The sequence below is a fragment of the Malania oleifera genome, chromosome 13 (genome assembly GCF_029873635.1).
Source record: "Malania oleifera isolate guangnan ecotype guangnan chromosome 13, ASM2987363v1, whole genome shotgun sequence".
Lineage (NCBI taxonomy): Eukaryota > Viridiplantae > Streptophyta > Magnoliopsida > Santalales > Ximeniaceae > Malania > Malania oleifera.
The window spans coordinates 72,223,771-72,295,859 of record NC_080429.1 but is presented as its reverse complement, the minus strand read 5'-3'; the positions used below and the strand labels follow the sequence as shown (position 1 = coordinate 72,295,859).

Here is a 72,089-nt window from a genome sequence, read left to right as displayed (position 1 = left end):
CACACACTATTTATAAGAAAGCCTAAACACATAAAATTACTCACACACGCCTAAAACTACATGACTTACAAAAAAACTCATACTTTACATAAATATTACAAACAACCCCAACTACACATAATCCTAGACTAAATAATGGTATCCATGGTTTTCAATACCAGACTGTGGTACCTGCCTTGAGATTAAGAAAGTTATTCTAGAAGAAGCGCAATGATCCTTGTATACTTTACGCCTTGGTACAGTATAGATATTTCATGGTCTTAATTGATGCATCTACTAGATGGTCGCATGTTTCTCTACTTTCTAATCGTAATATTGCATTTGCTAGACTTCTTTCTCATCTGATTAAATTAAAAGATAATTTTTTCGATTATCCAATCAAATCAATTTGTTTGGATAATGTTGGTGAATTTACATCCCAAACTTTTGATAACTATTGCATGTCACTTGGAATAGATGGTAAACATCTCGTTGCTTATACACATACACAAAATGGTTTAGTTGAATCTTTTATTAAGCGACTTCAACTCATTGCTAGACATATGATTATGAGAATCAAATTGCCTTTATATATTTGGGGACATGCTATTCTTCATGTTGCATGTTTAGTTCGTATAAGGCCAACTGCTTACAATAAACTTTCACCCATGCAATTAGTTTGTAGCAGCAACCTAACATTTCTTATTTAAGAACTTTTGGTTGTGCAGTATATGTTCCTATGGCCCCTCCCCAAAGAACTAAAATGGGTCCTCAACGTAAGCTTGGTATCTATGTTAGTTTTGATTCCCCTTCTATTATTAGATATTTTGAACATTTAATAAGTGATTTGTTTAAAACACCATTTCAAGATTATCATTTTGATGAAGCAACATTCCCTACATTAGGGGGAGCAAAATCAGTGCTTAAAGCACAGCATGAAATCACATAGAATGCTATGAGTTTATCTCATTGAGATTCTCACACAAATCAAAGTGAACGTGAAATTCAAAAGATTAAACATTTTTAAGGTATTGCAAATTAGTTACCTGATTCCTTTGTAGATACCAAGGCCATATTAAAAATTCATATACCTGCTGCAAATATTCTAGCATGTATTGATGTCCTTAAAGGACAATAGTCGCCTAATGAACCTAAACCGCAAGTTAAGCATGGAAGGTCTGTTGGTGCTAAAGATAAAACTTCCAAAAGGAGAAAATTGAAATCTGTAAATACTCCAGAAGAGGTTACAGAGGTGGATAATCCATTCGACATTCACAGACCTGTTTCTCCTGAAAATGAAATCCCTATTATGGAACCTCCTGAAGAGGAATCTCCTAAAGAAAAAACTCCTGAAGAGACATCCCTTAAAAAAGGACAGGTAGCTAGAAATAATAATGAGGTCTCAATTCATTACATAGGAGAAATATGGACTAGAAATAAAGTTGTTGTCAACAACATATCAGCATATGCAGTAGCTACTGATATTACCAAAAGTAATGAGGATCCTGAACCTAAATCTGTTAATAAATGTCGATATAAAAGTGATTGGCCAAAATGGGAAGAGGCTATCACATAAGAATTAAACTCTCTATTAAAAAGAGAAATTGTTGGACCTGCAGTCCAAAGACCAGAAGATGTCCAACATGTTTGATACAAGTGGGTATTTGTGCACAAGAAAAATGAAAATAATGAAATTACTCGATATAAAGCAAGGCTTGTGGCACAAGGTGTCTCGTGGAAGCTCGAAATTGATTATAAGGAGACATATTCTCTTATAAATGGATGGAAGCACTTTCAGATTCTTAATTGGGCTAGTAGTCACTGAACGATTGAGCATGCGTCTTATGGACGTAGTAACAACATACATATATATATATATATATATATATATATATATATATATATATATGGATCATTGGATAGTGAAATTTATATGAAAATCCCTGAAAGATTTAAATTTCTTGAAGCAAAATCCATAAATTTATATTCAATTAAACTCCAATTTGTCCATGCATTTTTATTAAAAATCATAATCCAAATTTGTTGCAATAACTATTTATGTTAATGATTTGAATTTAGTTTGGATTCGATAAGAGCTCACTAAAGCTGCTAATTATTTAATGACATAATTTGATATGAAAGATTTGGGAAAGACACAATATTGTCTTGGCCTACAAATTGAATATGTAAATAAGGATCCATTTCGACCTCATGATAAGGGGGAGGAATTAATTGGTCCTCAAGTACCATATTTAAGGGCTATCGGCTCTTTGATGTTTCTGGCCAAATGTACAAGACTCGACATTACACTTGCTGTAAATCTACTAGTAAGATATAGCTCTGCTCCTACTCGGCAACACTAGAATGAATTAAGCATATTCTACGCTATTTGAAAGGTACATCTATTTTGGGTTTATTCTACTCATTTGATCTATGGGGTGATTCTTGACCAGACTGTGCATACCTGCCGACCCTGAGATTAAGAAAATTTATTCTGGAAGAAGCGCCCCAATCCCTATGTACTGTACACCTTGGCAGCACTAAAATGTATAGGGATCTTTGGGAGTCTTTTTGGTGGAGCAACATGAAGAAAGAGATAGCGGAATATGTGAATCAATGTTTGACATGCCAACAGGTGGAAGCTGAGCATCAAAGACCGGCGGGATCACTACAACCACTTTACATTCTCGAATGGAAGTGGGAGCATATATCGATGAATTTTGTCATAAGGTTGCCATCGACACTACATGGATTGGACGCAATTTGGGTAGTCGTGGATCGACTGATGAAGACTACCCATTTCCTTCCTATCAGAGCTAACTACTCCTTGAGCAAACTAGTAGAGTTGTACATTTAGGAGGTAGTTAGACTCTATGGCGTGCCCGTATCTATAGTTTCAGATCGATACCCACGGTTCACATTCCATTTCTAGAGGAGTTTGCAAGGAGCCATGGGTTCTCAATTGTCATTCAACACAACATTCCATCCTTAGACAGATGGGCAAATGGAGAGGATGATATAGATACTGGAGGATCTTAATTCAGGTGTAATCCCAAGAGGGGGTGAATTGGGTATTTTAAAAATCTTTAAGTTTATTTTACCACTTAATCCCTATTTTAATATTTAACAAATTAATTGCAGGGGCTTGAAATTAATTCAAATTATTATCTCAATAAATTCTATTTTACCCAATTAATTATCAACTGTGTATAATATAAACCAACATACAAACATGCAAAAGTTGATAATAAAATGCAAGTGAAAATTAAAAAGATAAAGGAAGAGAGAAGGCAAACATGATTTTATGAGGTTCAGCCAACTCAGCCTACGTCCTCGCCTTGAGCCACCCACTCAAGGATTCCACTAAATCTCTGATCCTTTAACCGGGATGGAGCTTCCCTTACAATACGCTACTTACAAGAGGCACAACTTCCTCCTCACCCAGTTCACAACCCGAACCGTGATTACAAAAACTCAATAATGCTTCTACACAAGCTGCTGAGTACAATAGAGATTCCTAACACATATTCATATGATACAAACTTAAAGTTCAATGAGTGTATGTAATGTGATCAATAAAATCTCTAAATAAGATTTGGTTTAAAAGAATATGACTATTTTGCTTCTAATATTGAATCCAACCAAATGATCTCAATACAAATATGTAATTCAGTATTACTCCAAAAATCTAGATCGATCAGTTTTGTTCCAAATATCCAAAACACAATATGATCTTTGTATATGGATATGTACATATATATAATATGTGTTCCAAAGATAAAAAACCTAATATAATATTTTTCAGAAAATATCCCTCAATAATATATATTTTTATGAGCTCTTAGGATATTTAATCAAGTCGTTTTGTAATATCGAAAATATCGAGTCTTTAAATGAATAAACACTTGAATAAAAAATATTCAACCAATGGAAAAACTTTTCTCAAGTAGTGATCTTTTCATATATATAAGTACATTCAAGATCAATCTCTAAAATAATATTCAATGATAAATTTTTGAGATGAAAAATCTTTGAGAATAAGTAGTAGCTCTCTTAAGTTGTGTTAAACGTTCAAGACACTCAATATCATGCCAAAGGTTAAGCACTAGGGTTTAGAGGTTAATTATATAGGTAATCTCGGCCTTAGGATAAGTCTTGACCATTAGATCAATTTGATCAAGTGTATAACCCGCGTGGTCTCTAACTAAAGATTAGATTTTTAAACTTCCCGCGGGTTCAGACGATTGAAAATTTGGGTTCAGACGTCTGATGTTCCTTATTGCACTGAAAATTATAGTATGGACATAGGGTCAGACAATTGAACTGAGGGTTCAGTCTTCTGAAGTCCCTAGTTCAGACGACTGAACTTGACGGTTTAGACGTTTGAAGGTCTTCTGCCTATTCTGTATTTCAAAATTAATTCTTTAGATGATTAAACTAATTTTTTAGTCTTCTGAGGAAATTCTTCAGACATCTGAAGTAAAAGTTCAATTGTCTGAAGTTGAATCTTCATACTTCTGAGGGTAATCCTCAATCGTCTGGGCAGTCCAACTTCAGTTTTTTATTTTTATTTTTATTTTTATTTTGTTTTCAAAAACCATTTTTGCTTTCTTACTTTTCTTCTTCATAAAAAATTTTCTGGGGTTTTAAATAGAATCTCTAAGTCAATGAATAACCCCTAAAATATTTTCATGAGATGCATAAGTCCTAAGGTCAATTAAGGGTATATTTTGAGCTTCAAATTAAATCATATAAAATATGTAAATACATTCAGTTCTAAATACCCATTCCCATGACGATCTTAAACTTGACGCTTGCATCTTCATTCTTCTACTCTTTTAGTTCCATGGATTGTGTCAAGTTGTATATACTTCAATCTTCATGGCTTCCATGACTTTCTAACCTTCCGTGCATGTTAAATATTGTTCCTGTTCACAATCTCAATGCACAGATCAAATACCAAGTGATTTATCATTATCAAAACAGGATTGGACTCAGAGAGTCAATGATCTCCCCCTTTTTTGATGATGACAAATACACGAGTAAAAGTATAAAATGGGTTACGCCTAACAAGGCTCCCCCTCAAATAATGCGCAATGAAATATTCAACAATATGAAATATGCTCATACACAATTGAAAGTAGGCAATAGTTTTGCATGTATAACTCATGTACTTATGTACTTTTTCCAACTATTTTTGTTATAACCTTATATTCTTCTCCTCCTTTTGACATCAACAAAAAGGTATATAACAAAAATTTTCAAACATAATTAATCTCAATTTTTTAAAAAAATATGCAACCTTCAGATTTCAAAAATTGTACTGTGAAATATGTCTCCCTATGTTCAATTTACTTCTCCCCCTTACTAATGCAAAACGTTGTGTTGTTGAATTAAATTGCAATGTGAACATACACAGTGTGTCAAATTTCATAGACATGGATAAGCAAAAACAGTCACTAAAGTTCAAAGGTTATGTGAGGATTAACATGTGTCAGTTAACATACACTCATCATGATATGAGTTTAATACCAAATGTGAACAAATGTGATACCAAATGGGAACAAATGAGCAAAATTTGAAATTTTTAACCAATTGTGAATATTAAGTGATGTTGGTCCCCATGAATTATGTCATCTAATATAATTCTAGGCAACTTCTCGACTATGCATCAAGCCTAATTGACGTCTAATTTGGATAAACCTATCATCCGCAAGTGGTTTCATGAATATGTCTGCTCATTGTTCATCTGTGCATACAAACTCAAGTGTCACATCTCCTTTTTACACATGATCACAAAGAAAATGATGTCTAATTTATATATATTTCGTTTGTGAATGTAATATAGGATTCTTTAAGATGTTTATTGCACTTGTATTGTCACATCTTATAGGAATTGTGTCATAACTTAATCCAAAATCTGTCAGTTGTTACTTCATGTATAGTGTTTGAGCACAACAACTTTCTGCTACTATGTATTCTGCCTCAGTTGTGGAAGGAGCAACTGAATTTTGCTTCTTGGAAAACCAAGAGACTAAAGATGTCCTAAGAAATGACATGTGTCACTCGTGCTCTTCCTATCCACTTTGTTGCAAGCAAAATCAGCATTTGAATAGCTAATAATCTCAAAGGATGTATACTTAGGATACCATAACCCTAGTTCAATAGTTCCTATCAGGTATCTAAGTATTCGTTTGACTGCTAACAAATGTGACTCTTTTGGTGCAGCCTGAAATCTTGTGCACAAACATACGTTGAACATTATGTCAGGTCTACTAGCAGTCAGATATAGTAAGCTACCGATCATTCCACGATAGAGCTTGACATCTACCAGTATACCTTATTCATCTTTATCTAATTTCAAGGAAGAGCTTATAGGTGTCCCTAGTATTTTTCCATCTTCCATATTAAACTTTTTGACCAGATCTCTAACGTACTTCGTTTGATTTATAAAAATTTCATGTTTCGCTTGTTTGATCTAAAGTCCTAGGAAGAAATTTAGTTCACCCATCATACTCATCTCAAATTCATTTTGCATAGTGCTTGCAAACTCATTGCACAAGTCTTTATTTATTGCTCTAAATATGATATCATCTACGTATACTTGAACTAGGAGCATGTCATCTTTCTTAGACTTTATGAAAAGTGTTGTGTCTATCCTCCCTCTAATAAATTCATTGTCTAGTAGAAAGCCACTTAGTCTTTCATACCAAGCTCTAGGAGCTTGCTTTAAACCATACAAGGGTTTTTTTAGTCTATAAACGTGATTTGGATTCTTATGGTTTTCAAAACCTGAGGGTTGTTCTACATAAACTTCTTCACTTATGTAGCCATTTAAAAGTGCACTTTTGACATCTATTTGATACAACTTGAAATCCTTAAAAGCAGCATAGGCTAAAAGCATTTGAATGGCTTCCATTCTAACTACAGGTGCAAAGGTTTCTTCAAAATCTATTTCTTCTTCCTGGTTATATCCCTAAGCTACTAGTCTTGCCTTATTTCTAACAACTATCCCATGTTCATCTTTCTTGTTCTTATATATCCATTTTGTTCCAATAATTGTCTTAACCTCATGTCTAGGAACTAATGTCCATATTTTATTTCTCTTAAACTGGTTTAACTCTTCTTGCATGGACATCACCCAAGATTCATCCTCTATTGGTTCACTCACATTCCTAGGTTCTTCTTGAGACAAAAAGGAAAATTGACTAATCATATTCCTAAGTGAGGATCGTGTGGCTACTTCACGTAATGGTTCACCTATTATTTGATCAATGGGATGACTCTTTATGTACTTCCATTCTCTAGGTAGTTCATTAACCTCATTTTCAATTTGATTAGTTTCAGAAGATGGTTCCTTAATTTCATTTCTCTTTTCTGAATCATTTTCAATAGACAGTTTTTCAAATTCCTTATTTATCTCAATTTCATCTTCATCAGTCCTTTTAGAGAAGGGATTTGACTCATCGAATACTACATGAATGGATTCTATAACGATTAATGTTCTCTTATTATATACTCTGTAGGCTTTACTATCTAAGGCATACGCTAGAAAGATACCTTCATATGATTTCACATCAAACTTTTCTAAATGTTCATTGTCTCTAAGCACAAAACATTTACAGCCAAAGACATGAAAATATGATATGTTTGGTCTATGGCCATTCCATAATTCGTAAGGAGTCTTATTTAGAGATGGTCTAATCAAAACTCTATTTAAAATATAGCAGACTGTATTTACTACCTTAGCCCAAAAGTACTTAGGTAGTTTAAGCATAGTTCTAGCCATTTCTTGTATAGACCTATTCTTTCTTTCAACTACACCATTCTGCTGTGGTGTTCTAGGAATCGAAAAATTATGAGCTATTCCTAATGAATTGCAGTAGTCTTCCACACCTTGATTTTTAAATTTTCTACCACTATCACTTCGAATTTTAGTAACAGTATAACCCTTTTCATTTTGAATTTTCTTACATAGATTTATGAATTGTTCACATGCTTCACCTTTGTGACCTAAAAATAGTACCCATGTATATCTTGAATAATCATCAATTATGATGAATGCATATGATTTTTCTCCTAAACTCTGAGTTGGGTTTGGAGCAAATAAATCTAAGTGTAGCATTTGAAGTGGCATAGTAGTAGAGATAACTTTCTTCTTCTTAAAGTTAGTTCTTGCTTGTTTTTCTAGTTGGCATGCATCACAGATTTTATCTTTCACAAATTTAGTCTTAGGCAATCCCTTAACTAATTCTCCCTTAACAAGTTTAGATATTAAGTCCATGTTTGTGTGTCCTAGTCTCCTATGCCAAATCTGACTAATCTCATTTATAGCAGAAAAACAAGTAACATGTTGAGAAGCAATATTTTCAAGGCTAGTGGTGTAGACATTTTCATGACGATCAACAGTAAACAATATTTTGTTTTCAGATTTGTTCTCTACAGTGCATTTGTTGTGTTCAAATGAGACTTTATAACCTTTATCACATAGTTGACTTATACTCAATAAGTTTTGTTTCATTCTATCAACTAATAACACGTTATCAATGACAAGTGAAGGTTCCTTACCAACCTTACCAACTCTAATGATTTTACTTTTAGAGTTATCCCCAAATGTAACGAATCCTTCATCTTTGGATATGATAGATGCGAATTTAGCTTTATCTCCTGTCATATGTTGCGAGCATCCGCTATCTATATACCACTTGTCCTTCGAGGAGGACAATCTCAAGCACATCTACAATACATAATTAGATAACTACTTTTGGTACCCAGATTTAATTGGGTCCATGGGGGTTAGTACTAGATTCTCCTTTGACTTTCCAGACTTTCTTAATTTTGACATCTTTATTTTTTAAAGGACAGACAAATTTTTTGTGACCCAACCTTTTACATTTAAAGCATGTAATATTTTTATGATAGTCTTTAGTTGGAACATACGATTTTGAATCTTTTGCAAAATATCCCATGTAGAGATGTCTCTGTTTTAGATTCTCCTTTCCATTAAAACCAAGACCTTCCTTCTTTAGAGAATTTCTTTGAGCTCTTAGGAGTTTTTCAAAATTATTTTGACCTTCTATAAATTTACAAATAATCTTAGATTTATCTGTCAAATTCTTTTCTAACTCCTTAATTTTCAAATCCTTGTCTTTTATGAGAGATGCATGAGATTCATTTTGACTTTCAACTAACTTCGAAAATTCTTTCAATTTTAATTTCAAACCAAAATTTTTCTTCTTCATTTTCTCAAGTATTTTAAGGGTATACAGATATTCCTGATGCAATTCATCATAAGAAAGCATGTTATTTTCATTTTTTGAATCACTTGAATAGTAAGATGAAGCAGAACAGAAAGATTGTACCTTGTGGTCATCATGAGCCATCAAACATAGATTCGCAATCTCGTTATCACTGTATTCAAATTCTGAACTACTAGTACTGTGAGTGTCCTAGCCCACCTTTAGAGCCTTCTTCTTCTTCTTCTTCTTCTTCTTAGACACTTTCTTTAGCTGGGGACAATTTGGTTTGGTATGTCCAAATTCTCTACAGTTATAACACATGGGAGGATCATATTTTTGCTTCCTTCTGCTTGACTCTCCCTTTTCTGTTTTTGAGCCCTTGAATTTTCTAGTGTATTTCTTGTTCTTTCTTATGAACTCTCCAAATTTCTTAGTGAAAAGTGCTATGTTTTCATCTGATTCTGAATCACTTCCCTCACTGGAGCAGTGAGATGATGCCTTAAGTGCTGTAGCTTTCTTTGCTTTAATTTACTCAATCTTCCTCTCATTTATTGCAAGCTCATAGGTGATGAGCAATCCAATTAGTTCATCAACAGACATCTTGTGACGACCTGCTTATTTTCTACATTTTTTTAAAAATATAATAAAAGCAATATCACAATTCCAGCTCAGCAGATCATAATCCACCTGGACTCGTGGGTACCAGGGATACATAAGAACACAAAACGGAAGCCTAAGCAGTAGGAAACACATAATCACAATATTATAAATCCAAAGCATCCATTACATTACTATAAATACCAAAGTCACTATATCCACTGTATTTTCATATATACATCCCAAAAATAAGATCTAGGGATATTTCACACAAAATCTAACTGTCCCTACAAAAACATACCCTTCAAAAAGGCCAGATAAACAACTCTAGATCAGCGGGGCTTTTCCCACTCTCCTATCTGGGGCTCCTAAAAAGTTTATAAAATTTTGGGGTGAGACACCTCTCAGTAAAGGAGATAAACTAATACCAGTGTGTGGCAACATGAGTATTTCGTGTAATATATATATCATACATAACATATTTAGTAATTTTTTTATCAACTCTGGGAAAACATATATCATCAAAACATGGCAAAACATGCTGCATTTTCATAAACATATTTCATATCATACAATAATAATAGCATAAAAACATTCCTGGTAGGTTAGTTCTCTGTTGTCATGTATTACCCCCACATGATTGGGTTGTGTGGCCCGAAGGCAGGACCTGACAATGCTTGGCCAACTACTGCCAAGTCAAACGTACAGTCTGTAAGTTTGATGGGTCTGCCTGACTTGGTCCGCACACTAGGGGCGATCACTCATTTCTTAAAAACCACATCAACCATCCAATCTCACACCACTCCGTACAGCGGCGTTAGCACAGATATCATGATCACGAAGACTATGGACACATAGCAACGATACCGTGCAAGTGCTAGCCTAGACCAAGCCAATCAGATTCTGATATCATATAACATATACTCAAACTGTGATACATGGATATCTCATATCATTAATTATCAGATCAATCATATCATTTTGCATATATACGTATATCATGAAAATCATTGCCCCGTATACCGGTATTTCACATTTTACCATAACTCGGCTCGTACGCTGGAAAATCATAGCACAACCCGTATGCTGGCAATTCACATCCATAGCTTAGCCTGTACACCGGCAAATCATATCATAGCACAGCCCGTACGCTGGCAAATCACATCCATAACTCGGCCCGTACACCGGCAAATCATACACATAGCTCAACCCGTACGCTGACATATCATACACATAGCATGGCCCATACGCCGGCAAATATATAAAAATTTCGGCCTGTACACCAGTTTTCCATTATAAAAATCCGTATCATAATCACATTTCCAAAAAACAGTATTTCATAACATTTGATACTCATACCACATTAACAGATTTTTCACATATTCAACATACGATCATTTTCAACAGTATTTTCCCAAATATAAATCATATATAATTATATTTATATCCTGAACTCAAATGTTATATATACATACATATATATATATATATATATATATATATATATATATATATATATATACACACACATTTTCTCAAAAAGAACTAGCTTAGTTTATCTCCTTACCTGATTCCTGAAAAGCCCCTAAGAAAATCTGCACCGCACCCGCAGGGTTCCCAACTCAACACTCTGGAAACAACATTCCCCAAAATTAAAGTTCAGTATTTCTACACGTATAACACTTTCTACAACTGTCAAAAATCCAAATATTGAGTAGAAAACCTTACCTTGGATTTGGGATGGTTTCCAACTTAGCCCCACCGACGATCCGCTCTGGCAGACTTGCAGAGAACTTTCCCATGAGCTTTGTGGTGGCTTCAAATCGTCAAATTGGTAGAAATCCAGCCCAAAATCGAAGAGATAAGGAGGAGAAACCGTATAGGGAGTGAGAGGGAAGTTCTCCGCAGGAAAAATGACTGAAAATCACATTTAATCCCCATTTATATTGCGGGATTCATCGACGAGCCACGTCATCTCGTCGACGAGTCCTGTAGAAAATTTGTTGAAGAACTTCAACCCTCGTCGATGAATTTTAGGCTTTTGAAAAACCACTCTCGGTATTTTCTTGTTGACGAATCCTGGCCTCGTCAACGAGCCCCTATTATACCCTCTTCGACGAGTCCCCTGTATTTGTCGACGGGGAGCTAAAAATTTCTCGAGATTTATCCTTTCCAAAATGCAATGTCATCGACGAACGCGAAGTGTTCGTCGATGAAGTTGACTGCCTCCTTCTGTTTTTGGTTTCCATTTCCCTTTCTTTTATTATTTAAATACCATTATTCTTCGGGTCATTACACATCTCCTTCAAATTTATCCCTTCTACTATTGTAGTAGCTTTAGCTTCCCAAACTAGAGGGAGTCCCCTAAATATTTCCCTGAACCAAGAGCATTTAAACAATTCGTGATGTGTGTGAATCTAGTGTACATGGATTGAATAGATTCATCAGCAGTCATTTTAAATGCCTCATATTCACTAGTAAGCATGTCTATCCTACTATCTTTTACTTCCTTAGTACCTTCATATGTAACTTCTAATTTTTCCCAAATCTCTTTGACAGTGTTACAAGCCATCACCCTATTAAACTCATTTACATGTAGTGCATAGAATAGCAAGTTCATTGTAGTAGTATTTATTTGCACAAATTTCCAATCTTCTTTAGTATACTCATCTTCGGTTTTGGGTGCATTTATCTTATCAACTACTTTCATAGGGACATGGTTTCCCTTGGAAACAATTTTCCATACTTTTAAATCTACATTTAAAGATATATACTCATTCTTCTTTTCCAGTAGGTGTAATTTACACTGCAGAAAATAGGTGGTCTAGTGGACGAGGGTCCCTCACCAAATAAGGTTACACCAATGTGTGTCATGTGATCTTTTTACAAAAATGACGGTAAAGTCTATGTAAACCCTCTCTAATACCAAATGTCAATTTAGGTGTAATCCCAAGAGGGGGGTGAATTGGGTATTTTAAAAATCTTTAAGTTTATTTTACCACTTAATCCCTATTTCAATATTTAACAAATTAATTGCAAGGACTTGAAATTAATTCAAATTATTATCTCAGTAAATTCTATTTTACCCAATTAATTATCAACTGTGTATAATATAAATCAACATAGAAATATGCGAAAGCTGATAATGAAATGCAAGCAAAAATTAAAAAGATAAGGGAAAAGAGAAGGCAAACACGATTTTACGAGGTTCAGCCAACCTAGCCTATGTCCTCGCCTTGAGTAACCCACTCAAGGATTCTACTAAATCCCTACTCCTTTAACTAGGACGGAGCTTCCCTTACAATCCGCTGCTTACAAGAGGCATAGCTTCCTCCTCACCCGATTCACAACCCGAACTGTGATTACAATATAACTGTTCTACAAAAACTCAATAATGCTTCTACACAAGCTGCTGAGTACAATAGAGATTCCTAAAACATATTCATATGAAAAAAACTTGAAGCTCAATGAGTGTATGTAATGTGGTCAATAAAATCTTTGAATAAGCTTTGGTTTAAAAGAATATGACTATTTCACTTCTAATATTGAATCCAACCAAATGATCTCAATACAAATATCTAATTCAGTTTTGCTCCAAAAATATAGACCGGTCAGTTTTGTTCCAAATATCCAAAACACAATTTGATCTTTTCATATGAATATGTATATATATATATATATATAAAATATGTGTTCCAAAGATCAAAAACCTAATAGAATATTTTTTTAGAAAATATCCCTCAATAATATATATATTTATGAGCTCTTAGGATATTTAATCAAGTCATTTTGTAATATCAAAAATATCGAGTCTTTAAATGAATAAACACTTGAATAAAAAATATTCAACCATTGGCAAAAATTTTCTCAAGTAGTGATCTTTTCAAAACAATCTATATATATATATATATATATATATATATATAAGTAATCTCAAGATCAATTTCTCAAATAATATTCAATGATAAATTTTTAAGATGAAAAAATCTTTCAGAATAAGTAGTAACAAATATATCGATTTACCAAACCTCAATACCAAGTTAAATGCACAACAATCGCTAGAATGCCTTTGAAAATCAATGTAGCCTTAGTTTAGATTTGACGTATATGCTTTGAAATCCCAAGCAAGAGTTCAACAGTGTGTTCAATGCTCTTTCAAGTTGTGTTAAACGTTCAAGACATTGAATCTCATGCCAAAGGTTAGGCACTAGGGTTTAGAGGTTGATTATATAGGTAATCTCGGCCTTAGGATAAGTCCTAACCGTTGGATCAATTTGATCAAGTGTATAACCCGCATGTTCTCTTGCTAAAGATCATATTTTTAAACTTCCTGCAGGTTCAGACGACTGAAGATTCTGGTTCAAACGTCTGATGTTCCTTAAAGCACTGAAAATTCTAGTCTGGACACAGGGTCAGACGACTGAACTAAGGGTTCAGTCTTCTGAAGTCCCTAGTTCAAACGACTGAACTTGATGGTTCAGACGTCTGAAGGTATTCTTCCTGTTCTGTGTTTCAAAATTAATTCTTCAGATGATTGAACTAATTCTTCATTCTTCTGAGGAAATTTTTCATACGACTGAAGTAAACCTTCAGTCGTTTGAAGTTGAATCTTCAGACTATGATGGTAATCCTCACTCGTCTAGGCAGTCCAACTTCAGTTTTTTTATTTTGTTTTCAAAAACCATTTTTTGCTTTCTTGCTTTGCTTCTTTATAAAATATTTTTCAGGATTTTAAATAGAGTCTCTAAGTCAATGAATAACCCCTAAAGATTTTCATAAGATGCATGAGTCTTAAGGTCAGTCTAGGGTATATTTTGAGCTTCGAATTAAATCATATGAAATATGTAAACACATTCAATTCTAAATACCCATTCTCATGACGATCTTGAACTTGATGCTTGCATAATCATTTTTCTACTCTTTTAGTTCCATGGATTGTGCCAAGTTGTATATACTTTAATCCTCATGGCTTCCATGACTTTCTAACCTTCCGTGCATGCTAAATATTGTTCTTATTCACAATCTCAATGCACATATCAAATGCAGAGTGATTTGTCATTATCAAAATAGGATTGGACTCATAGAGTCAATAGAGGATATGCTACGTGCAAGTGTACTGGACTTTGGAGGTAGTTGGATACTGTTTATGCCACTGGTCGAGTTTGCCTATAACAACAGCTATCAGGCCAGCATTGGGATGGCACCATATGAAGCATTATATACAGGAGGTGCCGATCCCCGTTATATTGGGAAGATATTGGGGAAAGATAGCTATTGGGGCCATAGCTAATACAACAAACTCATGATAAAGTCATGCTCATCAGAGATAGGATCAGAATAACACAGAGTCGGCAGAAGAGTTATATTGATACTTGTCGACGAGAGTTCGAGTTTGACGCAAGAGATCACGTATTCTTGAAAGTGGTACCAATGAAAGGGATTATGAGATTTGAGAGGAAGGGTGAGTTGAGCCCTGAGTATATTAGACCATTTGAGATTCTTAAAAGAGTGGGTCCAATGGCCTGTAGGTTGGCATTACCACCAGCGTTGTCCAGAATCCACAATGTATTTCACATGTCCATGTTGAGGAAATACGTCTCAAATCTCTCCCATGTGATTAGTTATGAGGCACTGGAGCTTGGTGATGCTTTTTCTTACAAAAAAAAAAAAAAAAAACCAATGCAAATTTTAGATTGGAAGGAACAAGAGTTACGTACAAAGAGGATTCCACTGGTAAAAGTGTTATGGCGCAATCATGCAATTGAGGAAGTTTCATGGAAATTAGAGGAACAGATGCACCAGAGATATCCATATTTGTTCAGTGGAGTTCAGAGTTGAGCTAGTAAGTAAAAGTAAATAATGATGTATGTATTTTAACTTGTATAGTGTATGGTAGGATAGATAGTATTTTGGTTTTGGTTATGAATGGTTTTGGGGGAGTTTTCTTTTGATGTATATGATTGTAATCTGCTAGAACCTTTCATTGTAATTACGGTATTCCTCCGCCATAAGTGAGGGTAATTAATAAAATTAGAGTATTTTTCTTTAAGGATGAAAAGATGATGAATAGCAAATTTTGAGGAGGAAATTTTATGAGGGAAGAATGTAATGCCTCAAAAATAATTATTACAGGAGGATGTAGTTATTCAAAAAAATAAATTAATTAATTAATTAATCAATTTTTTTATTTTTTTTATTTTTATTAATTAAATAAATTATATATATATATATATATATATATATATTATATCACCTGAAGCTTCAAAAAATGCTTCAGGATTTCTTTTCATTTATAAAGACAGAAGCGCCCCCCCTGAATCTTCTCTCTCTCTCTCTCTCTCTCTCTCTCTCTCTCTCTCTCTCTCTTTCTCTCTCTCTCTCTCTTCATTTCCCCTTCTTTCTCTCTCCTCAATTTCTTAGCGAGTACTCGGCCGATCAGAAAGTGGAAGGTACCCTTGGGTTCCATTCTCAGCCACCGACATTTTCACCGGAGTGGATTTGTCGTAGGAGCAACATAGGCACCACTCCCGGGGTAAGGTAACCTCTCTCTCTCTCTCTCTCTCTCTCTCTCTCTCTCTCTCTCTCTCTCTCTCTCTCTCCTTAATTTTTCCTTAAATCTCTAGTCAAATCGACGATCGGACACCACCACGGGGTCCTAACTCTGATCCTCGTCATGTTGGCCGGAGCAGATTTTTAATTTGGGTTTCCTAGGCACCACTTCAAGGCTAGGGTAGGGTAGTGAGATATATCCGTAAATTATTGTTAAATTTTAATTGACTATTGGGAGTGTGTGGGCCTAGAAAATATTAAAATAATTAGTATTATGGGAGTTGAATTGATTAATGTGGGAAAAATGTGAATTTCAAGGTTTTAAATGTCAAACACCGCAGGCGTAGAATTTGGGTATTTTAGCGAGATCTCAGTAACTCAAGTAAGGAGAATAAATTATAGCAGTCTTTTTTGAAAATTACAGGTTGGGAAGTATGAGAAATTGAAATATGATATTTTACTTGAAATTATTATGATATGAATATCAGATGAAAATTGTGTGGCATATGATTTATACTGAAATGTATTTGAAATTGGGTTAAATGATTTACATTGAGAATAACGAGGTTATGAAATGTATATCGAAATATGAGATTTGAAAAGTGGAAAATGATGAAAAATTGAGCATAGATCTATATGTTGGAAAGCAGAAGAAATATGAAATGTTGATATTGTTTTATTGAGATATGTGGAAAAACGTGAAATGAAATATATATATATATATATATATATATATATATATGTATGTATGTATTAGATGAAGTGTGTATTGAAATGTTGAGAATAAAATAGAAGAGGATGAGAACCTAATGTGAATACTGAACTGTGAATATTGATATATGAATATGGGAATGGAAATATTGCAATGTGAATTATGCAATATAAATATTGAGATGTGGAAATTGAAATGTGAATCCTGAAATGTGTATACTAGATTGTGAGTATTGAAAGTGGGAATATTGCAATGTGAATACTGCAACATGAATACTGGAATATGAATACTAGAAATGTGAATATTGCAATGTAAATGCTACAATGTGAATATTGAAATGTAAATAATGCAACGTGAATACTGATATGTGAAAGCGAAAAGGTGGAAATGAAAACCTTGATGGATGGATTGCGATAATGAGCACGGTACCGTTGCTAGTGGTGATTACGTGCAACCACACGGACTTGTGGAGCATGTGGTGTGACAATCGAATGAGCTAGTGTGAAGGGTAATTTTACCCCCTGGAGTCCGGACCAGGGTGAGGCAGGCCATTCATACTACATACGAATATATGATATGTTTATTTTGATCTAATCGGGTAGGCCAACTGCGGTTAAGATCCAGCCTTTGGGCCACACAACCCTAACCATGGGGGGAAGCATGGAGTGGGGAAATATCCTCAGAGCAGCCATGAGTTACTGATGCGATATGCACTGGTTACCGAGGACACTTATGAGCTGGATGGTGAGATGTAAATGGGAAATGAAAGAATGATGAAAATAGGAAATGAAAGAGCGCGAGTTAATAACATAAATAATTAAAGCGAAGTAAAACACTCCACCTGAGGGCTTATTAAGTATAGTGAGTTCCCTGATAAGTATTAGTTGCAGCCGAACCCGAGTTAATCGAGCAAGGATACAAACGATATCAGAGCAGAGGGGAGCTACATGTATGGGCGTGTAATCTCCCCTATTGTCAGGAACTTCGCTAGTAAACATGGGTTGCATGTGAATAAATATTTATATTTATATGATTATGAGCATATATCAGTTTATTTTCTCAGATGATACGATGATTTAAAAGTGTATGTCATGATATAATGAAACTCATTTTGCCACACCTTGTAAATAATTTATTTCTTCTTAATGAGATGTGTCTCACCCAAATATCTAAACATTTCAGGAAACCGAGACAGACCAGGTGATAGAGCTCCGAGATACAGGGGAACTGCTACCCTGATATACAGGGTGAGTGTATGAACTAGGGATGTATGTTTCCCCTAGAGTTTTATTGTTTTTGGGAATGTGTTAGATATGTATATATGGATGGTTTAGTACTATGGTATGTGTATTCGCTATGGTATGTAAATATATTGACTTCTGCTGATAGGGTTGTTTGTATGACTGCATACCCGATATCCTCTTTGGGTTAGGTTATGTTGTTACGGTATCAGAGTTTATGACGTGGCCGATGGTTGAGTATATGTGATTAATAATTATTATTTAATGGAAAAAATAGTATGAAAATCAAGGCATCACAAGAACGGTTTAAAATGGCATATGAACATAATGTTTATATAGTTATGATACAGTATGATATGACCACTATATACCGAGATGTGATATGACGGTTATATTCGGAGATGTGATATGACGAGTATATGCCAAGATGTGATATGACGGCTATAAGCTGAGATTTTGATATGATGGCTAGATGCTGAGTTTTGATATGCAAGTTTTATACCGAGACAATATATGACAGATTTTTTACAAAATTATGAACAACTTACGTTTTATATAGTTTTATGAAAATGAATTCATGACTACAGTTTTATTGCATAAATTTCCATATATGATTTAAGAACCCTGAGGATATCAAATGTTATGTTATGAGCACGGTACCGTAGCTATGTGTTGGCAGCGAGTGCAATCACATGGGGATGGAAGTGTGATGCGGGATAGTCGATTTGCGGCCTGGGTACAGTATTACTCCTAATGTAGTTCCGGGAGACCCTTCCCGATGTAGTTCCGGGTGACCCTCCCGATGTAGTTACGGGTATAGGGTAGAGACAATCGTACTTAAGACCTTTTTCTGACTTAGCTATGTTCGGTTGGCCATATGCTAAGCCCAGCCTCATGGGGGGAAGCATGTCGATAGGAAAGCATGACGATGTTACTTCAGCAGTACATGGTGATTTCTTTTACGCATATATAGGAAAATTTACTATTAATGGGCTATACTGAGCCGATAGTACTTTATTCAGAAATTATGTATTTTCAGTATTACAAATCATTATAGTTTTAAAATGACATTTCAGATACAGTTAAATAATGGAAATTTTATATTCACAGGAAAACCCATGTTAGCCGCACACTAATGATAGTCTAATATGCCTTATTGAGAAGTTTCTCACCCCATTATCCATCTCATTTTTTAGGTCCTACAGGGAACCGTGCCTAGCTTACCTCGGGGCTGGGACTAGACGGTTAATAGTAGTAGTCAAAGCTAGTGAGACACCAACTATTATGTTTTGATATTTTGGGGTTGTAATATATTGATAGGAAGTTTATATGTATATTTGGGGACAGTTAGAACCTTGGTAATATGATTGAAGTGTTTTCTTCCGCTGTATGGTTTTACTTTCAGTTATGATAGGACCACCTGGTTTTCCCTTGTTAGGGCGGGTGGAGGTATTATGGTATCAAAATTTATTTTATTCAAAAATAACACCCAGAGCCCACTTTCGGGTTTGGGGGCGTTACACTACTGACTAAAAAGTTCGACAAGTTTCTAAAAAAGAACAAGAAGTATGGCAGAAAATTTCAATACTCAAGAACGGAAAAAGGAGGGTCAAGCAAAAAGAAACAAAAGGATGATCCTATGACGTGCTAGAATTGCATAGAAGTTAGGAGAATCAAGCCAGATTGTCCTCAACTTAAGATAGTGTCCAAAAAGAAGAAGAAATGACTAAAAGTCGGTTAGGACACACATAGTATTAGTAGCTCAGACATTGAATCCAAAGATGATCAGGTTGCTAATTCGTGCCTAATGGAACACGACAATCATGAGGTACAATCATTTTGCTCCACCTCATCATATTATTCTAGTGATTTTGATCATGATAATAGTTTGCTTTCATATGATGAATTACAACAAGAATATCTATATACTCTTAAAAATTTTTGAGAAAATGTCTAAGAAAAATTCCGATTTGAAAACTAAATTAAAAGAATTTTCAAAGCTTTTGGAAAAAAAAAAAATAAGTCTCATGCTTCTTTAATAAAAGAAAAGGATTTGAAAATTGCGGAGTTAGAAAGAAATTTGGAAGACTCAAAGAAATTCTCTAGATAAGGAACGTCTTGGTTTTAATGGGAAGGAAAACTTAAATCAGAAACATCTTTACATGGACTACTTTGTGAGAGAGTCAAAATCTTATGTCCCATCTAAAGACTCATATAGGTATACTACATGTTTTGAATGTAAGAAGTTAGGTCATATAAAATTTGACTGTCCCTTTAAGAAGAAGGATATTAGAATTAAGAAAGTCTGGAAAGTCAAGGAGGAGGCAGGCACCAACCCCTATGGACCCAAGAAAATTTGGGTACCAAAATTAGCTACTTAAATGTCAATTGCAGGTGTGCATGAGATCATCCTCTTCAAAGGAAAAATGGTACATGGATAGCAGCTGCTTGCGACACATGACAAGAGATAAAGCAAAGTTCGCATCCATCACACCAAAGGATGGGGATTCGTCACCTTCGGTGATAACGCAAAAGACAAGATCATAGGAGTAGTTAAAGCTTGTAAGGATCCTTCTTTCATTGTAGATAATGTTTTACTTGATGGATTAAAACATAATTTGTTGAGTATAAGCCAGTTATATGATAAAGGATATAGGGTGTCTTTTGAACATGACAAATGCTTAGTAAAAAATATATTTGAGAATAAGATTCAATTCACTACTGGACGAAATGAAAATGTTTATACGACTAGTTTTGATAGCTTAGCCTATCAACATGTGACATGTCTTTCTTCTATTAGTGAGGCTAGTTGGCTTTGGCATAGGATATTAGGACATGCTAACATAAATTTATTGACTAAACTAGTGAAGGGAGAGTTAGTTAAGGGTTTACCTAAGACACAATTTGTGAAAGATAAAATATTTGATGCATGTCAACTAGGAAAACAAACTAGATCTAGCTTTAAGAAGAAGAAAGTTATCTCCACTACTAGACCACTTCAAATGCTTCACTTAGATATATTTGGTCCAAATCAAGTTTAGAGTTTAGGAGGTAAATCATATGCCTTTTTCATTGTTGATGATTATTCTATATTCACATGGGTATTATTCTTAGCACACAAAGATGAAGCATGTGAAAAATTTGTCAAACTTTGTAAGAAAATTCAAAATGAAAAAGGTTATACAATCACAAATATCCGGAGTGATAGAGGTTGTGAATTTAAAAATTAGGATATGTAAAACTGCTGTGACACTCATGGCATATCCCATAATTTTTCTACACCTAGGACACCACAACAAAATGGCATAGTTGAGAGAAAGAACATATCTCTACAGGAAATGAGCATAACAGTGTTGAATGAACATAAGTTACCCAAATACTTCTGGGTTGAAGCAATGAGCACTGCTTGCTATGTATTGAACAGAGTTTTGATTAGGCCCACTCTTAATAAATCTCCTTATGAATTGTGGTATGACCATAGACCCAATATTGCATATTTCCATGTCTTTGGCTTTAAATGTTTTGTTCTTAGAGATAATGAACACCTAGGAAAATTTGATGCAAAATCTGATGAGAGTATCTTTTTAGGTTATGCCTTGGATAGTAAAGCTTTTAGAGTGTTTAACAGAAGAACTCTAACTGTGGTAGAATCTATTATTGTAGTATTTGATGAGTCCAATCCCTTCTCTAAAAGAACTGATGAGGATGATAATGAGATAAGAAAGGGATTAAAAAAATTATCCATTGAAAATAATGCAAATAAGAGCACTAAAATTAAAGAAACTCCTACTAAGGATAAACAAGTAAAGAGTGAGGTATATTAACTACCTAGGGAATGGAAATTTGTAAGGAATCACCCCATAGATTAAATTATAGGTGAACCATCACGCGTAGTAACTATTCGATCATCACTTAGAAATATGGTTAGCAACTTTGCATTCCTATCACAAGAGGAGCCTAAAAATGTAAATGAAACAATTGAGGATGAATCTTGGATGCTAACTATATAGGAAGAGTTAAACCAATTTGAGAGGAACAAAGTCTGGACCTTGGCTCCTAAACCTAATGATCAGACTGTTATTGGAACTAAATAGGTTTATATGAACAAGAAAGATGAAAATTGGGATAGTAATAAGAAACAATGCTAGACTAGTAGTTCAAGGGTACAACCAGGAGGAAGGTATAGATTTTAAGGAAACCCATGCACCTGTAGTTAGGATGGAATTCATTCGAATGTTATTAGCATATGTTGCTTTTAAGAACTTCAAATTATATCAAATAGATGTTAAAAGAACATTTCTAAATGGCTATATAAATGAGGAAGCATATGTTGAACAACTTCCAAGATTCAAAAACCACAAATTCCCAAATCATATTTATAAATTGTCTAAGGCCTTGTATGGATTGAAGCAAGCTCCTAGAGTTTGGTATGAAAGGTTAAGTGGTTTTATGCTAAATAATGGGTTTATTAGAGGGAAGATAGACACAACATTCTTCATAAAAGTTATAAATGATAACATGCTACTAGTGTAGATATATGTAGATGACATCATTTTTGGAGCAACAAATAAAGAGTTGTGTAATGAGTTTGCCAAATGTATGCAAAATGAATTCGAAATGTGCATGATGGATGAACTTAATTTCTTCTTAGGAATTCAGGTAAAACAGGCCAAACATGGAATTTTATAAACCAATCAAAATATATTAGAGACTTGCTCAAGAAGTTCAATATGGAAGATAGTAAAATTTTAGGAACACCTATGAGTTCTTCCACAAAATTAGATGAAGATAAGCAAGGTATACTGATAGATATTAAGCTCGACTGTGGCATGATTGGTAGCCTGTTATACCTGACTACTAGCAGACCTGATATTATGTTTAGTGTATGCATGTGTGCAATATTTCAGGTCGCACCTAAAGAGTCACACTTATTAGCAGTCAAAAGAATACTTAGATACCTTATTTGGACTATTGAACTAAGATTATGGTATCCTAAGTACACTTCTTTTGAGATTGTCAGTTACTCTGATACTGAATTTGCCGGTAGTAAAGTAGATAAAAAGAGCACGAGCGACACTTGTCACTTTTTAGGACAATCTCTAGTTTCTTGGTTCTCCAAAAAATAGAACTCGGTTGTACTATCCATAGCCAAGACTGAATATATAGCGACTGGGAATTGTTGTGATCAAACGCTCTACATGAAGCAACAACTCATGGATTATGGATTGCACTATGACATGATTTCCATAAAATGTGATAACACTAGTGCAATAAATATCTCAAAGAACCCCTTATCACACTTATGAACTAAGCACATAGAGATTAAACATCACTTTATTCGTGACTATGTGCAAAAAAGGGATGCGACACTTGAGTTTGTGTGCACAGATGAGCAATGGAGTGATATATTCATGAAACCACTTCAGGAGGATAGGTTTATCCAAATTAGATGTGAATTAGGCTTAATGCATAGTCAAGAAGTTAGTTAGAGATAAAATGAATTGAAGTGCATAACTGAGAGGGAGCAACTTAACTTGAAAATACTTTGGCTCTAAAAATTAAGCATTTTCATATAATGAACTACATATTTAAACTCCTTTATGAAGATTTGATGCATCTTGATAAAAGCATGAATACTGAATTGAATTGTTTGCATGCTTGTCTCAATGTTGATTGAAATATTCTTTTGTACTCAACATGAAATTTTTTTTTCCAAAACAATTATGTTTTTTTCAAAAAGTAAATTTCTCTAAGCAAAAGATTCTTTTAAATGCTTATATCTTTTTACTTTAGCCATTTTTGTTTATGTCAAAAGGGGGAGAAATATCCTAGCAAAATTTAGGCATAAATCATGAGTAAAAAACTTGGGGGAGAGTAAACTATTTAAAATCATTTTATTTTATTTTTTTTGAAAATTTTAATTGTCTTCATTCTACAATATGTTTGGATTACATTGCAATATTTTTTTAATCATGCATATTCTTAGGGGGAGCCTTTTTAGGCAAAACCCAAATTTTTGCTCGTATATTTGTCATAATCAAAAAGGGGGAGAATGTTGACTCTATGAATCCAATCTCATTTTGATAATGACAAATCACATAGAATCTTACCTTTGCATTGAGCTTTTGAATAATATCTTTACTTAGCACGCACGGATGGTAAGGATGCTATGGAAGCCATAAGGAACATGAAGCCTATACGGCTTGGCTCATTCCATGGAAGTAGAAGAGCAAAATGATGAAGATAATTCAGTTTTTCAATTGCATTTGTATCTAGTCTTATTTGTATTTACATGTCTCATAAGATATGATAGGAAGCTCAAAATGATGAATAGACTGACCCTAGGACTCATGCATTTCATGGAAATGTATATACACTTATCCTAGGTTGATTTAACATTTTCGAAGGCTAATAGGGCTAAAAAATAGGGTACTCATCGACTAGTGCCATGGTCTGGTCGACAAACACATAAAGGTCACTCTTCGACTAATGTCTGTCCTCATCAAGGAGAAAATGTCAAGACCTCAATATTCTCAGTCAAAAACTCATCGACTAGTGCCCTAGTTTCGTCGATGATCGAGTGAAGGACACTCCTCGACTAGTGTGTCAACTTGTCGACAAGTCTATTAGGCAAACCTAACGCTCCAGTGCTCAACGGTTAGAATTTTTTAATATAAAATATTTATTATTGATCCAATAGGTAGAAAACGGCTAATGCCTACCATGCCTATAAATATTAACCCTAAAAACCATAAAAGCATTGGGATATACCTTTTGCCTCTATTCTATCACACTCAAACGCTTTTGGGCATTCTCTACACGTATTTTCAACATTCAAGAGCATCCACTCACATCATCTTGCAAAGCATCATTGATCTTGAGGTTTTGAGGCTTGGTAAAGTTTTGTGTATGCATTCAATCTTATTTTCAACGTGTATCTACTCTCCTATTCACTTTGTTTAAAATCTTTATTGGGGAGTAAGAACCCTAGTTTTCCATATATCCATTGCCTAAAAAATATTTTGGGAAAAAGTTTTTTACTAAGGCTTGAATCTTTGAAAGTATTCACTTTCATATTTTTTATTCAAAGATTTCATATTATCTTATTTTTTCAAAAGCTATTTAAGAGCAAACCCTAGGATCTCCAATACACATATTTTTGAGAAATCATTTTTTGGAAGAATATTGAATAAGGTTTAGATCTTGGGAGCAACTTTTCATATACATTGTTTTATACAAAGATCATACATTATTTTATTGCACAAATTTTATTGAGAACATTACATTCACTCCATTAAGCTTCAAGTTATATCTTGAGAGAATGTTTAGGTTTTCACTTGTACACATAAGCTTGTTGAGAAGCATCCAATTGTATGCAAATTTATTTCTTATCTCTATTGTATTTGCAGTTCGGTGTGTGAACCGTGGTGAGGAAGCTATGCCTCACGTAAGCAATGGATTGTAAAGTGGTAGCTACGCCTCGTGGAAGTATCGGATTGTAACGGGAAGCTTCCTCCCAGTTTAAGGAGCGAATTAGAAGCATCCTTTGGTAGTTTGCCCAAGGCGAGGAAGTAGGCTAGGTTTGGCTGAACCTCGTAAATTATGGAGTTTGCATCTTTCTTCCCTTATCTCATTTTCTTTCTGCTTGCGTTTGGTTATTTATTTCAAATCTACCTATTGTGTATGTATTAAATATTTCTTGCACTTGAGATCGATTGGGTGATTCTGAATTGTATGAGATATACATAGCTTGAATCTATTAGGTTGTGTAATACTGAAATCTGTGTATCTCCAAACTTGTGCTTGTGTGGTTGGGTTTTAACAATTAGGGATTAAGAGAATTAAATATTTTTAAATACCCAATTCACCCCCCCCCCCTCCTCTTGGGATTACACCTAAAATCACACTTAGGTCTATGGTATCCTAAAGATACATGCTTCAAGATGATTAGCTATTCGGATGCTGATTATGCAAGATGTAAAATTGATCAAAAAAGTATGAGTGGCACTTGCCACTTTCTAGGACGATCTCTGGTATCTTGGTTCTCCAAGAAACAGAATTTCATGACATTATCCATTGCAAAAGAAAAGTACATGGTAGCAGGTGGCTGTTGTGCACAAACTCTTAATATGAAACAACAGTTAAAAGATTTCAATTTGGAATATTTGACTGTACCAATTAAATGTGATAATAACAGCACCATCAATATTTTCAAAAATCCTATCTCTCATTCTAGGACCAAGCATATCGACATTAGACATCACTTTTTAAGAGATCATATGCAAGAAGAAGATATCATACTTAAGTTTGTAAATACATATGATCAATGGGCTGACATTTTTACAAAACCTCGTTCAAAGGATAGATTCATCTCAATCAGACGAAATTAGGCTTATTGCACAGTAGAGAAGTAATTTGAAAAAGAAAAGTTACCAAGGATGAGTGTTCGAATTAGAAAAGCAAGTAAGTCAAAATACTGAAGGTTAGGCGACTGACAACTTATTCTCAATCGATTAGGAACTCTCTGACCTTCTAGTTTTTCAGGATTCAGGCTCGTCAGGTGACTGACTCTTTAAGGCATAGTTGACTAACTTGCTATTGACTTATAAAATTTTGAAGAAATACATAGGTCAGATGGATGACTCTTCAAGCATAGTCGACTAACCCACGACGGTATATATATATATATATGTACTGTTCATAAAAACCCTAACTTTTCACCCTTCGGTCTCCTGACCCTGTTTCTCCACTCTCCTAAAGGCCTTCTCCTTTGGTCACAAGTGATCCCACACAAAATTTCTTCCGATTAATCTTTGAAATACATCCTTCTACTTCATTTCCACTTTATTTTCAAGGATTTCGCCATTCATTTTCTCCAAAGTCATGCCAAGAACAAAGTAAACGGTGAATCATGGTTCTACCTCTAGGAAAGATGACAGCACCAATATCTAGAAATGGCTAATGACACCCTATGCCAAGCAACTCTATTGGGACCATCTTCGATCTACTGAACCCATCTTCAGTAAGGTCTCAGATACTACATTCTTTAGAGATGACTTTCCCACCATTTTTCCATTGTTCCATGCATTAGGTTGGGAAGGTTTTATAACTTATCAAGCCAAAGGAATGCATCCTAACTTAGTTAAGCTTTTTTATGCAAATTTTATCATAGGGGAAATTGTGACCTCCACCTAGGTCATGGACAATCTTTTGCAATTACTCCCCAAACCTTAGCTGCTAGACTAAGAATCAGTAATGGAGAATTTGAGTGTCCACCTCTTCACTAATCATGGATTATGGCTCAAGATTTTACCCTTGAGGAATTTCTACCTCTGGTTATGACTAAAGCTCCTGTTTATTTTGGTTATCCTCCACTATATAATCAGCTGAACCTACAAGCTCAAATTCTAAAAAAACTCATCACTTACAACATTTTGCCTAGGATAGGATCACATGACCATGTTTCCTATCTAGATTGTTTTGTAATGTGGTGCCTGCTAAAAAGGAAAAAGCTTGACTTGCCAAACTTAATTCTGAATTGGATGATTTTGAGAGAAGAAACTCGTAGAGTAATTTTTCCTTATAGAGGAATTCTAAATATAATTTTTGACCATCTTGGCGTAACCACACTATTCACTTTGTTTATCAAGCGAACCCATGATGATATATTTTCTTCTACTACGATTAAGCAAATAGGGTATGAACGACATGACTAAGGTTGGTTTCAAAAAGGTAGGCGTACATGTTGAGCACCTCATCAAGATCCTGAACCACAGCAAGTTGCTCCTCCAGCAGATGATACTCCTTCCTGGTTTGTAGCCTATCAGTAGCAGATGATTGGTCTTCGTGATGGAGTGCATACTAGTTTTAGCTCGCTTCAGTCGAGTTATACTTCTCTTGACCAACGGCTTGGACTGATTGAACAATATATGGTTGATTCATCTTCTTCACGAGGCAAGGATCCTATGGAGACAAGCTCGGATGACAATCAAGAAGAAGATGAAGATGATGATGATGAGGAATGGATTGATACTGATGGTGCAGATGATGCATAGTTGTTTTCGTTAAATGAACAATCTTGGATTGTAATATTTGCATTTGACACTACTTTTTTATTTTTTTTTTCTTATGCTTTTATGGTTTTCACATGCTATTTTGGTGCTTATTGGCTATCTTATCGTGCATGATGAATGATCTATTTTGACTATTCTGATGGATAAATGCTTTCAAATTTGCATGCTATTCTTGTTCTCCTTCTCTTTTTGATTGATGTCAAAAAGGAGAGAAGTTTCGGGAAAAATGAGCATGAAATTCGAGAAATTGAACAACTAGCAATTACAATGAAAATATGAGCATGATGAAATCTGATCATGATGAGATGACATTAGATAATGATATTAGCTTCACACTATACATGATTTAAACTAAACTTCATGAATGAAATTCAAATTTTATTGAATATGGCGTATAATTCATTTAAGGGGAGTTATATTTGATAAATGTGGATGTCATGATATATGTTCATTGCTAAAAGTTTATATGAATTCTGATATGCAATCTTATTACTCTAAAAATCTTGTTAAGACTATGCTTATTGTAAAGGGGAGTCTTATTAAGGCTTACTCACTTTTGCTCTTTATTTGTCATCATCAAAAAAGGGGAGATTGTTGGCCTAATAAGGCTTAATCTCGTTTTGATGATAACAAATCATGAATACTTAACACATTTGTTTAAGTAAAGTTTCAGGGCTCAAATGTTTTCATAAGATCAAGTTCGAGTGTTTGAAGAGCTTGAATGAAGCTAGTGCTTGAAGTCATGAGTAATGATGACGTTAAAGCATATTGAAGAAAGAGTTAAAGATGGACACAAAATGGAAGGTAAAGCATGAAGACTTAGTGCTTAGAAAGTTTTATTTTATAAAAGTCTCATGTAAGTACTTCACAATTTCAATATGGATGTTTGAAACTCTTAGGAAATATCATTGACTTAGAGACTTGTTTTTAAATCATGAAAAATATTTTCATAAAATCTCAAATACGTTTTACTAGTTTAAAGCTAAGTTTTGAAACCAAAATTTGAAAAACAAAGAAGTAGCAAGCAGTTTATCATCAAGCGACTGGCATGTTGCTTTAATTGTTTATAAGCAAACAAAATTGGAGCAGGCGACTGACCCCTTAAAGTCCAATCGACTGACTCAGCACTGGTTTTCAAAATATGCTAAATTTAAAAAGATTAGGCAACTAACCCTTGGGCCTTAGTTGACTGAAGTACATGTTATAACTTTTAAATAACGATGTTAAAGTTTCCACAAACGACTTCTTGGCTTCCAAACTTAGAGAAAACTTGGGGAAAATGGTAAGAAACTTTATTACTCTACATATACTTGATAATTTCACAAATTATCAAAGCATACAACACACACATGAATCATATTCCTAAAATTATATTGCTAAAAGTTTTTGAAAGAGTTGTTGTGCCCTTGTTGAAGTTTCAATTGAAATTATGATTCAATCTCTCGATTTCTTCACTCTTAAATCATTACCTTGGTGATACTATTTTGAGTTTCAATCTCTTTATTGATTTTGATTGAAGTATATTGATTCTAACATTGTACAAATCAACTCTTTTGAGAGTATTTCATTATACGAAGAAAGTTTGTTTCTTGTTTCTATTTTTGACAATTCAGGATTGTTGAATTATTGCCTAACAAGAGGGTTGTTCTTGTTAGAGAGGGATCCCCACCTTGAACGGAGAAAGACTTTACTTCACCTAATAACAAATTTGGGAAAGGGAATCCTCACAGCGTGTTGCTTGAGGCAAGGACATAGGCCGTTGGCCGAACATTGTAAAAAATCTAGTGTTCTACTCTTCTTCCCTTAACCTTTTTACATTCTTACAAGTATATAATCTATGTGTATGCTTATTTAATTGTTGAGAACTTGTTGGATATTGAGAATTTACTAGAATACTGATTTTGAATATCTTTGAATCAAGGAACTATATTGATTGTATTTGTTGGATTGAAAATTCAAAGTAAATCATGAATTTCTAAATAGCACAGTTGAGGTAAATCTTGTGAAATTGGTTATTTCATTGAAGGAAAATTGCAAGGTACTTAAAATTAATCTTATGAAATTATATATTGATATTTTCAGTGATAAATAATGAAAAGATAACTAATCTTGAATACTGATTATCTATTGATGTGTTGAGATTTGAATTTGAATTGTGAAATCATATTATATTCATATATACCTAGGACTTCCGATTGGTATAGTACGACCGCTGATTAGAAATTTTGTTTGTGTGATTGTAGCAAATTAATTTGAAGAGGGTAATACTTAATTAAAGTTTTGTAAAGAAAAATTTTATAATCCCAATTCACCCCCTCTTGGGAGTACACCTTTAATCTCACCTTTTCTTGCCCATTAGAAATAATAATAAACCCATATATGATTTAAAGGCCTTGGGCTCCTACACCCTACTTAGCCATAATATAAATACTGCAACAGTAGGGCAAACAAAGAATCTAACCCAAGTAAATATGATTAAGGTATTACATAAGGACATCCTCATGCATTGCTCTTGAACTAGTGAAACCTAGGCTACTTCTCTAATTAGGTAGCAGTAGGTCACTGTGGAACAATGAAAGATGAGTTATGAGCTTGGAAAGGTATTGACTTAAGAAAACAAAGGAGGAAAGATCTTTTATTTTCCTTGCCATCTTTTGGTGTGTGGAGGGAAAGAAACAAGAGAGCTTCCAAAAAATCAGCAACTCCCCTTTATGTTGTCAAAGATTATTGTTACTGTTTCTAATTGGCATAGTTGATTGCTTTTAAATGAAATTCATGTAATTCCCAAATATATTAACACCCTACAGTGTAGATGACTTCTTTTTTATTGTATTTACTTTAGTGGCTTCCCCTTGATGCCTTTAAATGAATTCTTTTTTGTTGATGAAAAGCAAATGAAGACAAAAATTTAAGGAGGATCATTTTATCAAAATAAATTCCCCTTTCCAAACACTCCATACGTATGTCTTTGGCCCTATTTTTCTTGAAAATTTCAAAGGAATGGTGAATCCCCTGTCTTAAAATTTGAGACTTTGGTAAGATATTGAGACCCTGTATAAAGGCTACCTGGCCTATTGGACTAGGATAAGACAATTGCCTAACTAGACCTGACACCAAAGCTCTTCCATGGCTAGCCCACTCAGGGCTCAAGATCAATTGGAAAGGTTATTTGAGGAATTCTCTTCTAGATTGTAGAACAAGTGCAAAGTTTGATGGTAGCAAGGAGAGGCTTGTTGATGAATCTGAGCAACAACAACATGAAAATAAAACCAACAAACCTTAGGAAAACTGTAAGACAGCTGAAGCTAAGAAATAAATAACCAAACTAAAGGAAATGATGTTGAAGATGGGAAATATGGAAGAAACTGAATCGTATATGTGAGCAATGTAGCTACAAAGGATTGGTGAAGATGCATTGGCACAAGCATTCCATCAGTCTTAAACACAATATGCTAAAAGAAACAGAAAAATCTATGTCATTAATTCATGAAGAGAAAAACTTGTGAGGAATAGTTCCTTTACAAAAGATTTGAGATTCACCAATAAATAGAAGACATACGTGATGGTTGCCATAAGGTGGTTGCAATAGCGTTGGTCCAACCATCATATTGTAGTGACCAAATATCTCTAATGATCCACAAAGAGAAAATGATAGCATAACAATTTGCAAACTTCCAAGCAATCATTGAAGCCGAGCAAGGTTGATAAAACTTATATATTATGTTCAGTTTGAAAAATATCTATTACCAAATATAAAATAATCATATCATGGGATTTTGATAACTTATAAAAGAAAAATTATTATAATCATAAAGCAAAAGACAATGCAAAAATTTTTGTTGATTCATATGCAATAGTGTGTGAATACTTATTCAAAGATTCATTGTAAAATTGAGATTAGATACACGAGTTTTTGGACTTACAACTTTTTTTATAAATTATATATATTTCAATACAATTTATTTCATTGCCACCTCATTTCATTACATGACTCAAACATAACCTAATAGCGTGTTTTGAACTTAAATCAAAAACTTCCTCTTCTCTCCTTTTTTCTTGTTCACTTGTTCCTCTCCTCTTAAAGTTTCTCTTTCCTCTTATAGGTTCACTTCTTTCCCTTTACGTTCTCCACTAACCTCTTTTTTTATCCACATTTTGTATTATATTAAATCTTCCTCGCTCTCTCTTAATACTCGTCTTTTTCTCTCTCGACTTCTCCACAATTCCCAATCCCCTCTCCTTCAAAATCCCAAGTGTAATTACTAAAAGGTCGTTTGGTATCACTATCAAAATTTAGAGAAATAAAAATTAAAAACAAAAATCAAAAATCAGAAATAGAAACTAAAAACTAGAGATTAGCAACCTGTTTGACTAACATTTATAAAAGTAATACAAATTAAAGCTTAAATAAATAAATGCTCATTTTCATCTTTAAATAAAAATTTTATAAAAAAAAACATGATTAAAATAATAAAATAACAAATAATACACATTAAAAAATTATTATAATAAAAATAAATTTTACTACAACCATTTTACTTAATTGTTCAACTTTCAAATTTTACTTTATAATAAAATTTTATTAGACATGACAATTGAAAAATAGTAAAATATTTTGTGATTGGCTTTATTATTATTTTTTAAAAAATTTATGTATATTTTTCTTTTAATTATATTTGAATTCATATGATTACTTAATTTTGATTTTAATTTAGAAGCATATAGAATGAATAATTTAATACAAAAAAAAAAACTATTTCTAAATTTTAAAATTTCTGACTACAAGTTGGGAAAACCACCTAATACTATAAAATATAGTTTTTAAATTTTTTGACAAATAGCTAAAAATAGCACCAGAAACAAAAATATACTTTTATAATCTATTTTTTTTTTTACTATAGAGAAACAAAAAAAAAAAAATAGAAAACACCAGCAATACCAAACAAGCCCTAAAATTCTAATTCCGTGCAATCTCCATGGAACCTTAGGACAGCACAACATGACCGTTAAAAATAAACTTAGGACGGAACCGCTATGTGAGTGATTTCCGGCTCTTTCCCAAAAAAAAAAAAAAAAAACCCGCATCCCTTATCCCAACCCCAAACACTGAGACTCCAACAAAAGAATCAATTTTCCACGGGAATCCATTTCATCATGTTCCAACTGGCTTGTGGCAAAATCCAATCTCAGAAAAGGAAATGCCAGCCCATCAGTGTTAAGATAAGAACAGCAGCAGCATAACAAGGGGCATTTGTTACAGATAAAACTACTTAAAAAACTTATCCCCAAAACATTTTCTCAGGTTCAATTCAGCCAACACCATAATTAGCCTGCATCTTTTCGAATAATATAAATAGTTCAACAGGTTCTTCCAGAAGAATAAATTCTATAAATACAAGGTTTTGCTGCGGTGAACATGACAAATACACCAATGTCATCTATCCTGTTCAACTACAGATCTGTTTTAAATTTTTTTCCAATTAATCAGAAGATTTCATCTTCTTAAGGGTTTCCTGATCTCTGACTGCAAGTCCAATCCTTTCTCTGATAGTTTCCGCCTTCGTTTCAATTGTGCCCCTTCAGTTTCGTCCATGACAGAATTATTTAATGCTGCAAGGGTGTAAAATCACCAACAGGAACAGCAGAATATCAACACAAAGCTTTCAAAGTGAAAAACAATTAAATGGGGCTTGTGGATGTGCATTAGAAATGAAATTTAAAAGACTAACAAAAAAATTGAAAAAACAAAAAACTGTTCTGTTTATATGACATCTAAGGTTAGTTCATTATGTTCTTTGCAAAGACCTGACAAGGACCATTTCATATAATGCTTATGATCAGTTCAGAGATTCAAAGCAATGCCATTTTATTTTTCAAGTATTATGTGGTAATAGAGTATTCTCTATAGCAACCATGGGTAGAGTTGACTTCATGCTCTCAACTGGCACCAAAGATCAAATCAAAGGATACCATTTCCATAATTTTCTGAATGAAGGTTAGTTAATAATGCGAAATGAAAAGCAATTGCTTTTCATCTGTTTCACTAAACAATTCCTGCACACAACTTGAAGTTGTTTTCAGTACGTAATTTTGGAATGAAGCTTCCAGGATGCCTCACTTTCTCCTTCATCCCTCCCCCTCTTCTTTCTGACATGATGGAGTGCAATGATTCCACCAGGGTAATCCCAAGCAATTGCACTCATCATATGTATGAAATCTACCTATAAAATCCCCTGGGCTAAAAAATAATCCAGTTGGATATATAGGATTTTGTTTGCCAGATGTTCACTTTCACTTCACATGATCAGATGCAATGGCCACCTATTCAAAAGTTGCATAGCAAGCTATAAAGGGTCAGGTTCTGACTTGGCACATGCAAAATGAGACTACAGGCGCAACTTGGCTTGAGCATGAATAGGACCCATTTGAAAATATGAGCAGGTTGCTTTTGGTTGTGTTCTGGGCGTAGTTCTAAAGTTGACAATGTAGGCTGAAAGCCAACTATTTTGTGGTGGAAGCAGGAGATGCATATGAGGACCAAATCATCATCACTCAAATTTAAGTCAATCCAATCAATACTAGAACTCAGTTGATCAATTAACATTGTTTTTTCATCTTCCGAGTTTCCTTAATCTTTTTCCTCCTTTTTCCTATTCCCCAGAAGATTGTGGAAATTTTTAAGTTTTTTTCCCAGATAGAAATGGGAAATATTAAGCTTAGATCTTTTCATTTGGCTATTGATTTTTCCAGGTAGAATAATTTATTTTATACAAATTTTCCAGATTAAAACTCGTTCACCATATTTCGATATTTTTTATGGGTAGAAATGTGACCATCTGCTACCAATACGGCTGCACCACCAATATCACCATAGTTATCAAATTCTCATTATACTACTTTTGGGGTGCCAGGCAAAAGGTTAATTATTAGGAAAATTTTGATAAAGGTTCCAAATCAGTGTGCTTCTCAACCAAGTTGTTGATATGACACAAGAATGCTTGCATACCTATAATATAAACACCTGTAGGAAGTTATTAACTTCAGATATTTGCAACTCACTAAAATGATACACCCAAGCTAAATTTACCTTCGACTGGACTTGAAGCATGGTTCATTGCTCGCCCATTTTGTCTTGCACCTTCTGAATGACTGCTATTGACCAACCTTGAAGAACTTCCTACACACTTGTCCTTTTGCTCGGGAACATCAGGGAAAGGAATAGCTGGTAAGAAGCACAATTCTTCCTGAGACATATCTGAATCACTGAAAGCAGAATCCTTCTCCACCGTCACAACATCAACTTCATCATCCTCATTGACATCTGATTCTTTCACCTGCAAGCATACAAACATTTTAGAAACAAGGAAATAAATAGAAAATCTACTAGGACAGTTTTTATTCTTTGACCTTTGCAGTTTCAGGCATTAGATCAAATTCATCTTCTTGCTCTACATACTCCTCATTTTCATCAAGTTCTTTGAAGTCCGGAGCAAATGCACTCCAGTTCTCAGTATAATCTTTTGCCCAAATATAGACCAAACCAGTTAGGGAGACCGAAACAACAATTGGGTGAACAGGATGCCATGCTAGATCAATCAAGGCTTCCTTAGGACCTTCAAGGATTTTAACAAGATGCCCAGCCCTATCCCATATGTAGATTTTGTGTTGTCCTTTGCTAGCAGAACCACCAACAATCCATTCACCATCACCACTGAAACAGGGTGCTTTCCAATGCATTTTGGTGATTGAATCTTGAAACTCTCGGAAAAGTGCCAAGCACTTTGATCCAACAGATTTTAACTTCTCAACCCCATCTAGCCCAACAAAGGTCATGTTTAGTTCACCGAGGGCACCAAGTTCACCTTTCAAAGGCAGAAGGTTCTCATAGATCCTGATCGTTCGGTCATTTGAATTTGTTAGAAGATACTGTCCATTCCGGCTGAAGGCAATGTTTTTTATCACAGCAGCACCAGAAATTGAAACTATGCCACACACTTGTATGCTTCTGTAATCTATTATAAGTATTTCTCCTTTAGAGTTTCCCACATAGACCAAATCTCCATGCTTGTTGAAGCATGCAGCAGTTGGAGTGAAAGGAAGAGAGCCATCTGAGAATTTGTTTCGAGGAGGAAGGGGTAATCCAGCACCCGCATCAGAAACAGAAACTGGAAGCACTGTTGTACTTCCTGTGTTCAAGTCAACAATCATGGGAGCGGATGACAGTGAGCATGCCAGACAGAGGGATGGAGTAGATGAACAAGGATGCAGACGAGCTTGTAGTGGGGCTTGCTGCAGGGTTGTACGAGCTATCTTCTCCCCATTGACAACATCCCAAAGTGTTAATGACTTGTCAGCAGCAGACACAAGTATACGATGGCCATATTTTGACCAACAAACACTTGTAATGATTGCATTGCAGTCTTTATCTCGAAGCTCCTTAGCAATACCCCTCGTCTCAAAATCCCAGACAATGCAACTTCCATCAGAACAACCAGCTGAAAAGAATAATCACAGGAAGCATCAAACAAAGGGCAGCTACAGCCTAAACGACAACAGGAAAAAACAGCAATCTTCTGCAAAACCTCATAACCACATTCCGTTTCAAGAGAATGGGATTGGAGTATAGCAGCAGGAGAGAGAGAGAGAGAGAGAGATGGAAGGAGAAGGAACAAGATACTATATGTAAGGAAAGAGATAAATACCAGGGAAATTCTGCTTTGCAATTGGAAAATTAACTCCAACATTCAACTACCAAATGTACTTATACTGTACGGTTAACTAAAACACATGATTACACATTAACCTCAGCATATCAGAAAAGAAAAACAAAAACAAGATATAATGCATGCATCCTAATTTCCTCAATCTACACCTAAAATGTAAGTGCCAAATAGGAGGCCTAAATGATTATGGTGGTCCTCTGTCACAAGACATCTTCTAAAATAGTTTTCAATAAATAACTATAAATACATTAAAAAAAAAATATGACACATTATAACACCAAATCAATTTCCAGGGAATCACTGAAATTTTAAAAATTAATAACTTAATTGATTTGAAAGAATAGTCATTTGGAAGCAAATATAAACCAAATATTATTAACACACACACACACCCATAATAATCATCAGAAGTATATATGAAAGGAAGAATTGGTATACAAGGAAATGCCAAAATTGAAACGGTAACTCAGGCACAAAAAAAAAAGCACGTCAGAAAAAAAATTAAGCTAAGACATAACACAATTAATAATAACAAAATGAACAGAGTAGATAAATGAACAATAAACTATTTGAATTTGTCCACAACTATACTACTCTCTTTTAAAGCTTCTATTTATTTTTTATTGAATTTTTTAAAATGTATAAAATATAGATTCAGCCACTGATATGAAATACTAAATAAGAATATTTCAGTTAGATACACAACAATAAACATTCAAACACATTCCTACAAGCTAAAACTAACAATCACATATAACACAATTTAAACAACAATATTTCCAAGCACAGATTATAAGATAAATGAATATTAAACTATGTATAATTTTCTGCAAAGTTACTACTTTTCTAAAGCTCTAATTCATGTTTGTTGCATTTAAGAAACCTAAAACATTAATTAATCCATTGATTTGAAAGATTAAGAACTCTTTGAATATGAAACATATATATTTCATGGAATCAAATGCCCTTATACTTATCCTAAATTCTAAACCTAAACTTAATCAGATATGTAAATGCATTTAAAAATGAAACTGTTTTTATAAAACATATCTACTTTCAACAATTATTTTTATGCTGACTAGGTTTGTAGGTGCATTGCATGTGGAACTATTGAGGAGGCAAGAAAAGGAATGAAACAGAAGAAACAAGCGACTACAAGTAGATGAATTTGAATAAAGCTACTTCTTTTACCATGTAACAAAGTTGATTGCAAGGCCATTAAGCTTTTAGAATAAAATTTTTAAATGAAGATATTTAGTTTGATGAAATCCTAGCCTCTCCCCCTATAATACTAAAGATAAAAATTACTTAACATAGAGAAGGAGAAAAAGAAAAAGTGCAAACATAGAATGCAATTTTAGACTCATAAACATGGGCACACAAATCAACTTGTGATAAATTATTCATTAAACAGACCCATTAACAATAAAATGGTAACTTCAGGTGATCTGGTCACAAAAATAATCTGTCTGTGAGAGCATGCATGTGTGTATCAAGGGTATTAACTTAACCTTCATATAGAATAACCAAGAGTATCCTGCAAACATCAATATGATCAGATTACCCTTATGTCAATTTTACACCGATATAATCAGATGATCTCGTATCTGCTTTCTCATGAGCTCAATTATTGGACCTCAAGTATAGTACATAAGCAATTTCAAAAAGGTAAAGCAAAAAGAAACCTCATTTATGCAAGAGCTTCACAGAGAAGGATTATATTATTGGAAACGGAAAAGTTAAACAATAGAGGGAGAGAGACAGAGAAGCAAAAAGTGTCTCTCCTATATTCCATGAGAAGAAGACAAGACTTCTTTCCTTCAGTAAATTAACAAGCAAGAAATTGAGCTACAACATCCAAAGGAGAATCACTAGAAACTATGATAAATGAGGTGGATTGTGAAAACATATGAATGAAATCATGCCAGCAATTGAGATCACATAAAAACACCAGCAATCAAAGAAATGATGTTAGATAATGACAGAAATATTGTTGCAGGAAAAATATAATCGGGAAAAAGATACATAAAACATAAACCAAACAACACCTGGAATAATTTCAGAGCAAACTTAAGTTACAAAATTGAGCACAAAAATCACCTAACCTTGCTGAATAAGAAGGCTTACAGTACCATGTTTAAATCATGACTAAGACAACAGCAACAGCAACTACTACTACAACTACTACTAATAATGATGATGATGATAAATGGGTGCACATAAAAACAAAATTATATATGCACATCAGGAGAATAACACTCAGAAATTATGTATGCACATCAGGAGAAGAACACTCTCGCCTACAGATAAGGAGGCTTACAACTCATGTTTAAATCAAAACGACGATGACGATGACGATGACGATGACAGATAATAATAATAACAATTATTATTATTTTAAAACAATAATATCAATAATTATAACAGTGTCCCCAAAAAGGGGGAAAAGTATTACACCAGAAAATTGGTAAGTAAGCTATAGATGAAGCATGATCTCAAAAAATCCAGCCATTTCTCCCCCCAACCAAATTACTGCATAACTACAAAGACTGCACACTGCCACAAAATCCTCAAATTCTTTTGCCTCTTAAAGCCATTAAAATCAAAGAAGATAAATGCCTCCAAAGAATGAGGACAAACCCAACACTCTCCCAACAAACTGAAAAGTTTGATCCATAAGCACCAAGTGACATAGTAACGAAGAAATAAATGAGCATGATCCTCACTATTAGCATAGCATAACACATGATATACACAGCAAGAAAGAGATGGACAAAGACATGTATGGCATTCAATTCAATATGAACCCTATTAACAACCACTGCATGCACCAAAAGCCTTTACATTTGAAGGAATTTTAGCTTCCCGCCCTTGATTGGCAAGAGGAACCAGTTTAGATGAGAACAAAAAGACTTAAAATAAAAACACTAAACAGTATTGGAACACCAAATCCCAACATCTACGCAATGAGAATACCAAAAAGAATCCAACAAACTCTGGAGTGAGGAAAGCACCTCTATCTTCATATCATTAAGATTCCTAGAAAACTGAAAATCTCAAGCAACAACAGTACTATCAATAATGAGGAACAAAGAAATATATCAATCAGGACGCAAAGCAAGATCAAAGATACAAAGAAAGGCAACCAAGAAACATAATTCCTCAAGCCAGAGGTCCTTCTAAGGACGAACCCAACAACCACCTCCCACTTTACATTTTGGTACAAGAAAGAAGAAATAAGTTTACCTGCAAAATGAATTTCCACAGGCATTTGTGAAACCCAAGCTACAATAAGACACAGCTGGCAACATTCCCTTGTGACTAACAGCTATGCTACGCAGAATCAGGAGGGGGAGGGGTCCAGTCTTTTGCAAGACTCTTTACAACTAACTCAGTGCTTCCTTCCACAACCATCCCCTGATTTCTCCACCATTGACGCAGCCATTAGAGCTGCTAGAGCCTCACCTTGCCCAGGTTCGTCAGGGAGGATCAACTTGGTTGCAGAAAGAATGAGAGCTTCCATGGTATCACAAGCTACACATGCGGCACAACTTCCATTGATATTAAAGGCCACATCAAAATATATTTTAATCCAAACCACAGGAGAGAGGGTCATAAACAGCAGGGTCTTTAGCTTGAGGTTTAAGGGCACCAGAATCTGGCAGTGTAAGCATCAACAAATTCAGCATAGACTGAAAAGAATCAGGTTCAAACTGAGATCAGGATTAATCTTTTCATTTTGGAACACTACTATGTTTCTTAGTTCCCAGGTTTGAGACATAAGAATAACTGTAAACCACAACCCCACTTAGCAAACCACACCATCTCTGGTAATTGACAAAGGATGAACAGATGACCTGCATCCTTCTACTACCAGGTGACAGAGGGAACAAACTTGATTGGCCACATGGAACTTCTCTCTCCTAATAGAGCTTTGACTGGAATAGCATTTGAGGCTACTATCCAAAGCATGAATTAAGTCTGAAGTTAATTTTAATTTCCAAAGACTGACCCAGAATTTCTTTTTATTTGTGTCAATTCTGAATCAAATTGCTTGATCCACTAAATAAGCAGATTTGACGGAGAGCTTACTTTTCTAATCTGGAATTCAGCTCCAACAATCCTCTCCACCCACTATACGAAAGTAGATTTTCTGGATTTGGTAGATATCTTCATCCTCCATACATTCCTGAAGTCTGCTAATATTCCACCTTCAATTTTCTGTAATAACTTGGTGACCCAGATTGGCAGCTCTTCAGAGTTTGGTCTTGGTTGCACCTTGAACCCTTGTAAGCCGGGTACCCAAGGTCAAGTCTATATGTTGATTTTGGAACAATCACCTATGGTTTAAACAGGAATCTTTCTCCCAACAGCTTCCTGGCACTTACTTTCCAAACAAAAGAATCTGATAATTTTTTGGTAGCAGGAACAATCATTGGGTGCAGTATTTTGCTCAACTGCCTCGCACATAATTTCCCTGATCCAGTTAAGATCTCCCAACCCAATTTTGCCACTAGAGCTTGATTGACTGACAAGGTGATCTTTCCACTCACCAACTCCCAAGCAAAGAAAAACTTTCTTCTCAAATAATTCTCTCTACTCTATCAGCAACCCTCATCCGAATCTTAAACAAAGATAGAAAATACAGAGAATCAAAGAAAGACACACTTGAACTAAAGTAATGTGACCTCCCAAGAAAAAGAGTGCAGCCATCACCCACCTAGTCATTTAGACACTTTAGTGATCATCGGATCCCAAAACCTCTCAAACCAAGGATTCTCGCCTAAAGGAACTCTTAAATAAGTCAAAGTCTATGGTAGATCCCATAAGCCATAAGAGAGACACATGCTGAAATCATCTCTAGATTCAGATTAAAGCAGCTATCCACACTTAACTGAATTAATCTTAAGCTCTAAACCTAACACAAACCCAGTAGAATGGTGAAAATACTACACAGAGAGACATCATATCATCTGACAAAAACAAAAGAAGCATCTTCAGCAGACAACAAATGTAAGACGATCATTCCATCTGGACCTATAGCAATACCCTGAACAAAACCCCCATTGATGGCCACCTTAGTCATCCTACCCAACACATTATTAACTAAAGTTAAGAGAAAAAGGGTATAAAGGATCCCCTGTCTCACACCTATAGAAGCTGAAAACCATGTCTTAGGTTCACCATCAATAATTATAGAAAATGAGATAATGAAAGACAACCCGAGTCCATCCTAGCTACTCTGACCCCAAAATCCTTCCTATCTAAAACCTTGCACAGAAAAGCCAATTAACCATGTCACATGCCTTCTCAGACTCCATCTTAAATATTAAACTATGCTTTTTGTTCCTCCTAACATCCTCCACAATCTCATTAGGCGCAAACTGCATCTAAAATATATATAACTCCCACAAAAGCCACCTGGGAACAAGAAATTGTACTCCCTAGACCTCCTTAATCCTGTTAGCCAGAGCCTTTGACCCTTAGAGGCTGAAAACCAAGTCTCAGGTTCACCATTAATAATTATAGAAAACGAGGTGATGAAAAGACAACCCTAGTCCATCCTAGCCACTTTGACCCAAAATCCTTCCTATCTAAAACTCTACACAGAAAAGCCAACTATCCCTGTCACATGCCTTCTCAGACTCCATCTTAAAGATTAAACTATGCTTTATTCCTCTTAACATCCTCCACAAACTCATAAATCACAAACCATAACAGGGCCATCCTTATCGGGAACAAAGATGATAAAACTCAAATTCATGCTCTTAGGTATTGTTGTAGCTAGAGCCAGGAGACAGCCAGGAGCTGGAGCTGAGTTGGAAATGCGGTCCATTTATCTTGATTTTATCTTGATAGATGAAACCTTCCATTTGTAATTTAATGTATTTAATTGTGATTTAAATATCAGCCCTATAAATAAAGAGCTGAGAAATGTAATATGTACACAAGAGAAGCTCAAAGAGCAGAGAGAAGAAAGAGAGGAGGAAGAGAGGGAGAGAGAGAGAGTGAGAGTTGTATTTTTCCGGCGAATAGTGAATTTTGTGGTGTGCTCCGTGGATGTAGGTCGATCTTGACCGAACCACGTTAAATTTCTCGTGTCACATTTTTCTAGTTGCTCACAGGGTCCTAACAAGTAGTATCAGAGCCGATGGTTCGTAACTCTGGGCGAGCAACATCATAAAAGTCGAGACGTGAAGCTAATTCTCCTGACGTGCTAATAGTTGGAGAACCAAGTGTGTAACCGAGGCCAATAAGGATCATCTAGTCCTAAGATGGATTCTAATAGGGTCAAGATGTGGGAGGTAGGATTGGTTCGAAGGCACGTGGAATGCAATTTAAGGCACGTAAGACGCCAGTGGTAAGGCCCACTTAAGCAACTGTTGGGAAATTGGGCTTACTCCCATAAGGGAGATGGTTTCTGTTCAAGGGAGAGCGGTTGGAACTCACAAGTGAGGGGGAGATTGTTGAGAATTCCACTTATGAGTTTGTCCCACATTGGAAAATTAGAGTAGACCATGGGTGCTTATATACATGATCGGGCCCAAGACCCAATAGATTTAACCTTTTGGATCAAGTTGGTGTTCACCCATGTGTATCAAGCCCACCCATAGGCTCCTCCGATCCTAACAGGTATAGTCTCATTAGCATCAAACTCCTGAAAAACCATCAAGAAGTAAACCTTAACCACACAACAATTCTTTGAAATACCAAAAAAAAAAAAAAGGCTAACTTAAACCAATCCAGCCTGGTAGTTTCCCCTAATCCATGCTTAACATCGCACATTTAACCTTATCCTCCTCAAAAAGTCCTTCCAACCAAAAATCACCAAAAATGGGACGCTAGTGCGACAACAATTCGATCCTTCAATCATAGGATGACAAGTGTAACCCTCCCCAGAGATTTTCTAAAGATCCCAATGATCTCCTCAACAATGACAGCGGAATTCCTAACAACAACACCCTCATCAGATGCCAGTTCTCTAATCACATTCCCCCTGCATCTGACAGTAATTATTTTGTGAAAAACACTAGTATTACAACCGCCATTCAGCCCATCTGAACCTAAACATTTGTCTCCAATTCATCTCCTTCTTCAGCTAAAAAGACTCAAAATTATTCTTAAGAGACATTCTTCTCTGAGCTAAATCTTCCTAAATAATAAATGCCACCCTATTTCCTCCAGATGATTATTCTTCTGTCTCCTTCAAAACAGCCGACTTCCTGATCCAAATGTCACCAAAGAATTTCCTATTCCAACTTTTCAAAGCTAACTTTAAAGTTGTCCAGCTCTCCATTAATTCAAAAGCCTCCCAAGTTCCAAGCCTCACAAGAGCAATTACCCCAAGATTCCTTTACAAAAGACAGGAAAGAAGGATGAGAAAGCCACATACTTTCAAAAAAAAAAAGAAACAAAATGGAATGGAATAGACCCCACCCAACACTAGATGAATCCAAAATAAATAGGAAAATGATCCAAGACTGGCATTACAAAAGCATAATAAAAACAGAAGCGGAAGAAGCATATGTATTCATTAGATAATTTATAAGGAGTGTTGTATAAATTTTAATAGTCATTTTTATTTATAACAAAAAAAGATTTTTTAATAGAGTGAGTTTACAAAGGGAGAATGTGACATATCCCTAGAAAAACTGAGAAAAACAGAAATAAACAATTAAAAACAACAAAGAGAAAATAGATCAACAAGTCAGCATGTTCATCCAATCTCTTCATAACTCCTGAAAACTTGCCCCTCTAAAAAATCCATAACTGACACACCACGGTGAGGTCAAGTATTGGATTTTTTCCCAAACCAACACCCAATTTGGTTTTTTCCCAGAAAATATCCAAGCATTATGCTCCATCCATATTCCCCATAAAACTGCATAAGTACAAAACTTCCATAATGCCTGCCCTATCCTTCCTTAGACCAAAGCCTGCAAAAGAGATGGCAAACAAGTCTTCCACTGAAGAAGGACAAACCCAGCTCTCTCCCATAATACCAAAAAGATTATTCCAAATCCTCCAAGCTAATTCACAGTGCAAAAGAAGGTGAGAAGCTATCTCAGAGTTCTTGTAACAGAGCACAAATACATCAGGAGAGAGAACCTTCAAAGGTCTCCTAATTTGCAGCAGGTTATTAGTATTTATCTTATTAAGCACACAACCAACCGAGTGAAAGCCTTAATTTTTAGGGGAGCCTTGGCCTTCCAAATAGTATGATAGAGCGGAAATGAAGAGCTGGAATGGATCAAAAAGTCAAAAAAAAGATTTGCAAGAATACACTCTTGACTAATCCAAAGATCAAAACCGAACATCCCTCCCAAAAAATAGTTACTCCCATTCAAAAAGATAACAAAGATGACAATTCCACCATCTCTCTATCATTAAGAGGTCTCCCAAAGAGAAACCAAAAGGCTGCTCAAGTCACCAATAAATTTTAGCATGCATCAAACTTAATATATTCAAATATTTTAATTTATGTGTAGTATTTATTGTCTTGCTTCCTACATTTTTAAGATTTCTCATGTCTTCATATCTATATTAGGTAATAGGCAATTTTAAAGTTGTAAAAACATATACATTCCTATAAATAACTTTGAGCATCCATACCTTAATATATAAGCGTAAGCATCATAATAAATTATCAATTCTTTAAACAAAATCTAAAATATATGAAAAATTATTTAAATATATTACTCAAAATCATTCACCTGCAATAACTTGCAACGCACACAGCGTATTTACTAGTGAGTGCAAACAGTGTAATTTTGTCAGTAAAAAATTCCTCTTTTTTTTAAAAGTAGGTGGACAAAAATTCCCTAAAAAAGTAGCAAATGTTTTCAAAATTTTTAAAAATGTAACACAACTTAACAGCTTAAATATAACACAAATTAACAGCATTTACAACCAAAATTTTAACAGATAAGTAGATTAACATAAATTGGCAGTCAAAATTTAAATAAAAAAATAAACAACAGCATGGAGGTGGTTTGGCTTTGCAGAACCAGCTTTGGTTTCAAAGCTTGGCTCTGCAGAAAATAACACCCATTTAAATCCTTTTTGTGGAATTAACTAATATCCGTGCATTTTTTTTAATAAGACAAGAGATCCCTAGAAAATTAATATCTGCATTCAAATTTTGAAAATCTAACACAAGTTATCGGTTGAAATATATAACACAAATTACCAGCATTTTACAACCCAAATTATAACATAAATAAGCAGCCAAAATTTAAATAAAAAAAAAATAAACGACAGCATGGACGTGGTTTGGTTTTGCAGAACCAGCTTTGGTTTCAAAGCTTGGCTCTGCAGAAAATGAAAATCTTGCTTACTGTGGAAATGTTTTCATAAATTTTGGAAATATAAATTCAATCCAACGTTTGTTGGAATATAATGCCTCCAACTCCAATTCCAAGGCCTCAGTTCCCTGCTACGAAGTAGCTAACTGAAATAAATTCATTATAATTTGCTCTAAATTTGTAGCCAAGTAACAAACATTGAGTGGTATACTAACATACCAAAATCACATATTTACAGTACCCAACTTAGCTACATTACCTTAAAAAAAAAAAAAAAAATTGTAAGTTTCCCAGTATGAGATTCTTAAGTAATGGCCAAAAGCAAAAGAAAAAATAACTGAAAATTTCGAAATGTGTTAGTGATGGGACGAAAATCAAATAGAAAAACAGCAAAAAATGCGTGATTGGGCGACGGATAAGTGTTGTCATTACCGCCTTACCGGCAAGAAGCGTCCCTCGGCGATTAAAGGCAACGCATTTCATGAGTCCATGTTCTAAATACTCCTCTATCACTTCGGGGAAGTCTCCCTGCAGTGGATCTTCACGAACAAAAACGAGTTAAAAAAAAATGAAACTTTCTTCGCGAAAGCCTTGCGCAAAGCTTCACCAACCCAGAAAGCAAATACACAAAAAAGCCGAATGTATGTGCGTGTGTGCGAGAGAGAGAGAGAGAGAGAGAAGCAAACCTATTATTGAGACGTTCATGAAGAACCTTCTCCTCTCGTCTCCCTACAAAGTCTCTCTCCCTCTCTCGGTCTCTGCCACTCTCTCCGTCGTCTGAGGTTTCAATTCTGCGTCAGCACAGGCGTAATGGCAGTCTGGCACCAGCAAGAACCCATGATCGATATTGCTTTGGCAATGGCGGTCGGCGGGGAGGATCGAGCTATCTGATTCAACATGGTGGGTTGGATGCTTTGGCGTACCCGAATTTTTTGCGCTTCTTACGTTCCCCATCCGATCTTTTTCATACGTGTCTCAACCATTGAGAAGGGAAATCATTTAGGATGCGTTTGATCAAAAGTTTCGTTCTAGTAAAAGGCCCAAAAAAAATAATAAGAATGAAATTTATTTTTTTTAAATTACTTTAATATAATATAAAACTTTTAAAAATTATTTAACTATGTGTTATATTAATATTTTTTTTATTCATTTATATATTTTTCATTTTTTTCTTACTTTTTAATAACCTAACATAAAAATAAATAAATTTCCAAATAGTTTTTAAATTTTGAAACTGAAAATTATGAAGGAAAGGGAAACAAAAAATCTGCTTTTTATTTTGATTATTAAGAAAAGCAAGAAGATAAATCAAATATATATAATAAATTAATAAATAAAATTTTAATATTGAGCATGATTAGTTTCTATTTTTCTTTATTTTAGTTATATTAGGATAAATTTTTATTTTTAATACTATTTGATATAATATAATATAATATAATATAAAATACGTTTATTTCTTTTTTTCTTTTCTAAACAAAATCAGTTATCCAAAGAGGATCACCTTATCTTTTAAAAAAGTGCAAAGCTAAGTGCATCCCTTGGGGGTGGGCCCCACAATAGGCCATGTGCTCACGGTGTGTGTGCGCTCAATGGATCTCTATTTTTTGAAATTTTTTAAAAATTATAAAGAAAATAATTTTAAAAATTATATTTATAGTTTAAGGGCATTTTGGGATATGTGTAAATAATAATAGGGATATTTTAGGATGATTAAAAGTAGTTATAGAAATAAATTTGACATAATTATAAGGGTATATATATTTTTTTTTATAGTTATGGATAGTTAAAGGAGCATTTTGAAATTATAATTAATAGCTATAGGAATAAATTTAATATTTTTGAAAGAAAACACCAAAGGAAGAACCCTTTTTACAATATTAGATAAGGGTATTTTGAGATAATTGTGGTAATTAAAAGAATATTTTGAAATAATCATCCGTAGTTATAAGGATAAATTTGATATTTTCTAAAGAAAGCATCACTCGCTTATAATATTAGATTAGAAGATTAGAAGATGTTAGAGATTAGAGATAATATTTTCAAATGAATATATAAATAATTTAATAAATTATTTGTTATTTTTCAAAATATAAGTCTCATTATCTCCTATAGTCCTCCCAATCTCCCAAAACTAATAAATTTCAAAATATATATAAATTAAAAAAAAATTATCACTTCTAATTATCTTCTTAATTTCCAATTATCTCTTAAAAATTAGTAAAAACACATACACACACACACATAGTGCCCCTAATTAATACATAGAAAAGAAAAGTGTTATTAGCAATTTATTTTTATTTTTATTTTTTATTTTTATTGTACTAGATTAATTTTATTTTTAAAATTTATCCTTTATTTTTTTAATTTTAACTTTACAAGAAAAAAAAACAAGAAAAGAGGGTACTTTATCAATTTATTGTATGAAAAATAAATAAAAATAAATAAATAAGGGACTGTCTATGGTGTTTTTGGAGTGCCAGTCGCATCTCCTTCTTGAAAATTGGAGAAAAAATTACAATTAAACCCCTTTAGGTTTACCTTTTTATTTGAAATACACCCTCAAATTTTAAAAATGACACTTAAACCTCTTAATCTATCTTTTTATCTCAAAAGATCCTTCTAACAATAAATAACCATTAGGCTATGTCATTTGTACCCAATGAGCAACTCTTTAACAATTTTTTTATTTATTCAATCAGATTTTATTTTTTATAATTATTTGTTTGTAATTATAAAATTGTTAAATTATTAATTTAAATATAGCATTGGTGTAGTCATCAAAACAAACATACAAAGAAAACAAAGTCAACTTTTTGCTACATTCATTCATTCAAAAAAAAAAAAAGCTATTGCCCTCATGGGAATGACGTGGTGGAAAGGCATCGGCACGTACGAAGAAGCATTAGGAATTCAATTCTAGGTAAATATACTCACGGATCCAGCGGTACCTGTGGATGGTGAGAATTTATTCTGTGAGCCAGCAAGAACCGTGAATGGTGAGAGCTCGCTCTATGAGCCAGTGGGGACCGTGGATGGTAATGGAGATGTGTCCCATTGATCGGGTTGGCTGAACGTCCAACTGATGCATGGAAGTCGTGTCCACATTTCAGACTTTACTTGATTAGCGAGACCTAGGAGGAGTATGTTGATTCGTAGGTTTGGTGCTACACCAGGGGGTCCTAAGGGCTTGTTGGTGGCTGGAGTTCTTATGTAACAAAAAAAAAAAAACTATTATTAGAAATTGTATTACATTTACATTTGCATTTCATTTACATTTGTCTTCACTAGTCCTTATAAATACTTGCTGCTCTTGATTTTACGAAATTCTCAAAAGATATTAATCGAAATCTATGAATCTAATTTTATTTAATTGAATTGGTCACCAAAATTTAAAAATTAAATTAGCCCCAAAATGCTTTTTTATTGGGCTTAGAATCCCTACTTTTAGTTAGCTCTAGCCTCTAAGCCTATTTTATATATATTATTAGTACTTATATATATAAATTGAGTGGGGCTACACCCACACGCATCGATGCGGATCTACCCAACTTATATTAATTAAAATTAATAAATAAATAAAGTGTTATGAACACTTTAGGGATTCGTTTGGTTTGTGAAATTAGTTATTCTTTAGAATAAGATGAAAGATGGTGTTGATTCTTGTTATTTAATTAAACATGTAATAAAAAAGAAAAATATATATTCACGGTTAGATTTGGGAATACTCTTTATTATAGTTTTACGTTGTTATTTACTTCATAATATTAATATAATTTTTTGCACAAATAATTGTAACAAATTTATTATAACTAATTTATTTTTAAAATTTATAAATCAATCAATCAATCCAATAAATCAATCACAAATTTTTAGTTCGGCACATGATTAGTGTTTAATTTTTAAAATTTATAATTCTATTAGAAAATTTTAATTTGTAATAGTATTTTATATAAAGAGAAAAAAATAATAGAAAATGAATTTTCATTCGTTTTTTTTTTTTCTTTTCTTTTCCTTTTCTCAAACAAAAATCATTCATCCAAACATACCGAAATGAAAAAAAAAAAAAAAAAAAAAATTCAAACTTCTCTCCGCTTCTCTCAATTGGTTAGAGAATAGAAAAGAAAAAAATTATCTCGAATTTGTATTCATTTGGACTTTCTACTTAACCTTTAAATACTTCATTTAATAAAAATACAGGTAATTTTATTCAAAATGACACACAATGCACATTTTCCTTTTTTTCGGTGCATGATATATATTTATAGATTACTATTACACTTTTTAAGAGTTTGCATCATGCTAAGTGTTTTGGTCAAACATATTGACCAATTTTCCTGATTTAATTTATTAAATTGATGTCATTTTAGAACATTATTTTATTATAAGTAAAATTTATTTTATTTTACATATACTTAATAACTGATTAACAATGAACTAGTGAAATGTTCATTCATTAATAAAATTAAACTTTAAGGGAAAAAATCAAGGGCGTGGAGTAGGGGTGAGCATAATTCAGATTTAAAAGAATTAACCGACCGAGTTTGGTCAGTTCAGAACGGTTCGATTTGGTTATAGATTTGCATAATTTCGGGCATTCGATTTTTTACTTGGGCATGAGGAATTTTTAATTCGGTTAACTGAATTACCCGAATTACTAATTAATTAAAAATCATATATAAATTAGTAATATTAATATATTATATGTTAAATCTTATTTTATTTTTTTTTACTTTTCAAAGGCTAGCCGCTAGGGTTTTATTCTGAAGAAAGGGTAAACATTAATTTTATAATTAATTTTAAAATTTGCAATCATATTTTATTTTTATAATTAATTTTAAATTATTTTAGTCAAATTCGGTTAACTGAATTACCCGACAACTTGGTTCGGTCAGGTATGATTCGGTTACAACACCTAATTCGGTCGGTTCGATTAGAAATTATTGTTAACCGAAAATTTCAGTTAAATCGGTTAATTAATTAACCGAATTTGGACGAACCGACCATTTGCCCACCCCTAAGGTAGAGTATCATATTCTTAAAACTCAAAGGTGTTATTAAATAAATAAGGAAAAAGTGTGCAAAACGAGAAATGTATGTGGTGGAAAAAAAATTTTGTCGACATCTTGCACATGTTGTTTTCCCATTCTTTGACTCTATACAAGCCTTCCACTTGTCTTCTTGTTTTATTTCAACCTTCCTAATTTGGTTTCTTGTTCAATTTTCAAGGGACCTTCTTTTTTTATGATGATTTTTCAAGGGGTATTGTAGATGATCAAAGGAATCTCTTTATCATTTCTATTAGGCTTCTCACACGTATTTGATTAACTTAAGTAGAGCTATTGATGCCCAATTTTCATATGCATAGAATTCATTGAGGTTTCTTGTTGATTTTCACTTAATTTACCAACATTAATAAAATATATTTATATTTTGAAATAAATTACTTACTCGAATATGAATATTTTTATGTGAAAATATTATTCGTGCCATGCAAACACACCAATTTATATATTGAAAAAAGTTACTTGCTTCAATTGGAGAAACGAGCTGGAAGAAATTTATAAGGTTATAAAAATGTTCTTATAAAAAAAAAAATTGATACTATAAAAATTAAGTATTGATAATTAATAAGGCGCTAAAATTGACTCAATTAGAGTGATAAAATAGTTTGAATAGCCAATGAGTTTTTCCTGAGAAAGACCTATTAAGGGCTCGTTTTGGCCTCCGCGTATAACTAGGATTTGGAACCAATTAACTGATCACATATACATTGTTACATTAGGGCTTGTTTGGTTTGATGGAATAATTATTCTTTGAAATAACATGGAATATAATTTAAATTTTGAGAATTAAGAGAATAGGTATTACTTGTATGTTTCTAATTATTTCATTCAACATATAATAAAAAATAAATAGACATTCCCATGATGAAACTTGAAAATAATTATTCTTTGTCTATTTCTCATTGTGGACTCATAAAATGTTTGACGTTGTTATTTACTTTATAGTAACAACATAATTTCTCGTATAACTAATTGTAACTAACCTCCTAAAACTAGCATATTCTTGGGAATGGTTATTCCTTATCTATTCTTTATTATGGACTCATAAAATGTTTGACGTTATTATTTGCTTTATAATAACAATATAATTTCTTGCATAACTAATTATAACTAATTTCCTAAAACTAGCCTATTATTGGGAATAGCCACTTCGTAAACTAAACGTAACCTTAGTGTTTGGACTCACTAAAATGATGTGGAACCTATATCATTGATATCCAAATTGAAGCATATGTATCTCATTTACGTGAAGATTAAATATTAACATTTTTTATAATTAGTGAGTTCGAAACCCTTACAAATTATTTTTTAGAACAATGACAATAATATTTTAGGATAATAAACGATTTCCCGATTCAATTAGTAGGTACATGAACATGGAACATAAATTAATTTACGGATGCGTACTTTGCATCATGGACTTTGTTATTGAAGTTTGAAAAGTTTTGCTATGAGGAGAGCTCACTACCCTCTTTCCTTCTCTTGATACGTGACTTGATGGGCGATCACACTTAATTATGGTGACTGGAAGACCTCTCCTTATTGGTTAAATACCAATATAAGAAAATCCTACCCATCATGGGGCTTCCTATGCAAACAAGGCCTACAAAAACTAAAATTCCATACACTAGTGATTTAGGCCCATAACCTTAATACGGTGATCACTTACTATAAGACCTATTAATTTCATGCTCCCAAAATATTCGATATTCATTTAATCTGGGTTTATTAAAAGGCTATGTAAGTCCACAAAATTCTAACAATCTCAAATTTGGACTACATAACTAAAGTTTTATAAAGAAAGAAAAAAAATATCGAAAATAAATATGCAACATGTGGCCCACAAAAAAGAATAGTCGAACATGAGCCAGCACCATCCAACATAATGGTCCAGAATGAGATCATGTATAATGAACTGTGTAGAAAGTCATATCCGATAAAAATACTAATATCATACAATTTAAATGCTCAAAACCTCGTCACTAGACACTAGGTCCAAATGAAATCGTGCATATCCAACAATTAATGTAAGTGTCCAACGTAATGGTCCTAAATGAGATATTGCATATCCAATTGTGTAGAAACTAATATCTAATAGGGTTACAAACATCATGTTGGCCTAAGTGGCAACCCAAGAGAAGGGATGAATTAGGTTTAATAGAATTAAATGTTTGATGCAAAAATTAAAGCAAAGCAAAACAAATAAGAAAATCACACAATATTAAAGCAATTAAATGAAAGAAAGAAGGACCAGAGAAATGCAAACACTTTTATAGTGTTTCGACTATCTTGCGTACGTCCACTTTCTCAAAACCAACTATCTTGAGGTTCAACTAATTCCCTTACTTTCAAGGCAGCAAGGACACCAATTACAACCCTTGTTTTTCGGAGATCAAGGAAATCAAATTACAACCCTTGCTCTTTATGAGATAAGGAAACCAAAAGACAATATAATCCCTTATTTTTTAGAGACCAAGGAAATCAAATATAACAAAGCTTACAACATAAAATTTTTTCATTAGGAATTATTTACAAATTAAAGCTCATACAAGAAACTCTCAAAGAATATGCAAGATTAATGCTCTAGAATCTAAACTATCTCTTAAACATAAGCAATTTGGAGCATAAAGAGAATGAAAGAAAATTTAAGGTTAAAGCACTTGGTAGTTCAATGTGTGTATGTTCTTTAATGTTCTTAAGGCTTTGAAAGACATATATATAAAGTTTGGATAAAACCTATCCATTTTTTACTCGTTGGAGCCTTTTAACTTGTCAGACCGGTCGATCGTTTATTGGCTATTAGAAAAGAAAAAGTGATGCCAAAAAACTTGTCAGATGGGACAACTGCCTTTAGGGGCCGATCAACTACCTTTGGCCTCTACCTAGGCTGGTCGACCACCCCTTGGGGCTAGTCAACCACCCTTGGCACAAAGGTTGGGGTTTAACCTACTTTTGTTCCCAATTCTCTAGTTTAGGTCCATTTATGCTATGTCTTAAATTTTCTTATGGGTTTACAAGTTAAAGTACATTACAATTGAGAGAGAAACAAAACAAATCAATCAACCAAAGTCTTCAACATTTTATTTCAATTCTTCAACTTTTCTTCAACTTTAATTACTTTAATCTTGTTGAAAATAACTTAGGCAAAAAATAGTAGTCCATAATATAGTTTGTTATCATCAAATCCAGGTTAATGAAACCTTTAAACTAACACTTCATACAAGTCGAAACGCATATAGCCTCATGACCAAACACTAAGTCCATAATTAAATCATGCATATCCAACAATGTAAGCATACCTACCTGAATGGATACTAACATTACAATGTCAAAACGTATACAATCTCGTGACTATACATGCGACATGAGAGTGTGGTCAAAACAATATGGAAAAATGTGACCAATGTGCCTATTTTGCAAATTGTCCAAGCATTCACCCAAGATGTTCCAACTTCAAAGAAGCTCATAGAAACTAAACAAAAATGTCTAGGTACATTACATAATTAGACTAGGCCAAATATCTCCAATAGCCTTAGCATCCATCAAGATGCATATGCTTCTCAAAGAAGCCAATTGAGATCAATACCAAAATATATCTAAAACATACCACAGTGAGACTCAATTATAATGTTTCTATGTTTTACCAATGAGGTTACATCAAAATATCAATAGAGATTAATATCAAAATGTTTCCAAATACATCATAATGAGACAACTATCTCAATATTTCATCAATAAGGCCAAACAAAATGCCTCAATATATGTAAATCATAATATGGTTATAATCAAATTTTACATAAGTGTACACACATCATAATAAACAATAATTAACTTGATTAATTCATATAATTCTCTAGAATAATATAATCATCAAATCTATATAATCAACATCAATCATAATGATGCACTCCACTAGCACAAAATATCAAAGGGTTTTAATTAATCCATGCTAGTTACATGCTCCTAAAAAGTTTTATGAGACAATCCCTTAGCTAATGGAGCCGCAATCAATATGAGTTTGTCTATCTCTAATCTTCTCTCTAAAAAATGTATATTTAATATTTATATGTTTCAACTAATAATAGTAGCATTATCACAGTATATCAATAATGGTCTTATAGTAGAATTAACTGTGCGAAGCCCTAGGATAAAATTTCGCAATCACAAAGTCTAACAAGTTGCCTCATAACATGTAATGAACTCTACCTCCATAGTCAAGGTAGTTGTAAGAGATTTCTTAACACTCTTCTAAGATACAACTCCTCATATCATCCTAAAAACATAATTGGACGTGAATTTCATATTATTCATGCTACCTACATAATCAACATAAGGTAAACTCACAGCCATGACTCAACTCGTTCATGATTTAAATTTGTTGAAAATAAAAATTTTCAATCATCCTATTTTTCTTGTTCGTGTTATGAATTAACACACGCATAACATAGGATAAAGAATAAAAAAAAAATCAGAAGAAATCAGAATAGGTCTGAAAAATGATTTTCATGTATATAATCATGAAACATTTGGGTCCAGCTCTAATACCAATTGATAAATTATTTTTTGGAGCAATAACAATAAGATTTTAGAACAATAAAATGATTTTTTCAAATCAATCACAAACACATAGACATGAAACAAACCATGGATTGTTGAGGTTTGTAGACACCCTAATTTTTACCAAGATTCTCTAATTGTTGAAATACGTGAAATCAAACCACCCATTTCGAACAAGTGAGGGTCTCGAGTCAAATTAGTTCAATTCATGATCTAATTGTGGGGATTATTCATTCAGATTAAGTCCTTAATTCTTGATGTCCCTTCTTGAGTTGTTATTGTCCCATTAAGTCAATGGAACTTATACTACAATTGAGCACGAGTCAGATCATGGTGGCGTTGTTAATTCCTTAGCTAGTTATTTCAACCCATGTCGTTGGAATTTGATTGGTGTTAGGGGGTTTTTGTAAAGTCCTTTTAATCAAATTTTGGTTAATTGAGAACTTTTGTTATTAGGTGAATACTCAGTTTTTCAAGCCATTTGTTGTTATTACCATTTTGTTCCAAGGTTTAAATAGAGTCCCATGTGTGTCAGAAATAAATATTTTTATTAGGGGACACATGCCTAATAGGATACAGTATAGGATCGAGAAATACAGGAGCATACACTTAAATACATTTTAGAAATACATTGCCAAATACAGGAAAATCCAAAAATAAAAATGCAAAAGGAAAGTCTTCAAAGACCAATTCGCACCCATGCTCCGGGAATATTTTGAGGCATCTCCAGGACCCATGTTCATCAATTTGGAAACAAATTTGGGTGAGTTAGAGCAGTTAAATGAAAAAAGTCAAAAATCTAAAGATGCATGCGCATGATACCTTGATTCAAAACCAATTTGGAAATAATCCTCAAAAGAATATTGCAAAATCAATTAGAATTCGTCCCCCACAAAAGTATTTTCCAAACTCTCCATTGAATGGAGAATTGGCCATATCGCAGGAATTAGGGATTGCATTGTCGTAAGAAGGAAAGCCAGCAATCGAATTGCTGTTTGGAAGGAAAAAAGGAAGAAAGGACAATCTGGACCTTGACTAAATTGCCCTAGGACCAACCCTATAAATAGAGGAGTCTCGCATAGAGCAAGACACACCAACACTACGAAGGAGAAAGGGAGGACAAACGCAGATAGAGAAAGGGGGCAAATTGACAAAAGAAGGAAGGCACATTCATAAGATTCAGAAGCAGCACAAGGAAGTTCTGAAGAAGTCACAAAGTAGCAACAACCCTAAAGACTCCATAAGGTTGGAGTCGTCTCCTTAGAAGGCACACCCATTGGTACCTGACTACCCACACTTGGAAGGATATGTTAGGGATTTTACTGAAAGACATGCTTTATGTAATCAGTTTTAGTATTTATTAATAACTTCACTTATACCATTTTAATGAGAATCTTTGTGAGCAATGTTTGCCTAACATTATTTAATGATTACATATGTGTGTCTTTTATTCTATATAGTAGGTGATCTAGTGTGTAGAGTACGGTTTATACACAGAAGATTAGATCATCAGTTCTTATAGAATATAAGTTTATTGTTCACAATCTTAAATGAAATTAGATACACCATTGGTAGGACTATAGCACAAGGTTTTAATACGCCTGTCTTGACTATTGGGAATGGTACAGTTCCAACTCTTTGTGCTAGTACACTTTGTGTGTATTGAACATGATCGTATTGGGGTAATTGTTTTACCTCATGGTTATTATGAGTGCTTATGCTTTTGATCCTAATATGATTATTGGACATGTGCATATAGTGTTTATTACTTTGATTCATAGGAGAGTGAGATTCTTTATAGGTCAAAAAACTTAGTGAGTTGGGTGATGACATTATGTGTAAGGTGAACATTAATTATTGATGGAATCCACTTCCTGATATTGGGATTGATGATACCCCCTTGAGGAAACTTATAAGTTTTGATTGTGTCAAACCATACAAGTAGATTTTAAATCCGACACATCAAATAAGTTAAGTGGAAGGTCTCAGCTAATTAATATGTCAATTAATTAAACTGTCAGTAATTTAATTTAATGGACGAGTATCTGTAATCTTTATGTGGGGAGATAAATAAGCATTTAATAATAAGAGCTTGAAATTTAATTTTGAATACGACAGGGAGTGCAATTATAATTCTTTAGTGGTATGAATTATAATTAACGTAATTAAGGATAAATTCAGGTCGGATTAGGAATTCTTAATTACGTGGGAAGTCCTAATCATATTTGCCTAGAGGTCCCTACTGTAGCCTATATACACATTCTCCATTCAACGACTAGGATTAGACGAGTGAACTCTCATAGAGGTTGACGTTTTCGTGAGAGAAGAAAACCTTAGCAACTGCTTACGAGTCCACTCTCTCAAGAGTAAGGCGTGTTCAAGGAATATAGTAGAAGATTCCTGGTCATCTTCAAAAGCTCGTTTTCGTACTTGTAGATTTGGGATCAAACCAGATAGATCTCGCAATTATAATCCTAATCACGTAATTAGGGTTTGCATGATCAAATTTTTTTTGGTTATCCGTATGCACTATAGCCAGATTTTAGGGCTATTCTACAAGTCCCTTTAGGATAAACATGCGAGTGCGTTTATACCATACACAGAAGCAGGATGTTGACCTGATTGGTCACACCCAGTTTTGATTATGACAAATACTCTTGGTACTGATGGTTGTACTAAGGTTTGCATGTAGGTTCACTGTACATGTGTATTTGGACTGAAAGACATATCATGATGGCGTGTGGTGTTCGTGCCGATGAATGAAGAAATATGTGTTGTCTTTGTAATTATTATTTCATTTCTTCATTTTGGGACGTAAATTTAATTATGGACTGTGCACTCCTATGGCTTGTAATAATTCGCATTATGCATGATAGGTAGGTATGCTAAAATTGACCCTAGTTGGACTTTAGGTACCTACACAGACCTTAGAAAGACCTTAGGGACCGAATGACCTTAGGGCACCCTTCGGTCAACCGACGCCAGGTTTTTGGGCGTACTTGAAAAGACCCTAGGTCCCAAGACATATGCACTAATAAGTCCCCATTATCATCTTCATATCAAAGGAATCAAGTTTGGCTAAAATGAACTTAAATGAAAATGTTGAGAGAGTTTGGGTGACCGAACCTATGCCGTGTAAAACGGATCGGGTGACCGAACAAGTCAATATGTTGACTTGGTAATTCGGGCACCTGAACCAATTTTGAGTGTATCTTCCTCGAGCACCCAAACCTGTGCTAGGTTCCTTTTCAACAACTCGGGTGCCCAAACGATCACGTTCAAAATGGGCTCGGGCGACCGAATCGATTAGTTCGATTAACTGAACTTGGAATCGGGCACCCTAATTTACGAACATTTGGCTACTGACTTTATTCAGCCACTCGAGTATAATTTCGGCCGACCGACTCACTATTCGGGCACCTGGACCACTAAAAACTGGATTTTTGACTATGTTTATTCGAGCACCCGAACCACCCGGGTTAAAATATTTTTTTACTGATTTTTAAATGGGGTAAATTGGGTTAATTTTATTAATGGATTTTGAAATAAATTTAATTATACCCATTGTGTCCCCAACTGTTAAAAAATCCTCCTTGCCTATAAATACCTATTCATTTGTCTTAATTAGCAAGGATTAGCAAATTTGATTAGGGCAAAATTCTCTCAACATCCAAAACCCTATATTAGCCAAATACTACTTTCAAATACTCACATACTCCTCACTTTTGATCTCTTTAAGCATTATGAGTATCTCTAAGGCTAGTGTGCTTAATCTTACTAGCTAGAACTCTCACTAGTGTTGTTGCTTGACTGATTTTATTTGAGAGTTTAACATTAAAGTTATTCCACCGATTTCATTTGATAAATCTTGTGTGGGAAGACTTTGAGGGTTGTGGTTCTAGCATTGTCATTGCAAGATACCTAAACCTATATTTTTTATGTGCAAAAATCCTTTTCAAAAAGCTAGTTTTTCAAACTACTCCATTATGCTTTATATATTGAAATATCTTATTGAATTTGCTTGATTTAACTTGCTTAGCATATTTGAAACCCTAATCTGATTTTGTGTTATTCATATATTGTTTGTCAAATCTTGCTTGGATATACACTCTAGACATGAAATGAAAATCTATACTTAATTGAGTGATTAGCACACATTAGAGCATTGAGCATATTTACATATCATTCGTGCTTGCAATATTGATTGAGTTGTATTGGTGCACACATATGCTTGTCTGGAAGCATATTTCCATGTACAAATGTTATACACATTGGTTGTATTCCAAGCGTGGGTTTAAAGAGGGAGACTAGCCCTGTGGAATAGTCCCGGACTAGCTTAGACCCGGTTAGGAAAGCTAGGTGTGTCATCCTGTTAAGGCGTGTTGGTTGAGACCAGCCCTTTGAATTGACCTGGTTGTATAGGTGTTGCTCCACCCGTTTAAGTGAGCATTATAGTGGTAATCCTTGTGCTAGTGTGGCCAAGGCGGGGACGTAAGCAATTTGGATGAATCTTGATAACATATTGTGTATACTGTTTACTTTTAACACCTCACTTTTACTGCACGTGTATGTTTATTTATTGATTACGTAGACTGACCTTAGGTTGTATTACACTATTGATAAAACCAGTTAACCTAGGTGATAAATTTTAAATACCAAATTCACCCCCCCTCCTATTGGGGTTGCACTAGAACTAACACAGGCCCCATAGGTTTCTCCAGACAGACACCAAACAGACTCATAAAGAGGGAAAAGAAGACTGGAGGAATGGAAGATTGTAGGTAACTTTGACTTTCCTTCCTTATTATAATAATGTAATATTAAACTGTGAGTGTAATTGTGAAAGCGAGAACTTGAACCTAAACTTGGGTTTGAACCTAACCTTGAACTTGAACCTAAGCCGAGAGCCACGAACCCAGACTTGAACTAGAACCCAAACCTAAACCTAAACCAAGAGCTAGGAACCCAGACTTGAACTAGAACCAACCCTTATAACCCAAACCGAAACCTAAATTGAGAGCTAAGGACCAAAAACCTGAAATAAACCCGAAAACCAGAACCCACCTAAACTGATTCAAACTGGTTTCTCCTATTTTTTAAATTATTTTATTATTACCTTATTTATTTGATTTAAAATTTTGAAAAATAGCAAAAAAATCACAAAAAAAATATCAAAAAAATTATGGAAAAATATTTATGAGGTCAAGAAAATATTTTAATTTATTTTTTAATTGGGAAAATGAAAAAGGGCTCTAAAAACCTTCCAAAAATTTTGAAAATATCATGAAATATTTAGAAAAATTCTACAAAGTTTTGAAATAAATCTGGGAGCTATTTTCTTAAAATATTTTCTTGATTTTTGAAAGGGTGCCTCTATGATTTCAAAAAAGGCAATGGGCTTTTCAAGCATTGCCTGTGTTAGCTCTTGGGGGGGGGGGGGGGGGCGGGGGGTGTTCTATTGAGATCCCCATTTTTGGGGATCTTATTAGACAATTCTTAAATCACACCCTATTTTAAATATATTCCATAGAGATGTACATACCTGTTTACTTACATGATTGTGAGAGGAATGGTGTATTCCCAAGAGGGGGGTGAATTGGGTATTTAAAAAATATCTTAGGTCAAGTGTGTCCTATTTTTAGAACCACAACCAATATTACACAAACCTAAGTTCTTTCTAAGCAATCTTAAATACCACAAATATTTAAGAACGCAAATACTTAAAGTAAATATAACAATCACAATGAATTAAATATTAACATGCAAGTGTAGAAAATAAATAGAGAAGGGAGGAAAAGGGCAGACACAATATTTTTACAAGGGTCGGGTGTACCCACCTACATCCTCACCTCAAGCCAACCCGCTTGAGGATTCCACTGCCCTGCTCACTTAATCGAGTAGAGCAGAAGGCCATTTACAGCTCCTTATAGGGTGGAATCCCCCTAACTCCCTTAACCGGGCGGAGCCAAACCGTTACAAATTCTTCTTATAGGGTGGAGTCCCCCTAGCTCCTTTAACCAGGTGGAGCCAAACCGTTACAACTGCTCCTTACAGGATGGAGCACCTCCTCCTTGGGCGATACCCCACGCCTGGAATACGGTTCACTACCTGAACCGTAGGGATACAAAGATATGAAAATAAATTTTCGTACAAACAAATGCTTCTCAAATAAGCTGGGATGTATAGTGTGAAATTCTATATGCACTCTCTAATGATATGAAATAAGCATAGTGGAGTAAGTGTTTTTCTCTCACAATATTTTTCAAGTAAAGGCCGAGAGCTTGGAAAATGTTTTATCTTTAAGATTGACCTTTGGTGAAATCAAAATACAAAAGACTTTTCAAGCAAAAATATATGAATGAATATATTGCTCAAAGCACTCTTGATTTACTCAAAGATTTTTCTCCACAAACAATTTTCAATGATGAAGCATATAGGAGAGTTTGATCTTTGAGATTAACAGATTAACACAAAATAAAATAAAAGACTTTCAAGCTAAATATATGAACTTGAATATAAACTCAAGTCTTTTCCAAAAGACCCTTACAAATTTTTCCAGAAGATTTTTCAAAACGAAGTATATGGGGGAAATTTGATCTTTGAAATCTCAAGAACAAGAAGCCTCTCAAGCAAGTATATATAAATTATATATGCTCAAGGCTTACTTGTTATAACCCCAAGATTTTCTCCTAAAAGATTTTTCAAAAGAAAGATGTAAAAGAAATATGAATGTGCTCTCAAAATATTTTTGCAATGAAGAGTGTGAGAGTAAGTGATCTTTGAGTTTAAGATATGTGTATAAAAAGAATGCTCAAAGAATTCAAATGAATGATTTCTCCACAAAAGAGTTTTTCAAAAGAAAGTGTGGGAGAAACTAGATTATATGCTCTTCAAAAATATTTTTGCAATTGAAGAGTAGAAGAGAGCATTGATTTTGAAAATAAATGCCCAATAAATAAAAGAATATAAATCAATGAAATCAACAACCAATTTAAAAGCTTTGGGTTGGTATTTATAGAGATTTTAAAATTCTAACCGTTAACTAGCTGTCGAGGGATTAAAATAATATTATTTTTAAATTTTTTGACCATTTTTGGCTTCAAAAATTAGCCAACCCGAGAGGTCTGGTCTACTGGCAGTGGCTCCGGTCGACTGGCCTTGGGCAAAAAATCAAATCTGCAAGAAACGACATGTCAGTCCACAAGATCCGATCGACTAGGCTTAAGACCGATTGTCTGGGCTTCATACAGTGTAAAAAAGGTCGGTTGGCTAGGCTTTACATTTTAGGCCAAAATGAACAGGGTCGGTTGACTGGGATTTGTTTAGTGTTTAGGGGCCGGTCGACTGGGCCTATGTAAATCAGTATTTTGGCCAAGTGTTAAAGCCGATCGACAGGGGCTTATAAAGCTTTCAAGGGCCGGTTGACTGGGGACTTTGAAAAACTAAGTTTAAGCCCTGATTTGTCTTCAACATCATCTTAAAACCTTTGTATAAGTTTGGAAATTTATGTAAAAGGTTTTTCAGGAAAATGTTGGTCCCTTAAGGTCAGTCTATGGTCGGCTGCTGAGTTTAGCATCATATCTTGCAAGACATGAAATATTACAATTAAATCTAAACTAAATGCATTACAAGTAAGAATGAAACACGTCTTCTCTTCTTTGCTTTTCGAATCTCCATGGATTATGCCAAACAATATAGGCTTTAAGTTCCTTCTTGGCTTCCATTTTTCCTCTTCTATGTGTGCGTTCAGAATTATGAACTTGTTCAAGTACTAGGAACACACATAAGATACTTATGCTTTGTCATTATTAAAACAGGGATCAGACTCAAAAAGTCAACAAATTATATTTACTTAGACAATGTGTTCATTTAGAAGGAGTAAATTAAAAGGTTATTGAAATTTAATTTGGGATATTTTTTAGTTAACTAGGTACCATTTATAGAACGAGTGTGTAGGGGGTGCTAATACCTTCCCCTCGCATAACCGAACTCTCGATCCTGATCCTAGTTTACACAAATTGATACTATTCTTAAGTGAACAGTAATCAAGTGTTCTAACCACACCAAGAAAAAGGTTAGTGGCGACTCCAAACATCCAATTTTTCTAGAAAATAAAAAACTTATCATTTTTTTGTTCGCCTCCCCGAGGGCACCCTAGCTCTCGGGACATTGCAACAGCTTGGCGACTCCACTGGGGATATTAGAGTGTCGAGCAAGTAATTAATTAGGAATTTTCCAAATTTGAATTTAATAAATCTTTTAATTACTCTATCCTGTCTTGTGAATATTGTTTATATGCATGTGAATATTTGATTGTACATGTTTAATTGTATATATATTTTGTGAATATTGTGGTGGATATTTAATTGTGTATATATATATATATATATATATATATATATGTTTGAATATATTTGATTAAATTGTGAATATTTTGTTTCCATATCTGTTTGAAATAGCATGTGGATAATATGTGGGGTTTGTGGGAATAAGCTAAGTATATAAATTCACACACACTTTCACAAGCCTTCCACTCAGGCTTTACACTTTAGGAATGGAAAGGGGCACAGTACCATTAGCCCTCATGAGATAAGGTCTTTGGGGGTGTGCGAATCACTCTGCTCAGTTTGAACTTTGTCTAAACCCATTGGGTGAAGATAAGAGGCATGTTGGGAACCTATTGTTAATAGGGATTAGAGCTTAACCACACATACTTGTCTATAGTTTTCCCCAACTTAAGATATAGCCTAATTAAAAAAATCAAGTAAGTCATCTACCTGGGATTGGGAGAAGAACCTCATCCTTCTCCACATGATTTAATCCAGTCTTTTGTATATATGTTTTGAAATGCTTTATGTTGTGTCATGCATTCTGCATCCATTTTAGACATGCATACTACTTTGACAAGATTCTGGAAAAGCTCGATTCATTCATGAAAGATTTAAATTTTATCTCCTAAGATACCTTGCATCCAAAAAAATGGAAAATAGATCAGTCCTACTTAAGGAAACAAAATTTGAAACAAAATCATTCATTTAATCTTATGTTGGGGGTGTATTCAATTAATTGAGAGATTTTTGAAAGATTGTTGTAGGAAGGAAAACACAATTAGGGTTTTGCCTAAAAGGAAACAATGAAAAATGGTAAGATGAGACACTACCTAAATTCATTGAGACCTAACCCTAATTTGTGGTACAATGAAAAAGACCCCCTATAAGTATGATTATAGGTTTTTTCCCCAAAAGATCTGTTGAGTCCACAATAACCCACATTGAATAAATCCAATGGATTGATTCGCCTGAGTCAACCCCAAAGCCAAACCATAACCTTATCCGTCACGGATCTAGGATACATGGACCATCACTAGAGAAAGGGATAGGGATAGATCTATAACTAAAACAAAAGGGGAAGTTTGGCCACGGGGAAAGGAATAAGTGAGGAAGGAATTGAATGCGCGGTAGATAAGGTCAAATTTTCAGAGTCAATAAATGTCTGTCAAGGGTTGGTCTAATTTCGTAGCCTTTCATTAGTTGATAAGGTTTTTCTCAGAATTTGGGCAAAATAGTCATTTAGGTTGCATTGCATTCATGAATTACATGCATAGTCATTTACGCATAGCCATGGATGCATAGTCATCTCCAATGGGCCATTAATCATATTCCAATTGTCTGTGAAACCAGTGCGCCAAGGTGATAGAATTAAGATCCGTAATTATAGCATTAAGTAGAGCCGGACAATCTCTCTATGTCCTTTTAATTCTAGACAAAGGGTTTGAATCATGTGGAAGCATTTAGAAGGCCACATAAGAGTTGTTGAGCAAAGTCATGAGAATATCCAACAAGATGTTCAGTAGATTAAGGATCAGATGGGTAAGTTAATAAAAATAGCCACCTATTTGATCAAAACTACGCAATCTTCAAAACATGCAGTTGGAAGCGAGCCTCTATTTCCACCATGATTTACACATGTTAGTGAGCATCCATCATCACAGTCGATGAAGTGTTAGATGGCTCAGGACCAAGCTCACACACGTTTATCCTAATGGTTCCAAACCCGAGATTTCAACCGAGGGAAAATGTCCAAGCACCACCAATCATCAACCCTGATATCCAAGGAGGGGAAATAGCTGAGCAAACGACTAAGGAGCAAACCCTTTAGTTCGAAAATGGATTAAAAATATGAAGTATTGAAAGAACATTTGTGAGCTATGGAGGGAGCAAACATGTTTGATTCGGTGAATGCTTTTAATCCATGTTTAGTGCCAAATGTGATCCCAAATTTTGAGAAGTTTAGTGGGTCCGAATGTCCATTAGCTCATTTAGGGATGTATTTCCAAAAGATGGCTACACACTCCAGCAATAATAAGCTGCTCATCCACTATTTCCAAGATAGTTTAATTGGGGCAGCTCTAAGATGGTATATTCAACTAGATCAAGTAAAGATTCAAACATGGAAGGGTTTGGCTCATGCTTTTATTACCCAATATAACCATGATATAGCTCTAGACAAATTAACTTCGCAGGGTATGGAGAAGAAGGGGAATGAATACTCTTATCAAGGGAGAGATTTGACAGCATAGATTTATCCTCCGGTTAAAGATGGAAAAGCATTTTATTCATTTGACAACTCTTTCAAAGATCCATGTGTTGACCATCTTATTAGAAATACTCCCTAGAATTTTGCTGACTTGGTAATCACCAGAGAGTGGATTGAAGAAGTCGTCAAAATAAGAAATGTGAAGTATATAGAGATAAAATAAAGCTCTTCAAAATGGGTCGGGAAAAAGAAAGAAGAGAAGGCCCAAATTATGCAAAGTCACCTGTACTAGGAAGAAAGATGGACAAGTAACAAAACACAATAGGGTGTGTGACCGTATTTGATTCCCTCTGGTCCTCCACCAATTGTGGAACAACGGAATTTACAAATGCCAGGAAAAAGAATAAGAAAGGTTGAATATCAACCAATTCTGATGACCTACACAGAATTGTTTCCAAAATTGGTATGAAAGGCATTTGGTTGCACTTACACTAGGAGTGCCAATACATCCTCCTTACCCAAGGTGGTATGACCCAAATGCTCAATGTGAGTATCATACTAGGGCAATAGGCCATTCAATTGAAAAATGTTAGCATCTTAAGTACAAGGTACAAGCCTTAATAGATGAGGGTTGGCTGGTGTTTAACATGGAGAAGCCTAATAAACATGGGAACTTGTTGCCTAATCAGAGTGGGAATGCAATAAATGCCATCGGGTTGGAGGATTAATTGGCATTCAATTTCAGAAGTAAGCTCACATGATATAGAAGTAATTGTGGAAAGTCAATCATGTGCTTGATTACCTAAGGGTGATAACAAGAGGAATATGTTGGCCTAACATAGCTTTCAAATCTTGTTTTGGTGATAACAAATAAAGGTTAATTTAACAAGTTTGTTTAAGTGATGATATTTCAGGAAACCTAATATGACAAAGTTCAAAAGGGTCAAAGAAATAAAAGTCCAAGATCACAAGTAACATAAAACTATACTTCATCAACAAGGTGATCAAAAGAAAAGCCCAAGAGAACCAAGATGTTCAAAATATATGGAAGCTTAAAGAATACTCAAGCTCAAGGCAAAGATGACTCAAAGCAAAGAAATACATGAAGACTTCAAGCTTAGAGAGTTTTTAAGTCTTTAGGAAGTCTTTGTAAGTACTTCACTTTAAATATTATTTTGAATGCTTTGTAGCTCATTAGGGGTTAATATGGACATAGAGACCTTACTTTGAAAATCCCGGAAAATGGTTTTTAAATGTATCAAAGAAAGATGGCTAAGGATTTTGGAAACAAACCTCAAAAACTGTTTTTGTAACTGTTCAGGCGACTGAGCTTTAGACCTCAAGCGACTGAAGATTTCCTAAACTGATTTTGAACAAGTAGTGAAGGTTTAGGCAACTGGCCCTATTTTAAACTGAAAATTTCACTGTGTTCAAAAGGATTAGGCGATTGACCCTTGAATGACTAGTTTTCAAACAGTTTTTTTTTTTTTTAAATTCAAATTCGAGTTGCTTGTGCCCCAAACTTCGTATAAACTTGGGAAACACTCCAAGTAAATTGGGCAACACGAATTTAACACTTTTTGATCCTATAAATACATGGTTTCTCAAATCAAATAAATACAAAGAATTGAAAATAAGTTTTCAAAGCTATATTACTCACTCTCTCTCAAAGCCCTCTCGCACATACTCTTGCTAAGAATTTTCTGAGATAAACTAAGCCTCTGATCACTGATCTAAAAGCTAATCTTCTAAGGTTTGATACAAATCAAAAGAAGAATCCTGGTGACATACTTCCTTGAGCTTCAATTCAATTCTCTTTGATATTTACTTTGAAGTTTTAGCTGTGCTATATTTGTACTAAACAGCTCTATCTGAGAGCATCTCTTGTACACAAGAATTTTTTTCTTATTTCCTTTTTTTCTTTTACAATTCAGGTTTATTGGATCATTGTACCAAGGGTGGGGTATCGCTTGTAGAGGGGGCTCCACCCTAATTGAAGGAGGTATTGTAATGGTTTTGTTTTGCTCGTAAAGGAACGCTATAGTGGAATTCTTAGGTGGTCTTACCTAAGGCGAGGACGTAGGCTGGGTATAAGTTAAACCTTGTAAAAACTCGGTCTCACTCTTTACCCTTACTCTTTAATTTTTCTTCTTTTATAAATTGTGTGGTTGTGTATCTAAGTGTAGGAAGTTGAAAGTTCAAGATTGAGAAAACTTTTAATTTAAAAGAGTACATTGATTAATCTTTTGCGGAAACCTTAAAGTGAGTACATTATTTTAATCGTTTACAAAAATATTGGTTCAAAGGAAATGTACAAATATTCATAAATACAGGGCTATAATCAAACTCTAAGCTGAGTTTTGCAAATGTTGAATCAAGGAAGTGTTGCAACTCATATAATTGGTTAAGTATCTTGTGGTTGATTGGTTAATTGGTTGATTGATAAACATTTTTGAAAGCATCTCATTAAGAATCATTGGCTTGTGTTAATATTGAGTGTGTATTGTAGTTGGTATAATTAAGCATTAAAAAAAAATCATTCTTGTTTGTTTGCTAAACTTACAATAGGTTATGAATTTGTAAAAAGATTTGAATTTTTTTTTTAAAAACCCAATTCACCCCCCATCTTGGGACTACACCTTAGTTTTGGTATGAGAGAGGGGTTATAGAAAATCTTAATTAGAAGCTATATAAAGATCTAAATGGCACAAATAGGCATAGCTCCCTTTGGAGAGGGTCAATCCTCAACTAGACCTCCGATCTTTTGTGGACTTAACTATACTTTTTGGAAACAAAGAATGAGAATCTACCTTCAAACCATGGACTGGAAAGCATGGAGGGCTGTCACACATAGTGATCTTATCCCTACCAAACTTGTAGATGGAAAAGAAATACCCAAAGAAGAAAAAGACATGACTGAAAATGACCATAAGATGTTGCAAGTTAACTCAAGTGTAATAAATGCCTTATACTGTGCTTTTGATATAAATGAATTCAATAGTGTCATGGCATGCAAAATAGAAAAAGAGATATGGGACAAACAAGAGGTAACCTATGAAGGTACCATTGATGTGAGAGATAATAGAATTGACATGCTTATGAGTGAATATGAAGCTTTTAGGATAAATCAGGATGAATCTATTACAAATATGTGCACTAGGTTCACTCATATCATAAACTCCCTTAATGCCTTAGGGAAAACCTACTCTACTTATGAGATGATTCGAAAAATCCTTAGAGGTCTTCCAACCATTTGGGAACCCAAAGCCATAGCTATAACGAAAGGAAGAAACCTTAAGAATACCTCACTAGATGAACTAATTGGATCTCTTCTTACCTATGAGATGATAATAAATGAAAGAAGTGGAAAATATAAAGCCTGGGAATCCATTGCATCTAAAGCCTCAAATGAAAGTTCTAGTGATGAAGATGAAGAAGAGATGGATGTAAATGAAATAACTTTCATAACCAAGAAACTTGCAAAAATCCTTAGAAAGAAGAATAAATTTACAAGAAGAATCCAGAACTCAAAATCAGATGAAGATGAAAAAAAGGAAATCAGTAAGAAGAAAACAAAGGTTGAACTCCCAACATGTTATAATTGTAAGAAATTTGGACACATAAAACTAGATTGTCCACAACTTAAGAAAGATTCCAAAAAGAAAAATAAAAGGGCAATAAAAGCCACTACATGGGATAATATTAGTACAAGTAGTTTAGATAGTGAATCAAGTGACCAATAGGTTGCTTGCTTTATAGCATGAGACGATGATGAAGAACAAAGCTCCTCATCCAAATCATTTAATGATTATAGTGATGATTCATCTAAAGAATCCAATGATGAGAGTATGCCATCTTATGATGAACTATAAAAGAAACTATTCAAGGTTCATAAGATTCTAGTTAAAGTGACCAAACGGTAAAGACCCGAAAATTATAATAATTAAATAATAGACAGGAAGGAAAATTTAAAAAGGGGTCAAAATAAGGTTTGTCAACGAAAGCCCGGGTTTCGTCAATGAACTCCTTGTAGGATTCATTGAAGAGTCTCAGTGTCTCGTCGACGAAGAGATACTGAGAGGGTGTATTTCAAACCCATTGTTTTGTCGACAAGTTCTTTACCTTCGTTGACGAACTGCCCTTTTCACCTCGTCGACGAGGCCACATGTCTCATTGACGAAGCCACGTGTCAAGTCACTTATAAACATGAAAAATCAGGATTTTAGTGAAGCAGATTAGTTTTTCCCTCTTTTCTCTCTCTAGATTTCGGAATTCTCTGCGTTCTCTCGAGATTTCCAACTCCGTCTCTCCCCGGTTCAATGGTCAGAAGCTACCATGATGATCCTAGGGAGATTCTCTACAACTTAGCTGGAGCAGAATCTTTATTTGAGAAGGTTAGGCACCATCCCAAAATCAAGGTAAGTATGTTATTTAAGGTTTATTTGGTTAGTAGGCTTCTCTTAATCCAGATTTTGTATTAGATGTTGATATATTGGTGTTTGAGGGTGATTAAACTAGGGCATTGTAAATTCAAGGTTTGGTGCATATACTACAGGTAGGCCAAGGAACCTAGTGGGTGTTTCCAGGAACCCACGTAAGATGATAAATAGTTTATAATTTAGGAAATGTGGGTATGAAAATTATTCTAGAAATTTAGTTGATTGACAGGGAAATATACATGTGTATAATTTTAGGATTTTGGAATTATGAATGCCATGGGCGTGAGTTAGGAATTAACAGATAAGCATAGTTTGCCAAGTAAGGGATATATGCTATGCTAGTTAAATTAAGAATTTTTATTAGTGAAGCAAATGTAGTCTACTATATATATTTCAAATGGTTATAGATATTAAATTAAATGATTTTCAGGATTATAATTCAGATCATAAATTATTTTAATTATCAGAAAATACAGATTTCAGGATATGAGATATTTAATTATTTTAGTAGTGTGGCATGAGTTAATATCAGAGTAGTACAACAATTATATAACTTTCATGTTATCATGATTTATAGTATACGTATAGAAACATATATTTTGTAGCACTTTTCAAAATACCATGATATACAAATTTCAGAACTATAACATTCATATTATTTAGATATTCATATATTATAGATTATTCAGATTACACAGTATATTCAGATCAGTTATTACAATGTTATGGTTATTTCAACAGAAATAGAATCATGGTAAAACAGTAAGATATATATATATATATATATATATATATATAGAATATTATTATACAGTATCAGATCCCTAATGAATCAGTTCAGTTCAGATTTAGTCAATAGAGCACGGTACCGTAGCTATTTCAGATCAGAGTACAACCACATATCTAAGATAGTGTGTGGATTTCCATCAACCATGCCTTGGAGGGATTGCAGGCTCCCCAAAAATCTGGGTTGAGGAGGCCGGTTTGAAGAGAGAGGTGTCAGTTATCGTGGCTTTGGAGGGATTGCAGAGTGGCCGGTCTGATGATTGATAGAGTTTCAATTGACTTATCCT

General features: G+C 34.1%; 1 protein-coding gene across 1 annotated transcript; it reads right to left on the bottom strand.

Annotated features, from left to right (window-relative positions):
- Positions 1 to 33,640: 33,640 nt before the first annotated feature.
- LOC131146612 (protein RBL-like) lies at positions 33,641 to 47,478 on the bottom strand. The gene is made up of 5 exons (XM_058096310.1): positions 47,105 to 47,478; positions 46,859 to 46,957; positions 35,798 to 36,885; positions 35,478 to 35,724; positions 33,641 to 34,000 (listed from the first exon to the last, which is right to left on the bottom strand). The coding sequence occupies exons 1-5, from the start codon at positions 47,121 to 47,123 to the stop codon at positions 33,885 to 33,887; spliced, it is 1,569 nt and encodes a 522-aa protein (XP_057952293.1). The 5' UTR covers positions 47,124 to 47,478; the 3' UTR covers positions 33,641 to 33,884.
- Between the last annotated feature and the right edge of the window lie 24,611 nt (positions 47,479 to 72,089).

Bases quoted from the DNA above. Each gene is read 5' to 3' on its own strand.
- LOC131146612 (XM_058096310.1), bottom strand. The intron at 36,886-46,858 runs GTAAGGCGGTAA...TATTCTTTTCAG, and splicing joins CCGAGGGACGCTTCTTGCCG to CTGGTTGTTCTGATGGAAGT. The intron at 35,725-35,797 runs GTCAAAGAATAA...GTATGCTTGCAG, and splicing joins TAATGCCTGAAACTGCAAAG to GTGAAAGAATCAGATGTCAA.